Genomic DNA, 72,089 nt, shown 5'->3' with positions numbered 1-72,089 from the left:
AGATGCCACTGGTTCTTCATTTTCTGCAGATGTAGATGCCACTGGTTCTTCACGTTCTGCAGATGTAGATGCCACTGGTTCTTCGCGTTCTGCAGATGTAGATGCCACTGGTTCTTCACGTTTTGCAGATGTAGATGCCACTGGTTCTTCACGTTCTGCAGATGTAGATGCCGCTGGTTCTTCACGTTCTGCAGATGTAGATGCCACTGGTTCTTCACGTTCTGCAGATGTAGATGCCACTGGTTCTTCACGTTCTGTAGATGTAGATGCCACTGGTTCTTCACGTTCTGCAGATGTAGATGCCACTGGTTCTTCATTTTCTGCAGATGTAGATGCCACTGGTTCTTCACGTTCTGCAGATGTAGATGCCGCTGGTTCTTCACGTTCTGCAGATGTAGATGCCACTGGTTCTTCACGTTCTGCAGATGTAGATGCCACTGGTTCTTCACGTTCTGTAGATGTAGATGCCACTGGTTCTTCACGTTCTGCAGATGTAGATGCCACTGGTTCTTCACGTTCTGCAGATGTAGATGCCACTGGTTCTTCACGTTCTGCAGATGTAGATGCCACTGGTTCTTCACGTTCTGCAGATGTAGATGCCACTGGTTCTTCACGTTCTGTAGATGTAGATGCCACTGGTTCTTCACGTTCTGCAGATGTAGATGCCACTGGTTCTTCACGTTCTGCAGATGTAGATGCCACTGGTTCTTCACGTTCTGCAGATGTAGATGCCACTGGTTCTTCACGTTCTGTAGATGTAGATGCCACTGGTTCTTCACGTTCTGCAGATGTAGATGCCACTGGTTCTTCACGTTCTGCAGATGTAGATGCCACTGGTTCTTCACGTTCTGTAGATGTAGATGCCACTGGTTCTTCACGTTCTGCAGATGTAGATGCCACTGGTTCTTCACGTTCTGCAGATGTAGATGCCACTGGTTCTTCACGTTCTGCAGATGTAGATGCCACCACCGCCATCTATTGCACGGCGGCTGAACTTACGACTCTCGGTCCGAACAGGCAACTGGACATCACGGAGCAGGTTTTGTTCGTATCTCTGAAAGTTCGTAAGTCGAATGTTCATAAGTAGAGGGGTCTTTGTAAAATAAAAATAATAAATGTTTTATATCCAATTCGCATCCGCGTTCTATAAAAAAAAAAACGTGTTCCCACAACCACAATAATCTCATGAAAAAGGAATAATAGGTTTAACCCTTCATGGCAATAACATGCTGTAGCTGTACCACTCCGAGCTGTGAATGCCCTGATAGTGCATTGCCCTTGTTCTCTCGGTAGCATCCTTTATTTGACGATGTTTTATATTTTTATTATTTTATTATTTCCCTTCTACGTGACTTTACCGAAAGAACCGAGAAGATCTTAACACAATTCGTGCCTCGTTGCCAGCAAGGCGTAAGCAACACCTAGTCTTAATTAAATTTAGATTTAAAACTTTCGTGACTGCAGAGATGCATCTTCTTGGTTCTTTCGGTAAAGTCACGTAGAATGGAAATAATAAAATAATAAAAAGGAAACATAAAATAATTCTGTTTCCGACAGACCTGTTCTTCACCTGAGGACGGCTGCTTGCGTTGTGGCCGAAACGTCGTGAGAATAATTTTATTATGTTTTATTTTTATTATTTTATTATTTCCATTCTACGTGACTTTACCGAAAGAACCAAGAAGATGGTCTTAATTAGTTCGCGCGCATCGATCGCGTTAGAAATATTTCCCGCGTCGCGATGAACAGACCGGAGACAAAACGAGCGTTAGAAAGAAACAAAAAATTAACCCGTAAAAACAAAGTTTTTCACTATAAATCCTTTATATGTGTGTTCAATGGGCCACAACCCAGCCCACATTGGTCTTTGAAACGGGCGGCTAGAGTCCTCTCGTCCTCTGGCTTGAGATGGCTGCCACCTATGGGTCAGATGATTGCCTGCCACCATTAAGCAATTGGTAATTCAATATAAAAAACAATTCCTAAAAAGTGTAAAATTTTGGAAAAAAATTTTCACGAAAAGAAATTGTCATGCACAACGAGTCTGTGTGCAAAATGTCAGCTCGATTGGATCACGGGAAGTGGGTTAAAAAACGACCGAAGGATTTGCACGGTCGTAAGCGCGCAAGCAAGCAAGTGAACTTAATATAAAGGATTTTAAAAATCGAACGATTTCGCGTTTCTCTGACAATTATCTGATTGGTTAATGTTCTGCGCATGGGGTTGTTTTTTTGCCATAAATGACGTCACGCATCTGGGGGGGGGCGGGTTCAGACATTTGTGCCGATGTGTGACGAGGGGGTGGGGGGTGGGGGTTGGAGAAATGTGACGTCACATCAAAATGCGCAACTTAAAATAAATATAGACGACACGTTCTACTTAATTAAATAGACTTTTTAATAAATGTTTTCTCCTGCAACATCAGAGTGCAGCGCCACATTAAATACGCACTACAATTACAATAGTTTAAAGCGATTTGAAGCGTGTTTTATTTTTTTTAGAGCGGGGGGGGGCAGAGCTTTGTGACGTCATATTTGAGGGGGGGGGGGGTCTGACTTTTTGTGACGCCGTGTGACGAGGGGGGCGTGGTCAAAAATCGCGTGACGTCATTTATGGAGGAGCCCCAATGCGTGAGAGACTCCAACCAGCGGATTCCATCTCTCTCTCTCTCTCTCTTTAACCGGACTGGTTGGATATTTGTAAAACTAAAAAAAAACTAAACCTCATGTTTTTCGATCTCCAAATATAAAAAAAAAACTAAAAAAGGCCTGGGTACATTTTTGTGGGAGGTTAACAATCTGGTAAGTTTATGAACACGTGGTTTTAACAACAACAAAAAACAAAATCTGCCGTCGTAGGATGTAATGTCGGATGATAAAATCTCGCCCGTCTGATTGGCTTAGAGAAGTGTTGTCACCCGATTGGTTTGACCTTTGGGTCGGGCGTTAAAGCGTCTCATTGGCTGCACTAATCCTAGTTCCCCGATTGGCTGGCATATTCACAGGCGTTGGCGTCTCATTGGCTGACGTCTAAATCGGCTCGCGTCCAATCAGCATCTCTCACGAGCCTGATTCGCTGGCTGAGCGCGTCTTGCAAAAATCTCATTGGGTTAAATGCGGTTCGTGTTAGAATTTCTACCGTTGGCTGCCAAATGTCAGATGCGAATTGGTTGCTTTGATGCACACACACACACATGATCATTGATATATAAAAAAAAACTGTAATATATACTTTTTAAACTTATTGACCGTCGTGCAGTCTGATTGGGCCAGTTTGGAAAGGTGGTTTTAAAATACAAGCCGGTGATTAGTTGACGAAGAATTATTACAAATACAAAGACTAGTTTTTAGTAAATGCGCCAAAATAAATCTGGCCGTAAGTTTTTCGCCAGACGCAGAGGGCGGTTATTTTACAGATGCGTCTGTCTACCCACTCACCCACCCCACTAACCCACCCCACTCACCCCACCTCACCTACCCCACTCACCCACCCCACTAACCCACCCCACTCACCCCACCTCACCTACCCCACTCACCCACCCCACTCACCCCACCTCACCCACCCCACTCACCCACCCCACTAACCCACCCCACTCACCCCACCTCACCTACCCCACTCACCCACCCCACTAACCCACCCCACTCACCCCACCTCACCTACCCCACTCACCCACCCCACTCACCCCACCTCACTCACCCAACCCCACTCACCCCACTAACCCCACCCCACTCACCCACCCCACTCACCCCACCTCACCTACCCCACTCACCCACCCCACTAACCCACCCCACTCACCCCACCTCACCTACCCCACTCACCCACCCCACTCACCCCACCTCACTCACCCCACCCCACTCACCCCACTAACCCAACCCCACTCACCCACCCCACTCACCCCAACTCACCCACCCCACTCACCAACCCCACTCACCCACCCCACTCACCCCACTCACCCACCCCACCCACCCCACCTCACCCACCCCACTCACCCACTTACCCACCCCACTCACCCCACTCACCCCACCTCACCCACCCCACCCACCTTACTCACCCCACTCACCCCACTCACCCAACCCCACCCACCCCACTCACCCCACCCCACCCACCCCACTCACCCCACCGACCCCACCTCACCCACCCCACTCACCCACCCCACCCTACTCACCGCACCCACCCTACTCACCCCACTCATCCAAGGCCCACCCACCTTACTCACCCCACCCACCACACCCCACCCACCCTACTCACCCCACCCACCCCACCAACCCCACTTACCCCACCCACCCTACTCACCGCACCCACCCTACTCACCCCACCCACCACACCAACCCCACTCACCCCACCCACCTTACTCACCCCACCCACCACACCCCACCCACCCTACTCACCCCACCCACCACACCAACCCCACTCACCCCACCCACCCCATTCACCCCACCCACCCCACTCACCCCACCCACCACACCAACCCCACTCACCCCACCCACCCCACCCCACTCACCCCACCCACCCCACTCACCCCACCCACCCATCCCACCCACCCATCCTACCCCACCCACCCCACTCACCCACACCACCCCACCCACCCCACCCACCTTACTCACCCCACTCACCCCACTCATCCAAGGCCCATCCACCCTACTCACCCTACCCACCACACCCCACCCCACCCACCCCACCCACCCACCCCACCCACCCCACTCACCCACCCCACTCACCCACCCCACCCTAACCCACCCGGTTAAACACTGTTATAAAGGTTTATATCTCGATTTAAAGCTTTCGTGACTGCAGGGATTCATCTTCTTGGTTCTTTCGGTAAAGTCACGTAGAAGGGAAGTAAAAAAAAATAAAACATAATAAAACAATTCTCACGACGTTTCGGCCACAACGCAAGCAGCCATCCTCAGGCGAAGAATGAAACACCCCAAGCTTGGAGCGTATATTTAAGCTGGGTTAGAGGGGGGGGAGGTGGGAAGAAGAGCGCCTAAACAAAATAATTTGCATATCAAGAGGAATTCAGCATATGGAAAATGCGTAGGAGGTGGGCGGGGGGGGTTCCAAATCAATACTATGCCCGTGCATTATGCAGGATTAGCAGCATCAAAGGGGGGGGGGGAAGGGGGGGAGCATTAACAAAGGAAAGGAATGTTAATAGTATGTAGCTGTAGTTACTAAACAACCACGTAAAAAACTACAGTATAAACTGCATGACAAACTAAAGTATAAACTACATAGCATCATCAGTAAACTTACTATACTCTACAATAAGCTGAGTTACTAACAGTAAGTAATACATGAAAAATTCTACGTTGTAAAAAATTATATAATATGCTTCCATCTAAACTTTATTCTCTTACATCACACGCGTCTATACCGTACTATATACTTCCATAGGCAAAACCAACATTAAATTACATACTGTATTGCTATAAACCACCCTATACCTTATACATTTTTAATATAACACTATGTATTATTCTACCCACCCTAATGTGTATCAAAATGGTTTATTACGTCCTTCCAGTGATTGCTAAGCCAGAATCCATCTTCTCGGTTAAAATTGTCTCTGTGTTTGTAAATGTGGATCGCCTCATGTACGAATCTCTCATGATAGCCAGATGGCTTGCAGAGAACCTCTGTCTTGGAGAAGTCAATGTCATGTGAGCCCACTGAGTTGTAACAGTGATCTGCCACGGCTGAGGTGTTTGTCCTACAGTGTTTCAGGTCAGCTTTATGTTCACGGATGCGGTCCGAGACATGTCGTTTGGTTTCCCCAATGTAACTGCTACCACAGAGGCAACTTAGTTTGTAGACACCAGGGTACTGTATGTCTGGAACCACATCTTTTACAGACGGTACCAGATCACGGATTTTATGTACTGTGTTGAATCGGACCTGGATCTTGTGTTTAATCAGGATTGCTGGGGTCACAAAAAAGATCTCCAAAATCCTGATTAAACACAAGATCCAGGTCCGATTCAACACAGTACATAAAATCCGTGATCTGGTACCGTCTGTAAAAGATGTGGTTCCAGACATACAGTACCCTGGTGTCTACAAACTAAGTTGCCTCTGTGGTAGCAGTTACATTGGGGAAACCAAACGACATGTCTCGGACCGCATCCGTGAACATAAAGCTGACCTGAAACACTGTAGGACAAACACCTCAGCCGTGGCAGATCACTGTTACAACTCAGTGGGCTCACATGACATTGACTTCTCCAAGACAGAGGTTCTCTGCAAGCCATCTGGCTATCATGAGAGATTCGTACATGAGGCGATCCACATTTACAAACACAGAGACAATTTTAACCGAGAAGATGGATTCTGGCTTAGCAATCACTGGAAGGACGTAATAAACCATTTTGATACACATTAGGGTGTTATATTAAAAATGTATAAGGTATAGGGTGGTTTATAGCAATACAGTATGTAATTTAATGTTGGTTTTGCCTATGGAAGTATATAGTACGGTATAGACGCGTGTGATGTAAGAGAATAAAGTTTAGATGGAAGCATATTATATAATTTTTTACAACGTAGAATTTTTCATGTATTACTTACTGTTAGTAACTCAGCTTATTGTAGAGTATAGTAAGTTTACTGATGATGCTATGTAGTTTATACTTTAGTTTGTCATGCAGTTTATACTGTAGTTTTTTACGTGGTTGTTTAGTAACTACAGCTACATACTATTAACATTCCTTTCCTTTGTTAATGCTCCCCCCCCTTCCCCCCCCCCCTTTGATGCTGCTAATCCTGCATAATGCACGGGCATAGTATTGATTTGGAACCCCCCCCGCCCACCTCCTACGCATTTTCCATATGCTGAATTCCTCTTGATATGCAAATTATTTTGTTTAGGCGCTCTTCTTCCCACCTCCCCCCCCTCTAACCCAGCTTAAATATACGCTCCAAGCTTGGGGTGTTTCATTCTTCGCCTGAGGATGGCTGCTTGCGTTGTGGCCGAAACGTCGTGAGAATTGTTTTATTATGTTTTATTTTTATTTTTTTTTATTATTTTATTACTTCCCTTCTACGTGACTTTACCGAAAGAACCAGGAAAAGGTTTATATCCTTGTACAAAAGTGTAAGAGCCTTTATGTATATACACACACACTGTATACACACGTGCACACACTCACAATGCATACACATGTGAGCGCACACACACAATGCATACACACGTGTGCACAGGCTCACGCACACACACGGATGTCCTTCATTCTGTTGTTTACATGCTTTGAAACACTGCTTGCGTTTTAAATGAAAATGTGTTATGACGATTAAAAACAATCACACGTGATGTTGTTCTGCAGCGTCGCGAACATCTCGTGGACTTTGTGCGCGCGCGCGCGTGAACCTAGCCTGGCACAAGTACACAACACCACGGAAACTCACACCTGTCAAACCCTTATCAGTGCCCTACCTTGTTACAGACCAATGCAGACCTCATTCGTCACGCATGTGGCCCTTATACATCTCAACGTTCATCCTATACACTACACTATACACTACACTACACACTACACTATACACTACACTACACACTACACTACACACTACACTATACACTACACTATACACTACACTATACACTACACACTACACTATACACTACACTACTATACACTACACTATACACTACACTACTATACACTACACTATACACTACACTATACACTACACTACTATACACGATACTATACACTACACTATACACTACACTACTATACACTATACACTACACTATACACTACACTATACACTACACTACTATACACGATACTATACACTACAATATACACTACACTACTATACACTATACACTACACTACTATACACTACACTATACACTACACTATACACTACACTATACACTCCACACTACACTATACACTACACTATACACTACACTATACACTACACTACTATACACTACACTACTATACACGACACTGTACACTACACTATACACTACACTATACACTTTACACTACACTACTATACACTACACTATACACTACACTACACTATACACTACACTATACACTACACTATACACTACACTATACACTACACTATACACTACATTATACACTACACTACTATACACGACAATACATTACACTATACACTACACTACTATACACGATACTATACACTACACTATACACGATACTATACACTACACTATACACTACACTACTATACACTACACTACTATACACTACACTACTATACACTATACACTACACTATACACTACACTATTATACACTACACTATACACTACTATACACTACACTACTATACACTATACACTACACTATACACTACACTATTATACACTACACTATACACTACACTATACACTACTATATTACTGCACCTAGCCTGGCACAGCAGCAGTCAACCCATGGCACCTACAGGGTCTGTCCCGTGACCTCCTCCTGCACCTAGCCTGGCACAGCAGCAGTCAACCCATGGCACCTACAGGGTCTGCCCCGTGACCTCCTCCTGCACCTAGCCTGGCACAGCAGCAGTCAACCCATGGCACCTGCTGGGTCTGTCCCGTGACCTCCTCCTGCACCTAGCCTGGCACAGCAGCAGTCAACCCATGGCACCTGCTGGGTCTGTCCCGTGACCTCCTCCTGCACCTAGCCTGGCACAACAATGCAACCCATGGCACCTTCTGGGTCTGTCCCGTGATCTCCACCTGCACCTAGCCTGGCACAGCAGCAGTCAACCCATGGCACCTGCTGGGTCTGTCCCGTGACCTCCTCCTGCACCTAGCCTGGCACAGCAGCAGTCAACCCATGGCACCTGCTGGGTCTGTCCCGTGACCTCCTCCTGCACCTAGCCTGGCACAGCAGCAGTCAACCCATGGCACCTGCTGGGTCTGTCCCGTGACCTCCTCCTGCACCTAGCCTGGCACAGCAGCAGTCAACCCATGGCACCTGCAGGGTCTGTCCCGTGACCTCCTCCTGCACCTAGCCTGGCACAGCAGCAGTCAACCCACGGCACCTGCAGGGTCTGTCCCGTGACCTCCTCCTGCACCTAGCCTGGCACAGCAGTACAACCCATGGCGCCTGCTGGGTCTGTCCCGTGACCTCCTCCTGCACCTAGCCTGGCACAGCAGCAGTCAACCCATGGCACCTGCTGGGTCTCATCTCCCCCTTCTGAGTCTTTCGCACTCTCTGCCTCTCTCTCTCTCATCTCCCTTCGAGAGTTCGAACGGCTAATCGAACGACTAATCGAACGACTAATCGAACGACTAATCGAACGACTAATCGAACGACTAATCGAACGACTAATCGAACGACTAATCGAACGACTAATCGAACGAATGATCGAACGAATGATCGAACGACAAGTCGACGTCACCAATCGCTCCCCAACTCATGACCGCCAGGTGGCGACAGACCGACGCAGAGGACGCAAATCGGGGAGCGGGGTGGTATAGGGACTTCTAGACCACCCGTGATTTGTTAACACATCAAGTGGGGCAGGGGTGGGCGGGAAGACCCTATACCCCTTGCCCTACCGACAGACACCATTGGCTTAACGGATGCAAAGCGGGAAGGGGGGGGGGGGTATATGGACTTCTCGACCACCCGTGCTTTGTTGACACACCAAGTGGGGCAGTGGTGGGCGGGAAGTTCCTATACCCCTAGCTCTGCCGACCCCAATGGCTTGACGGATATCAAGCGGGGGTGTAGGGACTTCTCGACCACCCATTACAGGGTGGACGGAAAGTCCCTATACCTCTTACTCTCACGATCCAATGGGGAGACAAAGGCGGCCGGGCGTGGTGCTGGCCACCCACACCCTCGTGTGCCGTGCCGGCCTTCATCGGTGCTACGCTAACAGCACTTGCCCCAATAGTCTCGTTAAGGCTACACGGGGGATCTTTGTCTTTGTAAAGGTGCTGCTACTCGCTAATAGCACTTGCCCCAACAGTCTTGCGAAGGCTACACGGGGGATCTTTGTCTTCTGTGTGCGTGCACGCACGTGTACAGGTGTGTATGTGTGTAGGTGTGTGTGTGTGTAGGTGTGTGTGTAGGTGTGTATGTGTGTGTAGGTGTGTGTAGGTGTGTGTGTGTGTGTTGGTCTCGGTATGTGTGTGTGTGTAGGTGTGTGTGTAGGTATGTGTGTGTGTAGGTGTGTGTGTGTTGGTCTCGGTATGTGTGTAGGTGTGTGTGTGTTGGTCTCGGTATGTGTGTGTAGGTGTGTAGGTGTGTTGGTCTCGGTATGTGTGTCGGTGTGTGTGTATGTAGGTGTGTGTGTAGGTGTGTAGGTGTGTTGGTCTCGATATGTGTGTGTAGGTGTGTGTGTGTAGGTGTGTGTGTAGGTGTGTGTAGGAGTGTTGGTCTCGGTATGTGTGTATAGGTGTGTGTGTGTAGGTGTGTGTAGGTGTGTAGGTGTGTTGGTCTCGGTATGTGTGTATGTAGGTGTGTGTGTAGGTGTGTTGGTCTCGGTATGTGTGTGTAGGTGTGTGTGTGTAGGTGTGTGTGTAGGTGTGTGTAGGAGTGTTGGTCTCAGTATGTGTGTGTAGGTGTGTGTGTGTAGGTGTGTGTGTGTGTTGGTCTCGGTATGTGTGTAGGTGTGTGTGTGTTGGTCTCGGTATGTGTGTGTAGGTGTGTGTGTGTGTAGGTGTATGGTGTAGGTGTGTGTGTGTGTTGGTCTCGGTATGTGTGTGTAGGTGTGTAGGTGTGTTGGTCTCGGTATGTGTGTCGGTGTGTGTGTATGTAGGTGTGTGTGTAGGTGTGTAGGTGTGTTGGTCTCGGTATGTGTGTGTAGGTGTGTGTGTGTAGGTGTGTGTAGGAGTGTTGGTCTCGGTATGTGTGTATAGGTGTGTGTGTGTAGGTGTGTGTAGGTGTGTAGGTGTGTTGGTCTCGGTATGTGTGTGTAGGTGTGTGTGTGTAGGTGTGTCGGTAGGTGTGTAGGTGTGTAGGTGTGTTGGTCTCGGTATGTGTGTAGGTGTGTGTGTGTTGGTCCCGGTATGTGTGTGTAGGTGTGTAGGTGTGTTGGTCTCGGTATGTGTGTGTAGGTGTGTGTGTGTAGGTGTGTCGGTGTGTGTGTGTAGGTGTGTGTGTGTGTAGGTGTGTGTGTCGCACACGTGATCAATGCCAGTCGAGACAAGTTAATACCCCCGGAGGGGGCGGGGTGGGGCAAAACATGAGGGGAGGGGGGGAGATGGGGGGGGGGTCATCCCGGGTCACCGGTGTCAAAGGTCAAAACAAAAATTCCTTCTGAGGCCACACATTTACCCCACGTGACCTTTTTGCCACGAAGCAGACCTAGCCGATGGCGCCACGCTGGCTAGGAGATGTTGACTACCTCGCCTGGTGTACAGGAGGTCGTGGGTTCCATCCCAAACCCTGGCATTGCCTGCTGCTGTACATTTGGAGTTTGCGTGTCTCTCTCTCATCATCATCATCACAACGGCTAGGAGATGTTGACTACCTCGCCTGGTGTACAGGAAGTCGTTGGTTCGATCCCGACCCTGACGATGCCTGTTGCTGCATATCTGTGTTAATGCCTGAGGCTCACAGAGCCAGCCAAAGGCTTAATAATGATTCAGTGTTAATTCCTGAGGCTTATAGGTCCATCCAAGAGCTTACGTAGGATTGTATGTGATTCAGTGTGAATGCCTGAGGCTCAGAGATCCACCAAGAGCTTACACAGGATTCTAAATGATTCAGTGTTAATGCCTGAGGCTCACAGAGCCAGCCAATGTTTAAACATGACTCTGCGTCACTGTCCGAGTCTCAGAGAGCCAGCCAAAGGCACGGTGCGAGAGAAGTTCGTCGTGTGGAAATGTATCGCAGCCGAATACTCGAAACGCGTGATGTTGATTCTAAATGTGGAGGGGAAAAACCGGAGGACCCGGAGAAAAATCCACGCGACCACAGGGTGAGAGAGAAAGACACCACAAACTCCAAATATACAGCAGCAACAGGCGTCAGGGTCAGGATCGAACCCACGACCTCCTGTACACCAGGCGAGGTAGTCAACATCTCCTAGCCACCGTGATGATGATGAGAGAGAGAGAGTCGTGACCTCCTGTAGACCAGGCGAGGTAGTCAACATCTCCTAGCCACCGTGATGATGATGAGAGAGAGAGAGTCGTGACCTCCTGTACACCAGGCGAGGTAGTCAACATCTCCTAGCCACCGTGATGATGATGATGAGAGAGAGAGAGTCGTGACCTCCTGTAGACCAGGCGAGGTAGTCAACATCTCCTAGCCACCGTGATGATGATGATGAGAGAGAGAGTCGTGACCTCCTGTAGACCAGGCGAGGTAGTCAACATCTCCTAGCCACCGTGATGATGATGAGAGAGAGAGAGTCGTGACCTCCTGTACACCAGGCGAGGTAGTCAACATCTCCTAGCCACCGTGATGATGATGATGAGAGAGACACCCCAACGAACATCGCGATCTGGTAGTAGAATCGATCCGTGAGGCTCGCAGAGCTCCCACTGAGACCTACACACCATCACCACCACCACCCCAGTGCCGGAGTAAGCGAGTGCGGGGCCTGCAGCTTATGTTGTTATAAAGGGGTCCTAAATTAAAAAAATATTAAAACACACACAATTTTGACTTGCACAGTAAAGTAATTGTGTTGTTTCATTTGCTACACAGCCAGATAATAAGACACATCGCTAACCTAAACACCCGGTTCGTAAAAGTCGAAGGCGGTATAGTACTATAGTAATAGAGCAAGTGCTCTATTACTATAGTACTACTAATTAATTAAATAATGGAGTACGACGTTTCGATTGCGACACAAGCAACCGTCATCAGGTAGAACTACATTTGAGAGAGAGACAAAACACAGACACGGAGACACACAGACAGACACACAGAGAGAGGCACACAACACAGAGACACACAGAGAGAGACACAACATAGACACACAGACAGACACACAGAGAGAGACACACAACACAGAGACACACAGAGAGAGACACAACATAGACACACAGACAGACACACAAGCAGAGAGCGACAACACAGAGACACACAGAGAGAGACACACAGAGACACACAGAGAGAGACACACAGACAGACACACAGAGAGAGACTCAACAGAGACACACAGAGAGAGACACACAACATAGACACACAGAGAGAGACACACAACATAGACACAGAGAGAGAGAGACACACAAGCAGAGAGAAACAACGCAGAGACACACAGAGAGACACAACACAGACATACAGACAGACACACATAGAGAGACACAACACAGACACACACAGCAGCAAGCAACAACAGCAGCAGCAGCAGCAACAGCAGCAGCAGCAGCAGCAAGCAGCAGCAGCAGCAGCAAGCAGCAGCAGCAAGCAGCAGCAGCAGCAGCAGCAAGCAGCAGCACCAGCAAGCAGCAGCAGCAAGCACCACCAGCAGCAGCAGCAACAGCAGCAGCAGCAGCAACAGCAGCAGCAGCAAGTAGAAGCAAGCAACACCAGCAAGCAGCAGCAGCAAGCAGCAGCAGCAGCAAGCAGCAGCAGCAAGCAGCAGCAGCAAGCAGCAGCAGCAGCAAGCAACAGCAGCAGCAAGCAACAGCAGCAGCAAGCAGCAGCAGAAGCAGCTACGACCCACGCACCACCAGAATGTGCCGCGCATGGAATGTGAATTCACAACAAATGGTCACAGCTCATGCGAACCACCACGTGTATACAAAGGCAAAGGTCCTTGGGGCTCCCGTATAGCCTCTAACAGACCTGTGTAAAGGGTGGTTGGAGGGCAAGTGGCTTGTGAGCGAGTTAGCAGCAGCAGCTATGAAGGGCTGGCAACAGTGGGGCACTACGTACGGTGCGAAAGAAGTTCGACATAGACTCACACAGACCCATGGACTCACACAGAGACCCATAGACTCACACAGACCCATGGACTCACGCAGAGACCCATGGACTCACACAGAGACCCATAGACTCACACAGACCCATGGACTCACACAGAGACCCATAGACTCACACAGAGACCCATGGACTCACACAGAGACCCATAGACTCACACAGAGACCCATAGACTCACGCAGAGACCCATAGACTCACACAGACCCATGGACTCACGCAGAGACCCATGGACTCACACAGAGACCCATAGACTCACACAGACCCATGGACTCACGCAGAGACCCATGGACTCACGCAGAGACCCATGGACTCACACAGAGACCCGTAGACTCACACAGAGACCCATAGACTCACACAGAGACCCATAGACTCACACAGAGACCCATGGACTCACGCAGAGACCCATGGACTCACACAGAGACCCATAGACTCACACAGAACCATGGACTCACGCAGAGACCCATGGACTCACACAGAGACCCATAGACTCACACAGAGACCCATGGACTCACGCAGAGACCCATAGACTCACACAGAACCATGGACTCACGCAGAGACCCATGGACTCACACAGAGACCCATGGACTCACACAGAGACCCATAGACTCACACAGAACCATGGACTCACGCAGAGACCCATGGACTCACACAGACCCATGGACTCACACAGAGACCCATAGACTCACACAGACCCATGGACTCACGCAGAGACCCATGGACTCACACAGAGACCCATAGACTCACACAGACCCATGGACTCACGCAGAGACCCATAGACTCACACAGAGACCCATAGACTCACACAGAGACCCATAGACTCACGCAGAGACCCATAGACTCACACAGACCCATGGACTCACGCAGAGACCCATGGACTCACGCAGAGACCCATAGACTCACACAGAGACCCATAGACTCACACAGAGACCCATAGACTCACACAGACCCATGGACTCACGCAGAGACCCATAGACTCACAGAGACCCATGGACTCACGCAGATAACCATATACTGTACTCGTGTGAGTCTATGGGTCTCTGTGTGAGTCTATGGGTCTCTGTGTGAGTCTGTGGGTCTTTGTGTGAGTCTATGGTCCTCTGTGTGAGTCTGTGGGTCTCTGTATCAGTCTATGGGTCTCTGCTTGAGTCTATGGTTCTCTGTGTGAGTCTATGGTTCTCTGTGTGAGTCTATGGGTCTCTGCGTGAGTCTATGGATCTCTGTGTGAGGCTATGGGTCTCGGTGTGAGTCTATGGGTCTCTGTGTGAGTCTATGGGTCTCTGTGTGAGTCTGTGGGTCTCTGTGTGAGTCTATGGTTCTCTGTGTGAGTCTATGGGTCTCTGTGTGAGTCTGTGGGTCTCTGTGTGAGTCTATGGTTCTCTGTGTGAGTCTATGGTTCTCTGTGTGAGTCTATGGGTCTCTGCGTGAGTCTATGGGTCTCTGCGTGAGTCTATGGGTCTCTGCGTGAGTCTATGGGTCTCTGCGTGAGTCTATGGGTCTCTGCGTGAGTCTATGGGTCTCTGTGTGAGTCTATGTCTCTCTGTGTGAGTCTCTGGATCTCTGTGTGCGATCTATGGGTCTCTGCATGAGTGTATGGATCTTTGTGTATGTACTGTACGTTAAACTTCTTTCGCACCGTACGTAGCCCACTGTGCTAATCGGAGGTGCGGGGGAAGGATAAGCAACCAAACTAAACACAGAGGACTGCCAGATCTTGGGCAATCGTTGGAAGCGGCCTTGCAGCGTGGTGTCCCTTGGTTTCTGGGCGATTGTGAGATGCGCTGAAACTCAACAACACGATGACCATGATGATAATGATTACAGGAATCGATTTTAATCGATGCGAACCTTGCAGGGGATTGGCCATGATGAGCGCAGCTGCCGCTGCTGAGTGGGGCATCGGTGATGAAAACCACGTGTCCGTGTGTCTGTGTGTGATGAAGTGAATCATGGGTTGCTTACAGCAATTGAGCAATAACACGCGTGTTTGTGTGTGCATCTGTGTGTGTGTTTGTGTGCGTGTGTGTGTATCTGTGTGTGTATCTGTGTGTGTGTGTCTTTGTGCGTGTGTGTGTATCTGTGTGTGTGTTTGTGTGCGTGTGTGTGTATCTGTGTGTGTATCTGTGTGTGTGTGTTTTTGTGCGTGTGTGTGTATCTGTGTGTGTGTGTGTTTTTTTTTGTGCGTGTGTGTGTATCTGTGTGTGTTTTTGTGCGTGTGTGTTTTTGTGTGTGTTTTTGTGCGTGTGTGTTTTTGTGTGTGTGTATCTGTGTGTGTATCTGTGTGTGTGTGTTTTTGTGCGTGTGTGTGTATCTGTGTGTGTATCTGTGTGTGTGTTTGTGTGCGTGTGTGTGTATCTGTGTGTGTATCTGTGTGTGTGTGTCTTTGTGCGTGCGTGTGTATCTGTGTGTGTTTTTGTGCGTGTGTGTTTTTGTGTGTGTGTATCTGTGTCTATGTGTATCTGTGCGTGTGTATCTGTGCGTGTGTATCTGTGTGTGTGTATCTCTGTGTGTGTGTGTGTATCTGTGCGTGTGTGTATCTGTGTGTCTGTGTGTGCATCTGTGTGTGTTTTTGTGCGTGTGTGTGCATCTGTGTGTGTTTTTGTGCGTGTGTGTATCTGTGCGTGTGTGTCTCTGTGTGTGTGTATCTGTGTATCTGTGTGTCTCTGTGTGTGCGTCTCTGTGTGTGTGTCTCTGTGTGTCTCTGATTAGAGTCTCTATCTATCTGTGTGTGTATCTGTGTGTGCATCTGTGTGTGTGTATTTGTGTGTGTATGTGTGTATCTTTGTGTGTGTATCTGTGTGGTACAGGAGGGGGCACAGGTGGTGCATCAGCCACTCATCTCAGTCAGTCGACCCGTGGCACCTGCTGGGTCTGCCCCGTGACCTCCTGCCAGCGGGCGTTCGACACTTCACGTGGTAGCCTCAAGGTGCACATGGCCTGGCACAAGCGTCGTGGTGACGTCACCGCCACTTAGTGGCGAATGGCGGTTGATGTTGTTGTTGTTGTGTGTATCTGTGTGTGTGTGTATCTGTGTGTGTGTATCTGTGTGTGTGTATCTGTGTGTGTGTATCTGTGTGTGTGTGTACCTGTGTGTGTGTGTGTCTGTGTGTGTGTGTGTCTGTGTGTGTATCTGTGTGTGTGTATCTGTGTGTGTGTGTATCTGTGTGTGTGTATCTGTGTGTGTGTACCTGTGTGTGTGTATCTGTGTGTGTGTGTATCTGTGTGTGTGTGTACCTGTGTGTGTATCTGTGTGTGTGTGTCTGTGTACCTGTGTGTGTCTGTGTATATCTGTGTGTGTGTGTGTGTATATCTGTGTACCTGTGTGTATCTGTGTGTATCTGTGTGTGTATCTGTGTGTATCTGTGTGTGTGTGCCTGTGTGTGTATCTGTGTGTGTGTGTACCTGTGTGTGTATCTGTGTGTGTGTGTGTCTGTGTACCTGTGTGTGTCTGTGTATATCTGTGTGTGTGTGTATATCTGTGTACCTGTGTGTATCTGTGTGTATCTGTGTGTGTATCTGTGTGTATCTGTGTGTGTGTGCCTGTGTGTGTATCTGTGTGTGTGTGTATCTGTGTATCTCTGTGTGTGTGTGTATCTCTGTGTGTGTATCTGTGTGTGTGTGTGTATATCTGTGTACCTGTGTGTATCTGTGTGTATCTGTGTGTGTATCTGTGTGTATCTGTGTGTGTGCCTGTGTGTGTATCTGTGTGTGTGTGTATCTGTGTATCTCTGTGTGTGTGTGTATCTCTGTGTGTGTATCTGTGTGTGTGTATCTGTGTATGTGTCTTTCTGTCTGTGTGTGTGTATCTGTGTGTGTGTATCTGTGTGTGTATCTGTGTGTGTGTGTACCTATGTGTGTGTATCTGTGTGTGTGTGTACCTGTGTGTGTGTATCTGTGTGTGTGTATCTGTGTGTGTGTATCTGTGTGTGTATCTGTGTGTGTATCTCTGTGTGTGTGTCTGTGTCTGTGTGTGTCTGTGTGTGTATCTGTGTGTGTGTGTATTTGTGTGTGTCTGTGTGTGTGTATTTGTGTGTGTCTGTGTGTGTGTACCTGTGTGTGTATCTGTGTGTATCTGTGTGTGTGTATCTGTGTGTGTGTATCTGTGTGTGTATATCTGTGTGTGTCTGTGTGTGTGTACCTGTGTGTGTGTATCTGTGTGTGTGTCTGTGTGTGTGTATCTGTGTGTGTGTATCTGTGTGTGTGTGTGTATCTCTGTGTGTGTATATCTGTGTGTGTCTGTACCTGTGTGTGTGTGTCTGTGTGTTCATTGGTTAGCTCACCGCGCTAAAAACCCGCCTATCCGAGTTCGATTCCCGCTCACGGTCACCACCAACACTCAGTGGCGATTATCTGAACCGGTCCTGGGCCTCCCCTAGGTCGACTCAGCCTCAACTGAGTATCTGGTGCGGTGTGTTAGTGACTGTGTGTGAGTGTATTAGTGTGTTAGTGGCTGTGTGAGTTAGGGAGAGTGGAGGCGGGGGGGGGGGAAAAGAGAGGTTAGGCCAAGGCCGTAGACATGAAGTCAACACTGGGGGAGCCCAAATCTTCAAGGGGGTCCCAACCCAGAAAAAAAAATCTAAATTTGAAAAATCATTTCCTGCCTAAAATATTGAAAAATTGACTAACACATGGGATGGACTTTTTTTTATTGACTTTTTTTTACAATAATGTCTAATAGTGTATTGTATTACATTGCTCTGTTTTGATTTTTTTTTACCATTTCTTGTTTCATTGTATGTAATGGCAGAGATTAGGGATTTATTAAGTACAACCATAACCACAATCATATGAACAGAAATCTATGCATTGATGCATATGAAGACAAGCCCAGATATTGTGGCCGAGGTTTAGCAAACTGTTCTTTTTATTTGCTCAGCATAGCAATTTATTTTTCTTATATCAAAATATTGTGGGGGGGGGGGGGGGACATTTTGACACATCCCCCCCCCCCCCCCAAAAAATATAATTACAGCCTGGGGTTGGGGAGTGGATTGGAGAGAGGTTATGGAGACTAGTGGAGAGAGTTTGGTGGTGGTGGTGTAGGGAGGAAGTAAATGAGAGCTAAGTTGGGAGAGCGACAGAAGAGAGAGAGTGGAGGGGGGGGAAGAGTGGAGGGAGTGGATTGGAGAGAGGTTATGGAGACTGGGGAAGAGATGTTGGTGGTGGTGGTGGTGTAGGGAGGAAGGAAGGCAGAGTTACATTGGGAGAGCGACAGAGAGAGAGAGTGGAGGGGGGGGGGAAGAGTGGAGGGAGTGGATTGGAGAGAGGTTATGGAGACTGGGGAAGAGATGTTGGTGGTGGTGATGGTGTAGGGAGGAAGGAAGGCAGAGCTAGTTGGGAGAGCGACAGAGAGAGAGAGTTACAGTGGACGGGGAGAGAGAGTGGAGGGAGAGGATTGGAGAGAGGTTATGGATACTAGTGGAGAGAGTTTGGTGGTGGTGGTGGTGTAGGGAGGAAGGAAATGAGAGCTAAGTTGGGAGAGCGACAGAAGAGAGAGAGTGGAGGGGGGGAAGAGTGGAGGGAGTGGATTGGAGAGAGGTTATGGAGACTGGGGAAGAGATGTTGGTGGTGGTGGTGGTGTAGGGAGGAAGGAAATGAGAGCTAAGTTGGGAGAGCGACAGAAGAGAGAGAGTGGAGGGGGGGAAGAGTGGAGGGAGTGGATTGGAGAGAGGTTATGGAGACTGGGGAAGAGATGTTGGTGGTGGTGATGGTGTAGGGAGGAAGGAAGGCAGAGTTACATTGGGAGAGCGACAGAGAGAGAGAGTGGAGGGGGGGGAAGAGTGGAGGGAGTGGATTGGAGAGAGGTTATGGAGACTGGGGAAGAGAGTTTGGTGGTGGTGGTGGTGTAGCGAGGAAGGAAGGGAGAGTTAAGTTGGGAGAGCGAGAGAGAGAGAGAGTGGAGGGGGAGAGAGAGTGGAGGGAGTGGATTGGAGAGAGGTTATGGAGACTAAGGAAGAGATGTTGGTGGTGGTGGTGGGAGGAAGGAAGGCAGAGCTAGTTGGGAGAGCGTCAGAGAAGTCAAGAAACCCAGAGAGAGAGAGAGGAGGGAGGGAGAGTTGTAGGAGGGGGGGGGGCGGATAGTGGCTGGAGAGTGAAGAGGGGGTGGAGAGCGAAATCAAAAAAAAATTCACAAAATAACAATAAAAAAGCACAAAAAATAAAAAAATAAAAACGAGAAAAATAAAAAAGAGTGCGTGGGGTGGAGTGAGAGAAAGTAATGAAGAGAGAGGGAGAGAGAGTGTGTTGTTAGTGATGGTGGTTGTAGTGGTGAGGGGAGAGTGAACGGGAGAGGCAAAGGGAGAGTTTAGTGGTGGTGAGCGGTGAGCGAGTGGAGAGTGAGTGAGGGGAGCGGTGGCGCAGCGGTTAGCGCGCTACGAACCCGGCGGCCCGAGTTCGATTCCGACACAACCGGTGGACGGCGATGATCTGAATCGGGTCCCTGAGCCCTCCGCTAGGTCGACTCAGCCTAAAAAAAAACGTCGCCGCCGGGGGGAGAGAGAGACAAAGGCGGTCGGGACGTGGCTGCTGGCGTCACCCCCACGTTGTGTGCCCACAGTTCCGCTCACAGCACTTGCCCCGACAGTCTGCTAGAGGCTACACGGGAGACCTTTGTCTTTGTCTCCTTCATAGGCGCTCGCTAACAGCACTTGCTCCATCAGTCTGTTAGAGGCTACACGGGGGATCTTTGTCTTTGTCTCCTTCATAGGCGCTGCTGCTACTCGCTAACAGCACTTGCCCCATCAGTCTGCTAGAGGCTACACGGGGGAGCTTTGTCTTTGTCTCCTTCGTAGGCGCTGCTTGCTGCTCGCTAACAGCACTTGCCCCAAGTATGCTAGAGGCTACACGGGGGATCTTTGTCTTTGTTTGGTGTTGGCGGTCGAGGGGGGAGGGGGAGGCGAGGGGGGGGTTAAGAGCGCGAGTAGCAGGAAGAGGCGCAAAGTTGGAGGCTGAGCTGTGAGGTCCGTGGTTCGCTGCGTCTCTCTGTGTGTGTCTCTCTGTGTGTGTGTGTGTCTCTCTGTGTGTCTCTCTGTGTGTGTCTGTGTGTCTGTGTCTCTCTGTGTGTGTCTCTGTGTGTGTGTCTGTGTGTGTGTCTGTGTGTGTGTCTCTGTGTGTCTCTCTGTGTGTGTCTGTGTGTGTGTCTGTGTGTGTGTCTCTGTGTGTCTCTCTGTGTGTGTCTGTGTGTGTGTCTGTGTGTGTGTCTATCTGTGTGTCTCTGTGTGTGTGTCTGTGTCTCTCTGTATGCGTCTCTCTGTGTGTCTCTCTGTGTGTGTCTGTGTGTGTGTCTCTGTGTGTCTCTCTGTGTGTGTCTGTGTGTGTGTCTGTGTCTCTGTGTGTGTGTCTCTCTGTGTGTGTCTCTGTGTGTGTGTCTCTCTGTGTGTGTCTCTCTGTGTGTGTCTGTGTGTGTGTCTCTGTGTGTCTCTCTGTGTGTGTCTGTGTGTGTGTCTCTGTGTGTCTCTCTGTGTGTGTCTGTGTGTGTGTGTGTCTCTGTGTCTCTCTGTGTGTCTCTGTGTGTGTGTCTGTGTCTCTGTGTGTGTGTCTCTCTGTGTGTCTCTCTGTGTGTGTCTGTGTGTGTGTGTCTATCTGTGTGTCTCTGTGTGTGTGTCTGTGTCTCTCTGTGTGTGTCTCTCTGTGTGTGTCTCTGTGTGTGTCTATCTGTGTGTGTGTCTATCTGTGTGTCTCTGTGTGTGTGTCTGTGTCTCTCTGTGTGCGTCTCTCTGTGTGTCTCTCTGTGTGTGTCTATCTGTGTGTCTCTGTGTGTGTGTCTGTGTCTCTCTGTGTGTGCGTCTCTGTGTGTGTCTGTGTGTGTGTCTCTGTGTGTGTGTGTGTCTCTGTGTGTGCGTCTCTCTGTGTGTGTCTGTGTCTCTGTGTCTCTCTGTGTGTGTCTCTCTGTGTGTGTCTCTGTGTGTGTGTGTTTGTGTGTGTGTGTTTGTGTGTGTGTCTCTGTGTCTCTCTCTGTGTGCGTCTTTCTGTGTGTGTCTGTGTGTGTGTTTGTGTGTCTCTGTGTCTCTCTCTGTATCTGTGTGTGTGTCTCTGTGTGTGTCTATCTGTGTGTGTCTATCTGTGTGTCTGTGTGTGTCTCTGTGTGTGTGTGTCTCTGTGTGTGTGTTTGTGTGTGTGTGTGTTTGCGTGTGTGTCTCTGTGTGTGTCTCTCTCTCTCTCTGTCTGTGTGTGTCTCTGTCTGTGTGTGTCTCTGTCTGTCTGTGTGTCTCTGTCTGTGTGTGTGTCTCTGTGTGAGTTTCTCTGTGTGTCTCTCTGTATCTCTGTGTGTGTGTCTCTGTGTCTCTCTCTCTGTGTGTCTGTGTGTGTGTCTCTGTGTCTCTCTCTCTGTGTGTCTGTGTGTGTGTCTCTGTGTGTGTCTCTCTGTGTCTCTGTCTGTGTGTCTCTGTGTGTGTCTCTCTGTGTGTCTCTCTGTCCCTGTGTCTGCCTGCGTGTCTGTGTGTCTCTATCTGTGTGTCTCTGTGTGCGTGTCTTTGCATCTCCCGGTGTCTCTGTCTCTCTGATTAGAGTGTCTCTGTGTGTGTGTGTCTCTGTCTGTGTGTCTCTGTCTGTCTGTCTGAGTGTTTCTGTCTGTGTGTCTCTGTGTGTGTCTCTCTGTGTGTCTCTCTGTCCCTGTGTCTGCCTGCGTGTCTGTGTGTCTCTATCTGTGTGTCTCTGTCTGTGTGTGTGTCTCTGTCTCTCTGATTAGAGTGTCTCTGTGTGTGTGTCTCTGTGTGTGTGTCTCTGTCTGTGTGTGTCTCTGTCTGTCTGTGTGTCTCTGTCTGTGTGGGTGTCTCTGTCTCTCTGATTAGAGTGTCTCTGTGTGTGTGTGTGTGTCTCTGTCTGTGTGTGTCTCTGTCTGTCTGTGTGTCTCTGTGTGTGTGTCTCTGTCTGTCTGTGTGTATCTGTGTGTGTGTCTCTGTCTCTCTGATTAGAGTGTCTCTGTGTATGTGTGTCTCTGTCTGTGTGTGTCTCTGTCTGTCTGTGTGTCTCTGTCTGTGTGGGTGTCTCTGTCTCTCTGATTAGAGTGTCTCTGTGTGTGTGTGTCTCTGTCTGTGTGTGTCTCTGTCTGTGTGTGTCTCTGTCTGTCTGTGTGTCTCTGTCTGTGTGTGTGTCTCTGTCTCTCTGATTAGAGTGTCTCTGTGTGTGTGTCTCTGTCTGTGTGTGTCTCTGTCTGTCTGTGTGTCTCTGTCTGTGTGGGTGTCTCTGTCTCTCTGATTAGAGTGTCTCTGTGTGTGTGTGTCTCTGTCTGTGTGTGTCTCTGTCTGTCTGTGTGTCTCTGTCTGTGTGAGTGTCTCTGTCTCTCTGATTAGAGTGTCTCTGTGTGTGTGTGTGTGTTTCTGTCTGTGTGTGTCTCTGTCTGTCTGTGTGTCTCTGTCTGTGTGTGTGTCTCTGTCTCTCTGATTAGAGTGTCTTTGTGTGTGTGTGTGTGTCTCTGTCTGTCTGTGTGTCTCTGTCTGTGTGAGTGTCTCTGTCTCTCTGATTAGAGTGTCTCTGTGTGTGTGTGTTTCTGTCTGTGTGTGTCTCTGTCTGTCTGTGTGTCTCTGTCTGTGTGTGTCTCTGTCTCTCTGATTAGAGTGTCTCTGTGTGTGTGTCTCTGTCTGTGTGTGTGTCTCTGTCTCTCTGATTAGAGTGTCTGTGTGTGTGTGTGTGTGTTTCTGTCTGTGTGTGTCTCTGTCTGTCTGTGTGTCTCTGTCTGTGTGAGTGTCTCTGTCTCTCTGATTAGAGTGTCTCTGTGTGTGTGTGTGTCTCTGTCTATCTGTGTGTCTCTGTCTGTGTGTGTGTCTCTGTCTCTCTGATTAGAGTGTCTCTGTGTGTGTGTGTCTCTGTCTGTGTGTGTCTCTGTCTGTCTGTGTGTCTCTGTCTGTGTGTGTGTCTCTGTCTCTCTGATTAGAGTGTCTCTGTGTGTGTGTGTTTCTGTCTGTGTGTGTCTCTGTCTGTCTGTGTGTCTCTGTCTGTGTGTGTGTCTCTGTCTCTCTGATTAGAGTGTCTCTGTGTGTGTGTGTGTGTGTCTCTGTCTGTGTGTCTCTGTCTGTGTGTGTCTGTCTCTCTGATTAGAGTGTCTGTGTGTGTGTGTGTGTGTTTCTGTCTGTGTGTGTCTCTGTCTGTCTGTGTCTCTGTCTGTGTGTGTGTCTCTGTCTCTCTGATTAGAGTGTCTGTGTGTGTGTGTGTGTCTCTGTCTGTGTGTGTCTCTGTCTGTCTGTGTGTCTCTGTCTGTGTGTCTCTGTCTGTGTGTGTGTCTCTGTCTCTCTGATTAGAGTGTCTCTGTGTGTGTGTGTGTTTCTGTCTGTGTGTGTCTCTGTCTGTCTGTGTGCCTCTGTCTGTGTGAGTGTCTCTGTCTCTCTGATTAGAGTGTCTCTGTGTGTGTGTGTGTTTCTGTCTGTGTGTGTCTCTGTCTATCTGTGTGTCTCTATCTGTGTGTGTGTCTCTGTCTCTCTGATTAGAGTGTCTCTGTGTGTGTGTGTGTGTCTCTGTCTGTGTGTGTCTCTGTCTGTCTGTGTGTCTCTGTCTGTCTGTGTATCTCTGTCTGTGTGTGTGTCTCTGTCTCTCTGATTAGAGTGTCTCTGTGTGTGTGTGTCTCTGTCTGTGTGTGTCTCTGTCTGTCTGTGTGTCTCTGTCTGTGTGTGTGTCTCTGTCTCTCTGATTAGAGTGTCTGTGTGTGTGTGTGTCTCTGTCTGTGTGTGTCTCTGTCTGTCTGTGTGTCTCTGTCTGTGTGTGTGTCTCTGCCTCTCTGATTAGAGTGTCTCTGTGTGTGTGTGTGTGTTTCTGTCTGTGTGTGTCTCTGTCTGTCTGTGTGTCTCTGTCTGTGTGTGTGTCTCTGTCTCTCTGATTAGAGTGTCTGTGTGTGTGTGTGTGTCTCTGTCTGTGTGTGTCTCTGTCTGTCTGTGTGTCTCTGTCTGTGTGAGTGTCTCTGTCTCTCTGATTAGAGTGTCTCTGTGTGTGTGTGTCTCTGTCTGTGTGTGTCTCTGTCTGTCTGTGTGTCTCTGTCTGTGTGAGTGTCTCTGTCTCTCTGATTAGAGTGTCTGTGTGTGTGTCTCTGTCTGTGTGTGTCTCTGTCTGTCTGTGTGTCTCTGTCTGTGTGAGTGTCTCTGTCTCTCTGATTAGAGTGTCTGTGTGTGTGTTTCTGTCTGTGTGTGTCTCTGTCTGTCTGTGTGCCTCTGTCTGTGTGAGTGTCTCTGTCTCTCTGATTAGAGTGTCTCTGTGTGTGTGTGTGTTTCTGTCTGTGTGTGTCTCTGTCTATCTGTGTGTCTCTATCTGTGTGTGTGTCTCTGTCTCTCTGATTAGAGTGTCTCTGTGTGTGTGTGTGTGTCTCTGTCTGTGTGTGTCTCTGTCTGTCTGTGTGTCTCTGTCTGTCTGTGTATCTCTGTCTGTGTGTGTGTCTCTGTCTCTCTGATTAGAGTGTCTCTGTGTGTGTGTGTCTCTGTCTGTGTGTGTCTCTGTCTGTCTGTGTGTCTCTGTCTGTGTGTGTGTCTCTGTCTCTCTGATTAGAGTGTCTGTGTGTGTGTGTGTCTCTGTCTGTGTGTGTCTCTGTCTGTCTGTGTGTCTCTGTCTGTGTGTGTGTCTCTGTCTCTCTGATTAGAGTGTCTCTGTGTGTGTGTGTGTGTGTTCTGTCTGTGTGTGTCTCTGTCTGTCTGTGTGTCTCTGTCTGTGTGTGTGTCTCTGTCTCTCTGATTAGAGTGTCTGTGTGTGTGTGTGTGTCTCTGTCTGTGTGTGTCTCTGTCTGTCTGTGTGTCTCTGTCTGTGTGAGTGTCTCTGTCTCTCTGATTAGAGTGTCTCTGTGTGTGTGTGTCTCTGTCTGTGTGTGTCTCTGTCTGTCTGTGTGTCTCTGTCTGTGTGAGTGTCTCTGTCTCTCTGATTAGAGTGTCTTTGTGTGTGTGTGTGTGTCTCTGTCTGTCTGTGTGTCTCTGTCTGTGTGAGTGTCTCTGTCTCTCTGATTAGAGTGTCTCTGTGTGTGTGTGTTTCTGTCTGTGTGTGTCTCTGTCTGTCTGTGTGTCTCTGTCTGTGTGTGTGTCTCTGTCTCTCTGATTAGAGTGTCTGTGTGTGTGTGTGTCTCTGTCTGTGTGTCTCTGTCTGTCTGTGTGTCTCTGTCTGTGTGAGTGTCTCTGTCTCTCTGATTAGAGTGTATCTGTGTGTGTGTGTGTCTCTGTCTGTGTGTGTCTCTGTCTGTCTGTGTGTCTCTGTCTGTGTGAGTGTCTCTGTCTCTCTGATTAGAGTGTCTGTGTGTGTGTCTCTGTCTGTGTGTGTCTCTGTCTGTGTGTGTGTCTCTGTCTGTGTGTGTGTCTCTGTCTCTCTGATTAGAGTGTCTCTGTGTGTGTGTGTGTTTCTGTCTGTGTGTGTCTCTGTCTGTCTGTGTGTCTCTGTCTGTGTGTGTGTCTCTGTCTCTCTGATTAGAGTGTCTGTGTGTGTGTGTGTGTCTCTGTCTGTGTGTCTCTGTCTGTCTGTGTGTCTCTGTCTGTGTGAGTGTCTCTGTCTCTCTGATTAGAGTGTCTCTGTGTGTGTGTGTCTGTGTGTGTGTGTGTCTCTGTCTGTGTGTGTCTCTGTCTGTCTGTGTGTCTCTGTCTGTGTGAGTGTCTCTGTCTCTCTGATTAGAGTGTCTGTGTGTGTGTCTCTGTCTGTGTGTGTCTCTGTCTGTGTGTGTGTCTCTGTCTGTGTGTGTGTCTCTGTCTCTCTGATTAGAGTGTCTCTGTGTGTGTGTGTGTTTCTGTCTGTGTGTGTCTCTGTCTGTCTGTGTGTCTCTGTCTGTGTGTGTGTCTCTGTCTCTCTGATTAGAGTGTCTGTGTGTGTGTGTGTGTCTCTGTCTGTGTGTCTCTGTCTGTCTGTGTGTCTCTGTCTGTGTGAGTGTCTCTGTCTCTCTGATTAGAGTGTCTCTGTGTGTGTGTGTGTCTCTGTCTGTGTGTGTCTCTGTCTGTCTGTGTGTCTCTGTCTGTGTGAGTGTCTCTGTCTCTCTGATTAGAGTGTCTGTGTGTGTGTCTCTGTCTGTGTGTGTCTCTGTCTGTGTGTGTGTCTCTGTCTGTGTGTGTGTCTCTGTCTCTCTGATTAGAGTGTCTGTGTGTGTGTGTCTCTGTCTGTGTGTGTCTCTGTCTGTCTGTGTGTCTCTGTCTGTGTGAGTGTCTCTGTCTCTCTGATTATAGTGTCTGTGTGTGTGTGTCTCTGTTGTCTACGCTTGGCAGGAGAAAGATCAAGACTTCGCAAACACCTTCTCGACTACAGGTGAGATGCGGACACACACACACTGTACACACACACACTGTACACACACACACACACTGACCTTGTACACACACACACACACCACTCACACACACCACTCACACACATCACTCACACACACCACTCACACACACACACCACTCACACACACACATTGTACACACACACCACACTCACACACACACTGACCTTGTACACACACACACCACTCACACACACACACCACTCACACACACCACTCACACACACCACTCACACACACACTGACCTTGTACACACACACACACATTGTACACACACACACACACCACTCACACACACACCACTCACACACACACCACTCACACACACACCACTCACACACACCACTCAAACACACACCACTCACACACCACTCACACACACCACTCACACACACACATTGTACACACACACACACCACACTCACACACACACTGACCTTGTACACACACACACCACTCACACACACACACCACTCACACACACACCACTCACACACACACCACTCACACACACCACTCACACACACCACTCACACACACCACTCACACACACACTGACCTTGTACACACACACACACCTTGTACACACACACATCACTCACACACACACACCACTCACACACACACTGACCTTGTACACACACAGACCACTCACACACACACATTGTACACACACACACCTTGTACACACACACACCACTCACACACACACACCTTGTACACACACACACCACTCACACACACCACTCACACACACACACCTTGTACACACACACACCACTCACACACACACACTGTACACACACACACCTTGTACACACACACACCACTCACACACACACACACCTTGTACACACACACACCACTCACACACACCACTCACACACACACACCTTGTACACACACACACCACTCACACACACACACTGTACACACACACACCTTGTACACACACACACCACTCACACACACACACACCTTGTACACACACACACCACTCACACACACCACTCACACACACACACCTTGTACACACACACACCACTCACACACACACACTGTACACACACACACCACTCACACACACACACTGTACACACACACACCTTGTACACACACACACCACTCACACACACACACACCTTGTACACACACACACCACTCACACACACCACTCACACACACACACCTTGTACACACACACACCACTCACACACACACCTTGTACACACACACACACCACTCACACACACACCTTGTACACACACACACACACACCACTCACACACACACACACCACTCACACACACACACCACTCACACACACACACACCACTCACACACACACACCACTCACAGACACACACACCTTGTACACACACCACTCACACACACACCACTCACACACACACATTGTACACACACACACCACTCACACACACTGACCTTGTACACACACACACCTTGTACACACACACACCACTCACACACACACACCACTCACACATATACCTTGTACACACACACACCTTGTACACACACACACCACTCACACACACACCTTGTACACACACACACCTTGTACACACACACACTGTACACACACACACCTTGTACACACACACACACCACTCACACTCACACACACACTGACCTTGTACACACACACACCACTCACACACACACATTGACCTTGTACACACACACACACATTGTACACACACACATTGTACACACACACATTGTACACACACACACACCTTGTACACACACACACCACTCACACACACACACTGTACACACACACACCTTGTACACACACACACCACTCACACACACCACTCACACACACACCTTGTACACACACACACACATTGTACACACACACACACCACTCACACACACCACTCACACACACACCTTGTACACACACACACCACTCACACACACCACTCGCACACACACCTTGTACACACACACACCACTCACACACACCACTCGCACACACACCTTGTACACACACACACCACTCACACACACCACTCACACACACACCTTGTACACACACACACCACTCACACACACCACTCGCACACACACCTTGTACACACACACACCACTCACACACACCACTCGCACACACACCTTGTACACACACACACCACTCACACACACCACTCACACACACACCTTGTACACACACACACCACTCACACACACCACTCGCACACACACCTTGTACACACACACACCACTCGCACACACACCTTGTACACACACACCTTGTACACACACACACCACTCACACACACACCTTGTACACACACACACACCACTCACACACACACCACTCACACACACATTGTACACACACACACACCACTCACACACACACCACTCACACACACATTGTACACACACACACACACCACTCACACACACCACTCACACACACACCTTGTACACACACACACCTTGTACACACACACACACACCACTCACACACACACCTTGTACACACACACACCTTGTACACACACACACCACTCACACACACACCACTCACACACACCTTGTACACACACACACACACCTTGTACACACACACACCACTCACACACACCACTCACACACACACCTTGTACACACACACACATTGTACACACACACACCACTCACACACACACCACTCACACACACACCACTCACACACACACATTGTACACACACACACACCACTCACACACACACCACTCACACACACACATTGTACACACACACACACCACTCACACACACACCACTCACACACACATTGTACACACACACACCTTGTACACACACCTTGTACTCACACACACCACTCACACAACACACACACACCACTCACACACCACTCACACACACACCACTCACACACCACTCACACACACACCTTGTACACACACACACCACTCACACAACACACACACACCACTCACACATACACCACTCACACACACACCACTCACACACCACTCACACACCACTCACACACCACTCACACACACACCTTGTACTCACACACACCACTCACACACACACCACTCACACACACACCACTCACACACACACCACTCACACACACCACTCACACACACACCACTCACACACACACCACTCACACACACACCACTCACACACACACCACTCACACACACCACTCACACACACACCACTCACACACACCACTCACACACACACCACTCACACACACACCACTCACACACACCACTCACACACACACCACTCACACACACACCACTCACACACCACTCACACACACCACTCACACACACCACTCACACACACACCACTCACACACACACCACTCACACACACCACTCACACACACACCACTCACACACACCACTCACACCACTCACACACACACACACACACACCACTCACACACACCACACACACACACCACTCACACACACCACTCACACACACACCACTCACACACCACACACACACACACCACTCACACACCACACTCACACCACTCACACACACCACACACACACACACCACTCACACACACCACTCACACACACCACTCACACAACACACACACACAACACACACACTGACCTTGTACACACACACACACCACTCACACACACCACTCACACACACCACTCACACACACCACACACACACACACACCACTCACACACACCACTCACACACACCACACACACACACCACTCACACACACCACTCACACACCACACACACACACACCACTCACACACACCACTCACACACACCACACACACCACACACACACACCACACACACACACACCACTCACACACACCACTCACACACACACCACTCACACAACACACACACACAACACACACACTGACCTTGTACACACACACACACCACTCACACACACCACACTCACACACACCACTCACACACACCACACTAACACAACACACACACACAACACACACACACCACTCACACACACCACTCACACACCACACTCACACAACACACACACACAACACACACACACCACTCACACACACCACACACACACACACCACTCACACACACCACTCACACACCACTCACACACCACACACACACATACACCTTGTACACACACCACTCACACACCACTCACACCACACCTTGTACACACACACACTGACCTTGTACACACACCACTCACACACACACCACTCACACACCACACTCACACAACACACACACACAACACACACACACACCACTCACACACACCACACACACACACCACTCACACACACCACTCACATACACACCACTCACACATCACACTCACACAACACACACACACAACACACACACACCACTCACACACACCACTCACACACACACCACTCACACACCACACACACACACACATACACCTTGTACACACACCACTCACACACCACATTCACACACCACACTCACACAACACACTCACACAACACACACACAACACTCACACACACCACTCACACACACCACACACACACACCACTCACACACACACCACTCACACACCACACACACACCACACACACACACCACTCACACACACCACTCACACACACCACTCACACACACCACTCACACACACCACACACACACACACCACTCACACACCACACACACACCACACACACACACCACTCACACACACCACACACACCACACACACACACACCACTCACACACACCACTCACACACACCACTCACACACACACCACACACACACACCACTCACACACCACTCACACACATATACCTTGTACACACACCACTCACACACACCACTCACACACACACCTTGTACACACACACACACCTTGTACACACACACACTGACCTTGTACACACACCACTCACACACACACCACTCACACATCACACACACACACCACTCACACACCACACACACACCACACACACTGACCTTGTACACACACACCACTCACACACACACCACTTACACACCACACACACACACCACTCACACACCACACACACACCACACACACACCACACACACACCACTCACACACCACTCACACACAAAACACACACAACACACACACACCACACACACACCACTCACACACCCACCTTGTACACACACACCTTGTACACACACACACTGACCTTGTACACACACACCACTCACACACACACCACTCACACAAAACACACACACACCACTCACACCCACACCACTCACACAAAACACACACAACACACACACACACACCTTGTACACACACACACACACCACACACACACACCACACACACACACCACACACACACCACTCACACCACTCACACACCACACACACACAAAACACACACAACACACACCACACCTTGTACACACACACACTGACCTTGTATAACACACCACTCACACACACACCACTCACACACCACACTCACACAACACACACACACAACACACACACACACCACTCACACACACCACTCACACACACACCACTCACACACCACACACACATACACCTTGTACACACACCACTCACACACACACCACTCACACACACACCACTCACACACACACCACTCACACACCACACACACATACACCTTGTTCACACACCACACTCACACACCACACTCACACAACACACACACACAACACTCACACACACCACTCACACACACCACTCACACACACACCACTCACACACCACACTCACACAACACACACACACAACACACACCACTCACACACACCACTCACACACACACCACTCACACACCACACTCACACACCACACTCACACAACACACTCACACAACACACACACATACACCTTGTACACACACCACTCACACACCACACTCACACACCACACTCACGCAACACACACACACAACACTCACACACACCACTCACACACACCACACACACACACCACTCACACACACACCACTCACACACACACCACTTACACACACACCTTGTACACACACTGACCTTGTACACACACACCACTCACACACACACCACTCACACATCACACACACACACCACTCACACGCCACACACACTGACCTTGTACACACACACCACTCACACACACACCACTCACACACCACACACACACACCACTCACACACCACACACACACCACACACACACACACCACTCACACACCACTCACACACAAAACACACACAACACACACACACCACTCACACACCCACCTTGTACACACACACCTTGTACACACACACACTGACCTTGTACACACACACCACTCACACACACACCACTCACACACACACCACTCACACACCACACACACACACCACACACACACACACAACACACACACACCACTCACACACACCACTCACACAAAACACACACAACACACACACCACACCTTGTACACACACACACCACACACACACACCACACACACACACCACACACACACCACTCACACACACACCACACACACACACCACACACACACACCACACACACACCACTCACACACACACCACACACACACACCACACACACACACCCCACTCACACACCACACACACAACACACACACACACCACACACACACCACACACACACCACTCACACACACACCACTCACACACACCTTGTACACACATACACCACTCACACACACACCACTCACACACACACCACACACACACACCACACACACACACCCCACTCACACACCACACACACAACACACACACACACCACACACACACACCACACACACACACCCCACTCACACACCACACACACAACACACACACACACCACACACACACCACACACACACCACTCACACACACACCACTCACACACACCTTGTACACACACACACAACACACACACACACCACACACACACCACACACACACACCACACACACACACCACACACACACACCTTGTACACACACACACAACACACACACACACCACACACACACCACACACACACACCACACACACACACCACACACACACACCTTGTACACACACACACCACACACACACCACACACACCACACACACACACCACTCACACACACCTTGTACACACACACACCACTCACACACACACCACACACACACCACACACACACACCACTCACACACACCTTGTACACACACACACCACACACATCACACACACACCACACACACACACCACACACACACACCACTCACACACACACCACTCACACACACCACTCACACACACCACACACACACACCTTGTACACACACACACCACACACACACCACACACACCACACACACACACCACTCACACACACCTTGTACACACACACACCACACACACACCACACACACCACACACACACACCACTCACACACACCTTGTACACACACACACCACTCACACACACACCACACACACACACCCCACTCACACACCACACACACAACACACACACACACCACACACACACCACACACACACCACTCACACACACACCACTCACACACACCTTGTACACACACACACAACACACACACACACCACACACACACCACACACACACACCACACACACACACCTTGTACACACACACACCACTCACACACACACCAGTATAACGTTTACACACACGCCTCTTTTGATACAACACTACACTGTCTAACATACACACAGACACAGCTGACAACACCCTACTGTATATCATGCACTCCTACATACACATACATACCAGTGCAATGTTTACATTCACACACCTCAATGGAATATCACGTCTCTTATATGCACACTTTTAATAAGCACACGACACTGTCTAACATACACACACACAGCTGATACAACCTACTGTCTATCATACATCCATCTGAATGATCACATCTTATACTGTATACACACTTCTCAAAACAACACACTACTACATTGTCACACAGATACACACACAGATACATACAGACACACACACAGACACACACAGATACACACACAGACACACACACTGTCACACACACAAAGACACACACACAGACAGACACACACACAGACAGACACACACACAGACAGACACAGACACACACACACAGACAGACACAGACACACCTGTAACTGTGACACACAACAACTGCCATTCAGCCACTAAGTGGCGGTGACGTCACCACGACGCTTGTGCCAGGCCATGTGCACCTTGAGGCCACGTGAAGTGTCGAACGCCCGCTGGCAGGAGGTCACGGGGCAGACCCAGCAGGTGCCACGGGTCGACTGACTGAGATGACCGAGATGACTGGCTGATGCACCACCTGTGCCCCCTACTGTGCCAACTTGCTGTGCTTTAGCCACCCGGCGCTCCGCTCGTTGTTGTGAGCGTCGCTCCTCCGCCCTCCGTTGTTGTCGGAGGGCGACTGCCTCCAACTGCCCAGTAGCGTCCTTCACGAGCCTCCTCCACTGAGGCCGATCTTGACACCGCTGGTACCAGTCATCGGCAAGTCCACTCAGCTCCACGTCCTCCTGTACCACATCACTCCATCTCTTCTCTAGCCCGTGCCGCGCCCGTTTAGCCCCCTCGATCCGGCCGAACAAAAGCTGTTTAGGCATGCGGTGGCTGGGCATGCGGGCTACATGACCCAGCCAACGCAGCCTTGCCTGCCGGAGGAGCTCACCGATGGGACTTTGCCCAGATCTTTCAAGGACTTGTGAGCTCCTCACACAATCCAGCCTGGTTAAACCCATGATGGATCGTAGGCAGGCCAGCCTACACACACACAGATACACAGATACACACACACAGACACACACCTGTAACTGCAGCAAAGCCACTAAATGTACAACTTCACACCTGCCACTTCTCACACAGGTAGACACAAACACAAAGCCCCCCCCCCCCCCCCCCGTGTAGCCTCATGCAGGCTTTTAGATGACCAGGAGATGTTGACTACCTCGCGTGGTGTACAGGAGGTCGTGGGTTCGATCCCAACTCTGACAATGCCTGCTGCTGTATATTTGGAGTTTGCGTGTCTCTCATCATCATCATCACGGTGGCTAGGAGATGTTGACTACCTCGCCTGGTCTACAGGAGGTCGTGGGTTCGATCCCAACTCTGACAATGCCTGCTGCTGTATATTTGGAGTTTGCGTGTCTCTCATCATCATCACGGTGGCTAGGAGATGTTGACTACCTCGCCTGGTCTACAGGAGGTCGTGGGTTCGATCCCAACTCTGACAATGCCTGCTGCTGTATATTTGGAGTTTGCGTATCTCTCTCATCATCATCATCACGGTGGCTAGGAGATGTTGACTACCTCGCCTGGTCGACAGGAGGTCGTGGGTTCGATCCCAACTCTGACGATGCCTGCTGCTGTATATTTGGAGTTTGCGTGTCTCTCTCATCATCATCATCATCACGGTGGCTAGGAGATGTTGACTACCTCGCCTGGTGTACAGGAGGTCGTGGGTTCGATCCCAACTCTGACGATGCCTGCTGCTGTATATTTGGAGTCTGCGTGTCTCTCTCCCCGTGGTGGTCGCGTGAATTTTTCTCCAGGGTCCTCTGGTTTTTTTCTCCCCTCCACGTTTATAATTAATCGACGTCAGCACGCGTCCAGAGTATTTGGCTGCTGCTATGAATGTGACGACGACGATGACGATGATGATGAACCCACTTGGTCGATCTGCCATTTGAGGTAGCCGGATCGCTTCCGAAAACTATCCAACGGCTCAGTGGGGCCGTCACCGAAAAGTACAAATTCGATGTACAGTACAACGGAATCGGAAGGAACCGATTCCATGCCCACAAGCGATTCCGTTCCGATGACGTACAGGTCAGAGGTCGCAAACGGGTTTTGATTCCTAACCCTACCCGTACCCGGCCGCACCAGGGTCGCAAACGGGTACCCGTACCCGGCCGTACCTGTACCCTACCCGTACACGGCCGGGTATCGGGTAGGGTACGGGTATCGGGTACCTGATTGCGACCTCTGGGATGAAGCCACGTTGCAGGCGCGGGTGGGTTGATTCTAGGAACTTGAATAGTGAGAAGAGACAAGACGTTGGGAAATGAGTGACAAACGGTGACTCACCAGTGACTCACGGTCTACCCGTACCCGTACCCGGCCGCACCAGGGTCGCAAACGGGTACCCGTACCCGGCCGGGTACGGGTACGGGTAGCCTGGTATCGGGTAGGGTACGGGTATCGGGTACCCGGTTGCGACCTCTGGTACCCGGTTGCGACCTCTGGTGCACGTACGACGTACACCTACGCACGCACGTGAATCGGAAGGAACCGGAAGGGGGGAAAAAACGATTTTAATGTGAAAAGATTCAACGAAGATTCTGACGATTCTGATTCCGAACTCTCGACTTGCCCCCCCCCCCGCCCCCCCCCCCCCGCTGGTCCCAGCCATGGTGGTGCTGGGCTCGCGGGCGCTGGCGCTGCGGGTCGTGCTGCTGGGGCCCCCGGGCTGCGGCAAGGGCACCGTGGCCGCTCGCATCCGCAGCCGCTTCGGCCTCCAGACGCTGTCCACCGGGGACCTCGTGCGGGACCACGTCGCTCGCAAGACCGGCAAGTGCACGCGCACAGACACGCACACGCACAGACACACACGCAGACACACACGCACAGACACACACACGCGCACAGACACACACACGCAGACACACACGCACAGACACACACACGCGCACAGACACACACACGCAGACACACACGCACAGACACACACACGCGCACAGACACGCACAGACACGCACAGACACGCACAGACACACACACAGACACACCCTCCAGACGCTGTCCACCGGGGACCTCGTGCTGGACCACGTCGCTCGCAAGACCGGCAAGTGCACGCGCACACGCGCACACACGCACGCACAGACACGCACGCAGACACACGCAGACACACACGCACACGCAGACACACGCACAGACACACGCACAGACACGCACGCAGACACGCGCACAGACACACGCACAGACACACGCACAGACACACGCACAGACACACGCACAGACACACGCACAGACGCACAGACACACGCACAGACGCACAGACACACGCAGACACACACGGGCACGCAGACACACACACAGACACGCGCACAGACACGCGCACAGACACGCGCACAGACACGCGCACAGACACACACACAGACACACGCAGACACACGCACAGACGCACAGACACACACGCAGACACACACGGGCACGCAGACACGCACGCAGAGACACGCAAAGACACACGCACAGACACGCAGACACACAGACACTCGCGCACGCAGACACGCGCGCAGACACACACACACAGACACGCACGTGCACACAGACACACGCACAGACACACAGACACACAGACACGCACGTGCACGCAGACACACACGCACGCACACGCAGACACACGCACAGACACACAGACACACGCACAGACACACAGACACGCATGCACATACACGCACAGACACACGCACACACACGCAGACACACACGCAGACACACACGCACACACAGACACACATATGCACAGACACACACGTACACACATGCACGCACGCACACACAGACACACACGCACACACAGACACACACACAGACACACACATATGCACAGACACACACGTACACACATGCACGCACGCACACGCAGACACACGCACAGACACACACGCAGACACACACGCAGACACACACGCACACACAGACACACACATATGCACAGACGCACACGTACACACATGCACGCACACGCAGACACGCACACACAGACACACACGCACACACAGACACACACATATGCACAGACGCACACGTACACACATGCACGCACACGCAGACACACACGCAGACACACACGCACACACAGACACACACATATGCACAGACACACACACATGCACGCACGCACACACAGACACACACACATGCACAGACACACACGTACACACATGCACGCACGCACACGCAGACACACGCACAGACACACACGCAGACACACATGCAGACACACACGCACACACAGACACACACATATGCACAGACGCACACGTACACACATGCACGCACGCACACGCAGACATGCACACACAGACACACACGCAGACACACACGCACACACAGACACACACGCAAATATGAAGATGATGAAGACCTTTTGTTTCCACTCACTCCCCCTGGGTAGGGACGCTCTTACTCCATCCGCTCTGAGAAAAAGAATGTCTGTGTGTCTGTGTTGTGTGTCTCTCTCTGTGTCTCTCTGTGTTGTCTCTGTGTGTCTGTGTTGTGTGTCTCTCTCTGTGCGTCTCTGTGTTGTCTCTGTGTGTCTGTGTTGTGTGTCTCTCTCTGTGCGTCTCTCTGTGTTGTCTCTGTGTGTCTGTGTTGTGTGTCTCTCTCTGTGTGTCTCTCTGTGTGTCTGTGTTGTGTGTCTCTCTCTGTGCGTCTCTCTGTGTTGTCTCTGTGTGTCTGTGTTGTGTGTCTCTCTCTGTGCGTCTCTCTGTGTTGTCTCTGTGTGTCTGTGTTGTGTGTCTCTCTCTGTGTGTCTCTCTGTGTGTCTGTGTTGTGTGTCTCTCTCTGTGCGTCTCTCTGTGTGTCTGTGTTGTGTGTCTCTCTCTGTGTGTCTCTCTGTGTGTCTGTGTTGTGTGTCTCTCTCTGTGCGTCTCTCTGTGTTGTCTCTGTGTGTCTGTGTTGTGTGTCTCTCTCTGTGTGTCTCTCTGTGTGTCTGTGTTGTGTGTCTCTCTCTGTGCGTCTCTCTGTGTGTCTGTGTTGTGTGTCTCTCTCTGTGTGTCTCTGTGTTGTCTCTGTGTGTCTGTGTTGTGTGTCTCTCTCTGTGTGTCTCTCTGTGTGTCTGTGTTGTGTGTCTCTCTCTGTGTGTCTCTCTGTGTGTCTGTGTTGTGTGTCTCTCTCTGTGTGTCTCTCTGTGTGTCTGTGTTGTGTGTCTCTCTCTGTGTGTCTCTCTGTGTGTCTGTGTTGTGTGTCTCTCTCTGTGTGTCTCTGTGTTGTCTCCCTCTGCCTGTGTGTCTGTCTGTGTGTCTCTCTCTCTGTGTCTCTGTGTGTGTCTCTCTCTGTGTGTGTCTCTCTCTGCTTGTGTGTCTGTCTGTGTCTCTCTATCTCTGTGTGTCTCTGTGTGTGTCTCTCTCTGCTTGTGTGTCTCTGTGTTGTATCTGTGTGTCTATGTGTGTGTCTCTCTGTGTGTCTCTGTGTTGTCTCTCTCTGCTTGTGTCTGTCTGTGTGTGTCTCCGTGTCTGTGTTTTGTCTCTCTCTCAAATGTAGTTCTACCTGATGACGGTTGCTTGTGTTGCAATCGAAACGTCGTACTCCATTTTTTAATTTATTTGCTTTCTACGTGACTTTACCGAAAGAACCAACGAATAACAAGTTTCAAGTTTTCAAGTTTCATTTATTCGGTGTAGCCCTGTGAGCCATTCGGCTCTTGAATCGGGTGCAACCGCAACAAACAAAAAACAAAAACATGAACAAAAAAACATCTTAAAGTGAATAAGTGCAAACAGAAAATCTAAGAAAAGACAGCAAAATATTGCAGAAAAAGCACGGTGCACCAACGCTGTGTGCAAAAATCCCAGTGGGATGCAAGTCAAACAACAACAACAACAACCACAAGACAACTTAGATTAAGGCCATCAGTCCAACTCTGTACTACAACAACACAAACATGGCCAAACCAAAAACTTTTCGAAAATCACCAAAATAAAGCCATAAAAGCAAGGATGTACTCTATTATTTAATTTCTTTTCTTTCTACGTAACAAGGATGTTCTCTATTAATCCGGGAAGAAATCCGATGGGCTGTGAAGCTCTTTTATTTGCACCAGATGATGCCCCAGTCGTCGTCGCAGATGTCCGTCCAGGAAGCCAATGGAGCCATCGTAAAACTAACGCACCCACAGATCGAGGTTTTTTTAAAATCCTTTATATTAAGTTCACTTGCTTGCTTGCTTGCGTGCTTGCTTGCTTGCTTAGGACCGTGCAAATCTTTCGGTCGTTTTTTAACCCACTTCCCGTGATCCAATCGAGCTGACATTTTGCACACAGACTCGTTGTGCGTGACAATTGATTTTCGTGAAAAAATTTTCCCAAATTTTACACTGTTTAGGGAAAAAAAAATTAATTACCAATTGCTTAATGGTGGCAGACAATCATCTGACCCATAGGTGGCAGCCATCTCAAGCCAGAGGACGAGAGGACTCTAGCCGCCCCGATGCCACGCATATAAAGGATTTATAGTGAAAAACTTTGTTTTTACGGGTTAATTTTTTATCTGCGTGTTAGTCCGTTGCGCCCGCCCGCCCACAACTCCGATGAGCACGCTCGGCTACGTGCGGTGCGAAAGAAGTTCCACGCACGTGCGCACGCTTGAAGGGTATCCGTCTGCCGCTGTGACTTTCCGCGTGATGCTAAAGCCGCTTCGGTGAAGCTGTCCTCTTGTGAAGAGCCTCGTCGCTTCTGGAAAACAACTTTACGTGGTTGCCCAGTGGGGGCCTTGCCTGCTGAAAGTTTAGTTTCAGTCGTTGAAATCACGGTGGAGTTCGGGGGTTAAAGTTGTTCACGCCGGTAACGATGGGCAGAGGTCGCGGGGGCCACTGGCAAAGGTCGACCTCCCCTCACCTGCCGTGACCTCCCGTGACCTCTCCTGACCTGTGGTGACCTCCACTCACCTCCCGTGACCTCCCCTCACCTGCCATGACCTCCAATGACCTGTGGTGACTTGCTGAGACATCCCGTGACCTCCACTCACCTTCCGTGACCTCCTCTGACCTGTGGTTACTTCCCGTGACCTCCGCTGACCTCTCCTGACATCCCGTGACCTCCACTCACTTCCCGTGACCTCCTCTCACCTGCCGTAACCTCCCATGACCTCTCCTGACCTGGTGTGACCTCCCCTGACCTGTCGTAACCTTCCGTGACCTCTCGTTAATATAAAAAACACTTTTATTTTACCAAGTAATGCCCCACCGAGATGTTAAGATATTTTTCAGAAGCAAGCCGGCTATCACAAAGGCTAGCCAACGAAGACGTGGCTTATCACTCACGAGGAAGTTCATAGCAGCAGCAGCCAGATAATCTAATTTAGAATCAAGGTAATAATTTAGAAATCGACGCACACGTTGATTTCTAAATGGAGGAAGCCAGAGAAACATTCCGTGCGACCACCACGGTGAGAGAGACAGAGAGAGAGACGGGGAGGTGGAGAGAGAGAGAACACACAGACTCCACACATCTACAGCAGGCGTCGTCACGTTTGGGCTCGAATCCACGACCTCCTGCATACCGGGCGAGGTAGTCAACATCTCTCCTAGACACCGTGATGATGATGAGAGAGAGACACGCAAACTCCAAATATACAGCAGCAGGCGTCGGAGTCGGAATCCAACCCACGACCTCCTGTACACCAGGCGAGGTAGTCAACATCTCCTAGCAACCGTGATGATGATGAGAGAGAGAGAGACACGCAAACTCCAATATACAGCAGCAGGCATTGTCAGGGTCGGCACTGAACCCACGACCTCCTGTACACCAGGCGAGGTAGTCAACATCTCTCCTAGACACCGTGATGATGATGAGAGAGAGACACGCAAACTCCAAATATACAGCAGCAGGCGTCGGAGTCGGAATCCAACCCACGACCTCCTGTACACCAGGCGAGGTAGTCAACATCTCCTAGCCACCACGGCGGCACGCGGCGGTGGCGGTGGCGTGAAGGGGAGGGGGGGGGGGCTCTCTGCTGCAGTTTTGGGTTTTGTCCGGACGCAGCCGGTGGCGGGAGGAGTGGAGCTCGCGTGATCTGCGGGTGACGGGGGTGACGGGAGGTCGGTCCGCCCGTGTCCCAAAGCCGCGTCAACCCACGGCGGGTTCGCGCCGTGTTCTCGCGGGGGGGGACTTGAGTTCCGCAGGTCCATACTCTGAGTTCTTTCGGTAAAGTCACCATGTAGGTAAAAAATTAAATTAATAAAAAATAAAATAATAAAATCACGACGTTTTGGAGGCAACACAAGTCTCCGTCATCAGGTGGGACCGTCACAGCCAGATTAGCTGCATCAAGTGACGGTGCCACGGAGATGTTAACTACCTCGCCCGGTATACAGGATGTGGTGGTGGTGGTGGGGAAAGGGGGTGGGGGATGTGGATTTAAGAGCTTGCATCTTGAATCCCTGCCTCACTTGATACAGCAAATCTGCCTGTGACGGTCCCACCTGATGACGGAGACTTGTGTTGCCTCCGAAACGTCGTGATTTTTTAATTTTTAATTTTATTTTTATTAATTTTAATTTCGTTTTTTACCTACGTGGTGACTTTACCGAAAGCACTAAGCGTATGAATCCTTGCAGTCACGAAAGCTTCAAATCTAGAATCGTATTTAAGAGCTTGCATCTTGGAATCCCTGCCTCACTTGATGCAGAAAATCTGGCTGTGACGGTCCCACCTGATGACGGAGACTTGTGTTGCCTCCGTAAACGTCGTGATTTTTAAATCCTTTATATTAAGTTCGCTTGCTTGCTTAGGACCGTGCAAATCTTTCGGTCGTTTTTTTAACCCACTTCCCGTGATCCAATCGAGCTGACATTTTGCACACAGACTCGTTGTGCGTGACAATTCATTTTCGTGAGAAAAAAATTCCAAAATTTTACACTGTTTAGGCAAATTTTTTTAAATATTTAATTACCAATTGTTTAATGCTGCCAGACAATCATCTGACCCATAGGTGGCAGCCATCTCAAGCCAGAGGACGAGAGGACTCTAGCCGCCCCGATGCCACGCGTATGAAGGATTTATAGTGAAAAACTTTGTTTTTACGGGTTTGCTTGTTATTATTTTATTTTATTAATTTTAATTTCATTTTTCACCCACGTGACTTTACCGAAAGAACTAAGAGTATGGATCCTTGCAGTCACGAAAGCTTCAAATCTAGAATTCCGCAGGTCCGTGCGGTGTCGGCGTCCCAACCGATCCGATGCGCAAACAACAGGAATGTTTGTGTCTCTTTGTTTGTTTGTTTGTGTGTGTGTCTCTTTGTTTGTTTGTTTGTGTGTTTGTTTGTGTGTGTGTCTCTTTGTTTGTTTGTGTGTGTGTCTCTTTGTTTGTTTGTTTGTGTGTTCGTTTGTGTGTGTGTCTCTTTGTTTGTTTGTTTGTGTGTTTGTTTGTGTGTGTGTCTCTTTGTTTGTTTGTTTGTGTGTTTGTTTGTGTGTGTGTCTCTTTGTTTGTTTGTTTGTTCGTTTGTGTGTGTGTCTCTTTGTTTGTTTGTGTGTTCGTTTGTGTGTGTGTCTCTTTGTTTGTTTGTTTGTGTGTTCGTTTGTGTGTGTGTCTCTTTGTTTGTTTGTGTGTTCGTTTGTGTGTGTGTCTCTTTGTTTGTTTGTGTGTTTGTTTGTGTGTGTGTCTCTTTGTTTGTTTGTGTGTTCGTTTGTGTGTGTGTCTCTTTGTTTGTTTGTTTGTGTGTTCGTTTGTGTGTGTGTCTCTTTGTTTGTTTGTGTGTTCGTTTGTGTGTGTGTCTCTTTGTTTGTTTGTGTGTTTGTTTGTGTGTGTGTCTCTTTGTTTGTTTGTGTGTTCGTTTGTGTGTGTGTCTCTTTGTTTGTTTGTTTGTTTGTTCGTTTGTGTTTGTGTCTCTTTGTTTGTTTGTGTGTTCGTTTGTGTGTGTGTCTCTTTGTTTGTTTGTTTGTGTGTTTGTTTGTGTGTGTGTCTCTTTGTTTGTTTGTGTGTTCGTTTGTGTGTGTGTCTCTTTGTTTGTTTGTGTGTTTGTTTGTGTGTGTGTCTCTTTGTTTGTTTGTTTGTGTGTTTGTTTGTGTGTGTGTCTCTTTGTTTGTTTGTTTGTGTGTTCGTTTGTGTGTGTGTCTCTTTGTTTGTTTGTTTGTGTGTTTGTTCGTTTGTGTGTCTCTTTGTTTGTTTGTTTGTGTGTTCGTTTGTGTGTCTCTTTGTTTGTTTGTTTGTGTGTTTGTTTGTGTGTGTGTCTCTTTGTTTGTTTGTTTGTGTGTTTGTTTGTGTGTGTGTCTCTTTGTTTGTTTGTGTGTTCGTTTGTGTGTGTGTCTCTCCTTGCGACGGGACTTTGCGGGGTGAACGTTGCGATGGATAAAGGGGCACGGGGTGTGATCAATAAGGTCTGAGTTGGTCTGTAATACGGTTTGGCACTGATAAGTGGTTGACAAGTTTGTAGTAGTGTAGTGTATAGTAGTGTATTGTAAAGTGTAGTGTTTAAGACCACCACACAGAGACGATCACCCCTCTCTGTCACCTGTGTTGCTCTCGCTATGTATCTTGGTGATATCTGTCTGCTAATATGTCTGTCTATAGTTTTCTGGTTAGATTTTATGTCGCTATTTCATTATACCTGATGATGATTGCTTGTGTTGCAATCGAAACGTCGTATTCTATTATTTAATTTAATTTATTATTTTATCTTTAGACGTGACTTAACCGAAAGAAACAAATAATAATTCCTGCAGTCACGAAAGTTCTAAAATTAAGATTGTTTAGTGTAGTGTATAGTAGTGTATTGTATAGTGTAGTGTATAGTAATGTAGTGTGTAGTGTATAGTGTAGTGTATAATGTAGTGTATAGTAGTGTAGTGTATATAGTAGTGTAGTGTATTGTGTATAGTAGTGTAGTGTATAGTAGTGTAGTGTATAGTGTAGTGTATAGTGTAGTGTATAGTGTAGTGTATAGTAGTGTAGTGTATGGTAGTGTAGTGTATGATAGTGTAGTGTATAGTGTAGTGTATTGTGTATAGTAGTGTAGTGTATAGTGTAGTGTATAGTGTAGTGTATAGTGTAGTGTATGGTAGTGTAGTGTATGATAGTGTAGTGTATAGTGTAGTGTATAGTGTAGTGTATAGTGTAGTGTATAGTGTAGTGTATAGTAGTGTAGTGTATGGTAGTGTAGTGTATGATAGTGTAGTGTATAGTAGTGTAGTGTATAGTAGTGTAGTGTATAGTAGTGTAGTGTATAGTAGTGTAGTGTATAGTATAGTAGTGTAGTTTATAGTAGTGTAGTCTGAAGTAGTATAGTGTATACACAGACCTGTACACACACACACGGACCTGTACACACACACACACGGACACCAGTATAAAGACATAACAACAACCGCCATTCTCCCCTTAGTGGCGGTGACGTCTCCACGACGCTTGTGCCAGGCTAAGTGCACTTCAAGGCCACGTGAAGTGTTGAACGCCCACTAGCAGAAGGTCACGGGACAGACCCAGGTGCCACGGGTTGACTGACCGAGCTGACCGGCAGATGCACCACCTGTGCCCCCTACTGTGCCAACTTGCTGTGCTTTATCCACCCGGCGCTCCGCTCATTGTTGTGAGCATCGCTCTTCCGCCCTCCGTTGTTACTGGAGGGAAACTGCCTCCAACTGCCCAGTAGCAGCAGCATCCTTCACGAGCCTCCTCCACAGATACCAGTTATCGGCAGGTCCACTCAGCTCCACATCCTCCTGTACCACATCACTCCATCTCTTCTCTAGCACATGCCGTGCCCGTCTAGCCCCCTCTATCCGGCCGAACAAAAGCTGTTTAGGCATGCGGTGGCTGGGCATGCGGGCTACATGACCCAGCCAACGCAGCCTTGCCTGCCGAAGGAGCTCACCGATGGGACTTTGTCTATATTTTTCAAGGTTAAACCCAGGGATGGATCGTAGGGAGGCCAGCCTGAATGTTGCTAACCGGCGAAGATGTTCCATTAGGGGTGTCCACGTTTTGCAAGCGTAGAGAAGGGATGGCATGACCGTGGCCAAGAAGACAAAACACCAATACATACACACAGAACCATTCACACACACAACAACAACAACAACCGCCATTCGCCACTAAGTGGCGGTGACGTCACCACGACTCTTGTGCCACACACACACAGACACCAATACACACAGACCTGTACACACACGGACGCTAGTACAAAGACACCAGTATACACACACACAGACACCAATACACACACAGACCCATACACACACACATAGACAAGTACACACACAGACCCATACAAACACAGACCCATACAAACACAGACCCAACACATGCACAAAGACTGCTACATACACACAGACACCAACACACACATACATAGCCCCATACACACACACATAGACCCCTACACACACACTCACACATAGACTCATACACATACACACACACACAGAGACCCCTACACACACACACACATAGACCCATACACACACACATAGCCCCATACACACACACACATAGACCCCCCCCCCCTCCACACACACACAGAGACCCCTACATACACACAAACACCAACACATACACACACACATAGACTCATACACACACACAGAGACCCATACACACACACAGACACCAACACACACATAGCCCCATACACACACACACATAGACCCCCCCACACACACACACAGAGACCCCTACATACACACAAACACCAACACATACACACACACATAGACTCATACACACACACAGAGACCCATACACACACAGACACCAACACACACATAGCCCCATACACACACACACATAGACCCCCCCACACACACACACAGAGACCCCTACATACACACAAACACCAACACATACACACACACATAGACTCATACACACACACAGAGACCCATACACACACACAGACACCAACACACACATAGCCCCATACACACACACACATAGACCCCCCCACACACACACGCAGAGACCCCTACATACACACAAACACCAACACACACACACATAGACTCATACACACACACAGAGACCCATACACACACACAGACACCAATACACACATAGCCCCATACACACACACACATAGACCCCCACACACACACACACACATAGACCCCCCCACACACACACAGAGACCCCTACATACACACATAGACTCATACACACACACATAGCCCCATACACACACACACATAGACCCCTACATACACACAGACACACATAGACCCCTATATACACACACACAGAGACCCCTACATACACTCACACACACATAGACCCCTACATACACACACACATAGACCCCTACATACACTCACACACACATAGACCCCTACATACACACACACTCACGCCTTTGTACTTTGTTCTGTGCATCGGTTAGCTATTAACGAGGCACACGTGACCAGCCGCCAACGGTCAGCCAGTCACGTGGTGACAACAAGATCAGGCCAGGCCCTGAAGCTGCCAGCGAGAGATGTTAACTACCTCGCCTGGTCTACAGGAGGTCGTGGGATCGATCATGTAGCTAGGCCGCTAGGAGATGTTGACTACCTCGCCTGGTCTACAGGAGGTCGTGGGTTCGATCTTGTGGCTAGGAGATGTTGACTACTTCGCCTGGTCTACAGGAGGTCGTGGGTTCGATCTTGTGGCTAGGAGATGTTAACTACCTCGCCTGGTCTACAGGAGGTCGTGGGTTCGGTCACGGTGGCGAGGAGATGTTAACTACCTCGCCTGGTCTACAGGAGGTCGTGGGTTCGATCATGTGGCGAGTAGATGTTGACTACCTCGCCTGGTCTACAGGAGGTCGTGGGTTCGGTCACGGTGGCGAGGAGATGTTAACTACCTCGCCTGGTCTACAGGAGGTCGTGGGTTCGATCATGTGGCGAGGATATGTTAACTACCTCGCCTGGTCTACAGGAGGTCGTGGGTTCGATCATGTGGCGAGTAGATGTTGACTACCTCGCCTGGTCTACAGGAGGTCGTGGGTTCGGTCACGGTGGCGAGGAGATGTTAACTACCTCGCCTGGTCTACAGGAGGTCGTGGGTTCGATCATGTGGCGAGGATATGTTAACTACCTCGCCTGGTCTACAGGAGGTCGTGGGTTCGATCATGTGGCGAGGAGTTGTTGACTACCTCGCCTGGTCTACAGGAGGTCATGGGTACGATCCCGACCCTGACGACGCCTGCTGCTGTGTATTTGGAGTTTGCGTGTCTCTCCCTCCGTCTCTCTCCCCGTGGCCGCGTTGATTTTTCTCCAGGGTCCTCCGTTTTTCCCCTTTCACATTGAGAATCGGCGTCCCCACGCGTTTCGAGAGTTATTTGGCGGCTGCGATGAAAGTCCACGTGATAAGCCACCAACTTCGTTTCGCAATCATTTGCGATGAACTGGTCACTTTGGTAAAATAGCAGCTCAGTGCGGCCTTTTACCCTGGTAGAATTCAAGTTAGACTTTAGACAATAAAAACACGTTTGTTGTTGATGTTTGTTGATTGTTATTGAGGTTTGCCGATGTGTGCTGATGTTTATTGTTTGTTATTGATGTTTGTTGATGATGTTTGTTATTGATTTTGTTGTTGATGTTTGTTGTTGTTTGTTGATGTTTGTTGATGTTTGTTATTTGTTATTGATGTTTGTTGATGATGTTTGTTATTGATGTTTGTTGTTGATGTTTGTTGTTGTTTGTTGATGTTTGTTGATGTTTGTTATTTGTTATTGATGTTTGTTATTGATGTTTGTTGATGATGTTTGTTGTTGTTTGTTGATGTTTGTTGATGATGTTTGTTATTGATGTTTGTTGATGATGTTTGTTATTGATGTTTGTTGTTGATGTTTGTTGTTGTTTGTTGATGTTTGTTGATGTTTGTTATTTGTTATTGATGTTTGTTATTGATGTTTGTTGATGATGTTTGTTGTTGTTTGTTGATGTTTGTTGATGATGTTTGTTATTGATGTTTGTTGATGATGTTTGTTATTGATGTTTGTTGTTGATGTTTGTTATTGATGTTTGTTGTTGATGTTTGTTATTGATGTTTGTTGATGATGTTTGTTGTTGTTTGTTGATGTTTGTTGATGATGTTTGTTATTGATGTTTGTTGATGATGTTTGTTATTGATGTTTGTTGATGATGTTTGTTATTGATGTTTGTTGTTGATGTTTGTTGTTGTTTGTTGATGTTTGTTGATGTTTGTTATTTGTTATTGATGTTTGTTATTGATGTTTGTTGTTGATGTTTGTTATTGATGTTTGTTGATGATGTTTGTTATTGATGTTTGTTGTTGATGTTTGTTGATGTTTGTTATTGATGTTTGTTATTGATGTTTGTTGATGATGTTTGTTATACTGGTAGGAACGAAGTGGACCAGACCACCAATAGATTAATGTGTCCGTCCATCCGTCTGTCCGACAAGATGGCCGCCCACTCCCCCTGCGATCTGTGAACTAAACAAGATGGCCGTCGCTTCCGGCGCCTCACGGCGAAACTTTAAACTTCGCTTCAAATTTACTTTACTGAAACGCAGCACGTTTTTTTTAACACAGATACATTTATTAACACAGAGACGAGATACATTTAATCGCCTTATTTATGCACGAAAAGCACAGCGCGAGGCCTAGTGCAGCAGGCTTCGCGAGGCCTAGTGCGGCAGGCTTTGCGAGGCCTACTGCGGAAAAGGCATCGCGAGGCCTACTGCAGAGAAGGCTTCGCGAGGCCTACTGCAAGGAAGGCTCGCGAGGCCTACTGCAGAGAAGGCTTCGCGAGGCCTAGTGCAGAAGGCTTCGCTAGGTCTACTGCAGAGAATGCTTCGCGAGGCCTAGTGCAGCAGGCTTCGCGAGGCCTACTGCAGAGAAGGCTTCGCGAGGCCTACTGCAGAGAAGGCTTCGCGAGGCCTAGTGCAGAAGGCTTCGCTAGGTCTACTGCAGAGAATGCTTCGCGAGGACTAGTGCAGCAGGCTTCGCGAGGCCTAGTGCAGCAGGCTTCACGAGGCCTAGTGCGGCAGGCTTCGCGAGGCCTACTGCAGAGAAGGCATCGCGAGGCCTACTGCAGAGAAGGCATCGCGAGGCCTACTGCAGAGAAGGCTTCGCGAGGCCTACTGCAGAGAAGGCTTCGCGAGGCCTACTGCAGGGAAGGCTTCACGAGGCCTAGTGCAGAAGGCTTCGCGAGGCCTAGTGCAGAAGGCTTCGCGAGGCCTAGTGCAGAAGGCTTCGCGAGGCCTAGTGCAGCAGGCTTCGCGAGGCCTAGTGCGGCAGGCTTCGCGAGGCCTACTGCAGAGAAGGCATCGCGAGGCCTAGTGCAGAGAAGGCTTCGCGAGGCCTACTGCAGAGGCTTCGCGAGGCCTAGTGCAGAAGGCTTTGCTAAGTCTACTGCAGAGAAGGCTTCGCGAGGCCTAGTGCGGCAGGCTTCGCGAGGCCTAGTGCGGCAGGCTTCGCGAGGCCTAGTGCGGGAGGCTTCGCGAGGCCTAGTGCAGAAGGTGGTGGTGGGGGGTGGTGGGGTGGTGGTGGGTGGTGGTGGGGGGGGTGGTGGTGGGGGGGGTGGTGAGGGCTGGTGTTGAGGGTGGTGTTGGGGGGTGTTGGGGGGGGGGGCTGTCAACTGCGCGTCAAACAAACACTTTTAATTAACGTTACACTAGAATACAGTTAAATGTTTTCTTTAACTCCTCTATACCCGGTCGATATCCCTGCACCGGTACTAAGTATTATTCCTACCAGCCCACCCCGCAGGGTCCTGTTTGATGTTTGTTATTGATGTTTGTTGATGTTTGTTGTTGTTTGTTGATGTTTGTTGATGTTTGTTATTGATGTTTGATGTTTGTTGTCGATGTTTGTTGTTGATGTTTGTTATTTGTCATTGATGTTTGTTGTCGGTGTTTGTCGACGGTCCGCGTGGCGCGCAGAGATCGGCGTGCTGGCCAAGGAGTGCGTGGCGGCGGGGCGCCTGGTGCCGGACGAGATCATCACGGAGCTCACGCTCACCGAGATCAAGGCCCTCGGGGAGCACGGCTGGCTCCTGGATGGTGAGTGGGGGGGGTGGGGGCACAGGTGGGGGGTATGGGGGGAGACTCGGGATCGAACCCACGACCTCCTGTACACCAGGCGAGGTAGTCAACATCTCCTAGCCACCGTGATGATGATGATGAGAGAGAGAGACACGCAAACTCCCAATATACAGCAGCAGGCATCGTCAGGGTCGTGATCGAACCCACGACCTCCTGTACACCAGGCGAGGTAGTCAACATCTCCTAGCCACCGTGATGATGATGATGAGAGAGACACGCAAACTCCAAATATACAGCAGCAGGCGTCGTCAGGGTCGGGATCGAACCCACGACCTCCTGTACACCAGGCGAGGTAGTCAACATCTCCTAGCCACTGTGATGATGAGAGAGAGAGAGACACGCAAACTCCAAATATACAGCAGGCATCGTCAGGGTCGGGTTCGAACCCACGACCTCCTGTACACCAGGCGAGGTAGTCAACATCTCCTAGCCACCGTGATGATGATGATGATGAGAGAGACACGCAAACTCCCAATATACAGCAGGCATCGTCAGGGTCGGGATCGAACCCACGACCTCCTGTACACCAGGCGAGGTAGTCAACATCTCCCAGCCACCGTGATGATGATGATGAGAGAGACACGCAAACTCCAAATATACAGCAGCAGGCGTCGTCAGGGTCGGGATCGAACCCACGACCTCCTGTACACCAGGCGAGGTAGTCAACATTTCCTAGCCACCGTGATGATGATGATGAGAGAGACACGCAAACTCCAAATATACAGCAGCAGGCGTCGTCAGGGTCGGGATCGAACCCACGACCTCCTGTACACCAGGCGAGGTAGTCAACATCTCCTAGCCACCGTGATGATGAGAGAGAGAGACACGCAAACTCCACATATACAGCAGGCATCGTCAGGGTCGTGATCGAACCCACGACCTCCTGTACACCAGGCGAGGTAGTCAACATCTCCTAGCCACCAGACTGCCCCCCCCCTCCTACGCACCACGCTCGTTACGACCCCCGGACCCCCCCCTGCCCCCCCCCTGCCCTCCCCCCTGCCCCCCCCCCCTGGCTCCCCCCCTGCCCCCCCCCCCTGCCCCCCCCTTCCCCCCGGCAGGTTTCCCCCGGACGGTGTCGCAGGCCCGGGCGCTGTCGGAGCGCTACCCGCTGGGCGCGGCCATCAACCTGGACGTGCCGTTCGGCACCATCACGGAGCGGCTCACGGCGCGCTGGACTCACCCGGGCAGCGGGCGAGTCTACAACACGCACTTCAACCCCCCGCGCACGCCGGTACGACGCACGACACCACGCAAGCCGCCCGTGCCGTGCCGCCCGTGCCGTGCCGCGCCGTGCCGTGTCGTGCCGTGCTACCCGTGCCGTGCCGTGCCGTGCCGCGCCGTGCCGTGTCGTGCCGTGCTACCCGTGCCGTGCCGTGCCGTGCCGTGCCGTGCCGTGTCGTGCCGTGTCGTGCCGTGTCGTGCCGTGCTACCCGTGCCGGCTGAGCAAAGGCGCGAGGCCCGTGCACGTGCGGCAGCATCCCCAACACCTCGCGTGACGACGACGATGATGACGACGACGACGACGACGACGACGATGACGACGATGACGACGACGACGATGACGACGACGATGATGACGACAACGATGATGACGATGACGACGACGACGATGACGACGACGATGATGACGATGACGACGATGACGACGATGACGATGACGACGATGACGACGACGACGATGACGACGATGACGACGACGACGACGACGATGATGACGACAACGATGATGACGACGATGACGACGATGACGACGACGATGATGACGACAACGATGATGACGATGACGACGATGACGACGACGACGACGACGACGACGATGACGACGATGACGACGACGATGATGACGACGATGACGACGATGACGACGACGATGATGACGACGATGACGACGACGATGACGACGACGATGATGATGACCATGATGATGCTACGCCGAGGGCGGCCGCCGGGTTTGTAGCGCGGTGGGGCTGACCGCGGCACGAGCGCTCCCCTACGTGCTGGTAGCGAGCAGCGCACTCGTAGAGGGACATTCCCTGTGTCCCACATCTCACGCCCATGTCTCCGTGTCTCTACCCCCGTGTCTCCCCCCCCCCGTGTCCCCCCCCCCCCGTGTCTCCCCCCCCCCCCGTGTCTCCCCCCATGTCTCCCCCCATGTCTCCCTCCCCCCCCCCATGTCTCCCCCCCCGTGTCTCCCCCCCCCCCGTGTCTCCCCCCGTGTCTCCCCCCGTGTCTCCCCCCCGTGTCCCCCCCCCCGTGTCTCCCCCCCCCCGTGTCTCCCCCCATGTCTCCATCCCCCCCATGTCTCCCCCCCCGTGTCTCCCCACCCCCCCCCGTGTCTCCCCCCCCCCGTGTCCCACCCCCCATGTCTCCCCCCCCCCCGTGTCCCCCCCCCCGTGTCCCCCCCCCCCGTGTCTCCCCCCCCGTGTCTCCCCCCCCCCCCCGTGTCCCCCCCCCCCCGTGTCTCCCCCCCCGTGTCTCCCCTCCCGTGTCCCCCCCCCCGTGTCTCCCCCCCCGTGTCTCCCCCCCCGTGTCTCCCCCCCCGTGTCTCCCCCCCCGTGTCTCCCCCCCCGTGTCTCCCCCCCCGTGTCTCCCCCCCCGTGTCTCCCCCCCCGTGTCTCCCCCCCCGTGTCTCCCCCCCCGTGTCTCCCCCCCCGTGTCTCCCCCCCCGTGTCTCCCCTCCCGTGTCTCCCCCCCCGTGTCTCCCCTCCCGTGTCTCCCCCCCCGTGTCTCCCCCCCCGTGTCTCCCCACCCGTGTCTCCCCCCCCCGTGTCCCCCCCCCCGTGTCTCCCCCCCCCGTGTCTCCCCCCCCGTGTCTCCCCCCCCCGTGTCTCCCCCCCCGTGTCTCCCCTCCCGTGTCTCCCCTCCCGTGTCCCCCCCCCCGTGTCTCCCCCCCCCGTGTCTCCCCCCCCGTGTCTCCCCCCCCGTGTCTCCCCCCCCCGTGTCTCCCCCCCCCGTGTTTCCCCTCCCGTGTCCCCCCCCCCGTGTCTCCCCCCCCGTGTCTCCCCCCCCGTGTCTCCCCCCCCGTGTCTCCCCCCCGTGTCTCCCCCCCCCGTGTCTCCCCTCCCGTGTCCCCCCCCCCCGTGTCTCCCCCCCCCGTGTCTCCCCCCCCCGTGTCTCCCCCCCCGTGTCTCCCCCCCCGTGTCTCCCCTCCCGTGTCTCCCCTCCCGTGTCCCCCCCCCCGTGTCTCCCCCCCCGTGTCTCCCCCCCCCGTGTCTCCCCCCCCGTGTCTCCCCCCCCGTGTCTCCCCCCCCGTGTCTCCCCCCCCCGTGTCTCCCCCCCCCCCCCCGTGTCTCCCTCCCCCCCGTGTCTCCCCCCCCCGTGTCTCCCCTCCCGTGTCTCCCCCCCCGTGTCTCCCCCCCCGTGTCTCCCCCCCCCGTGTCTCCCCCCCCCCCCGTGTCTCCCCCCCCCCCCGTGTCTCCCCTCCCGTGTCTCCCCTCCCGTGTCTCCCCTCCCGTGTCTCCCCCCCCGTGTCTCCCCCCCCGTGTCTCCCCCCCCGTGTCTCCCCTCCCGTGTCTCCCCCCCCCCCCGTGTCTCCCCTCCCCGTGTCTCCCCTCCCGTGTCTCCCCTCCCGTGTCTCCCCCCCCGTGTCTCCCCCCCCGTGTCTCCCCCCCCCGTGTCTCCCCTCCCGTGTCGTGTCTCTCCCCCCCCCGTGTCTCCCCTCCCGTGTCTCCCCTCCCGTGTCTCCCCTCCCGTGTCTCCCCTCCCGTGTCTCCCCCCCCGTGTCTCCCCTCCCGTGTCTCCCCCCCCGTGTCTCCCCCCCCGTGTCTCCCCCCCCGTGTCTCCCCCCCCCGTGTCCCCCCCCCCCCCCCCCAGGGGGTTGATGACGAGACGGGGGAGCCGCTGGTGCAACGGGTGGACGACCGACCCGAGACGGTGGCGGCGAGACTCCGCGAGTACAGTGCTCGCACAGAGCCCGTGCTACTGTACTACGGGTGAGCTACTCACCCTCACCACTCACACTCACCACTCACACTCACCACTCACACTCACCACTCACTCTCACCACTCGCACTCACCACTCACGCTCACCACTCACACTCACCACTCACTCTCACCACTCACTCTCACCACTCGCACTCACCACTCACTCTCACCACTCACTCTCACCACTCACACTCACCACTCACTCACACTCACCACTCGCACTCACCACTCACACTCACCACTCACACTCACCACTCACTCTCACCACTCGCACTCACCACTCACACGCACCACTCACACTCACCACTCACACTCACCACTCACTCTCACCACTCGCACTCACCACTCGCACTCACCACTCACACTCACCACTCACACTCACCACTCACACTCACCACTCACACTCACCACTCACACTCACCACTCACACTCACCACTCACACGCACCACTCACACGCACCACTCACACTCACCACTCACACGCACCACTCACACTCACCACTCACACTCACCACTCACACTCACCACTCACACTCACCACTCACTACTCACACTCACCACTCACACTCACCACTCACACTCACCACTCACACTCAACACTCACACTCACCACTCACACTCACCACTCACACTCACCACTCACACTCACACTCACCACTCACACTCACCACTCACACTCACCACTCACACTCACCACTCACACTCACCACTCACACTCACCTCACACTCACCACTCACACTCACCACTCACACTCACCACTCACACTCACCACTCACACTCACCACTCACACTCACCACTCACACTCACCACTCACACTCACCACTCACACTCACCACTCACACTCACAACTCACACTCACCACTCACACTCACCACTCACACTCACCACTCACTCACCACTCACACTCACCACTCACACTCACCACTCACACTCACCACTCACACTCAACACTCACCACTCACCCTCACCACTCACCCTCACCATCCACACTCACCACTCACGCTCACCACTCACGCTCACCACTCACACTCACCACTCACCACTCACACTCACCACTCACATTCACCACTCACTCTCACCACTCACCCTCACCATCCACACTCACCACTCACACTCACCACTCACCACTCACACCACTCACCACTCACACTCACCACTCACACTCACCACTCACACTCACCACTCACGCTCACCACTCACACTCACCACTCACACTCACCACTCACCACTCACACTCACCACTCACCACTCACACTAACCACTCACACTCACCACTCACACTCAACACTCACCACTCACGCTCACCACTCACACTCACCACTCACGCTCACCACTCACACTCACCACTCACACTCACCACTCACCACTCAACACTCACCACTCACGCTCACCACTCACACTAACCACTCACCACTCACACTCACCACTCACACTCACCACTCACACTAACCACTCACACTCACCACTCACGCTCACCACTCACACTCACCACTCACACTCACCACTCACCACTCCGCTCACCACTCACACTCACCACTCACACTCACCACTCACACTCACCACTCACGCTCACCACTCACGCTCACCACTCACACTCAACACTCACGCTCACCACTCACTCACCACTCACACTCACCACTCACACTCACCACTCACTCACCACTCACACTCACCACTCACACTCACCACCACTCACACTCACCACTCACACTCACCACTCACGCTCACCACTCACACTCACCACTCACTCACCACTCACACGCACCACTCACACTCACCACTCACACTCACCACTCACACCACTCACCACTCACACTCACCACTCACACTCACCACCCACACTCACCACTCACACTCACCACTCACACTCACTACTTACACTCACCACTCACACTCACCACTCACTCACCACTCACACTCACCACTCACCACTCACTCACCACTCACACTCACCACTCACACTCACCACTCACACGCACCACTCACACTCACCACTCACACGCACCACTCACACTCACCACTCACACTCACCACTCACACTCACCACTCACACTCACCACTCACCACTCACTCACCACTCACACTCACCACTCACACTCACCACTCACACTCACCACTCACACTCACCACTCACACTCACCACTCACACTCACCACTCACACTCACCACTCACGCTCACCACTCACACTCACCACTCACTCACACTCACCACTCACACTCACCACTCACTCACACTCACCACTCACACTCATCACTCACACTCACCACTCACACTCACCACTCACACTCACCACTCACACTCACACTCACACTCACCACTCACACTCACCACTCACGCTCACCACTCACACTCACCACTCACTCACACTCACCACTCACACTCACCACTCACTCACACTCACCACTCACACTCATCACTCACACTCACCACTCACACTCACCACTCACACTCACCACTCACACTCACCACTCACTCACACTCACCACTCACACTCACCACTCACTCACCACTCACTCACCACTCACACTCACCACTCACACTCACCACTCACTCACACTCAACACTCACACTCACCACTCACTCACCACTCACACTCACCACTCACACTAACCACTCACACTCACCACTCACACTCACCACTCACACTCACCACTCACACTCACCACTCACACTCACCACTCACTCACACTCACCACTCACACTCACCACTCACACTCACCACTCACTCACCACTCACACTCACCACTCACACTCACCACTCACACTCACCACTCACACTCACCACTCACACTCACCACTCACACTCACCACTCACACTCACCACACACGCTCACCACTCACCACTCACACTCACCACCCACACTCACACTCACCACTCACCACTCACACTCACCACTCACACTCACCACTCAAACTCACCACTCACGCTCACCACTCACGCTCACCACTCACCACTCACACTAACCACTCACACTCACCACTCACACTCACCACTCACCACTCACACTCACCACTCACACTCACCACTCACACGCACCACTCACACTCACCACTCACACTCACCACTCACACTCACCACTCACACTCACCACTCACACTCACCACTCACTCTCACCACTCGCACTCACCACTCTCACTCACCACTCACACTCACCATTCACCATTCACACTCACCACTCACACTCACCACTCACACTCACGCTCACCACTCACACTCACCACTCACGCTCACCACTCACACTCACCACTCACGCTCACCACTCACACTCACCACTCACACTCACCACTCACGCTCACCACTCACACTCACCACTCACACTCACCACTCACCACTCACGCTCACCACTCACGCTCACCACTCACGCTCACCACTCACCACTCGGCTCACCACTCACTCACACCACTCACACTCACCACTCACACTCACCACTCACGCTCACCACTCACACTCACCACTCACACTCACCACTCACGCTCACCACTCACCACTCGGCTCACCACTCACTCACACCACTCACCGCTCACGCTCACCACTCACACTCACCACTCACACTCAACACTCACGCTCACCACTCACACTCACCACTCACACTCAACACTCACGCTCACCACTCACGCTCACCACTCACACTCACCACTCACGCTCACCACTCACCACTCGGCTCACCACTCACTCACACCACTCACCACTCACACTCATCACTCACACTCACCACTCACACTCACCACTCACACTCACCACTCACACTCACCACTCACACTCAACACTCACGCTCCCCACTCACCACTCGGCTCACCACTCACTCACACCACTCACCGCTCACGCTCACCACTCACACTCACCACTCACACTCACCACTCACACTCACCACTCACACTCACCACTCACGCTCACCACTCACGCTCCCCACTCACCACTCACACTCACCACTCACGCTCACCACTCACCACTCACACTCACCACTCACGCTCCCCACTCACCACTCACGCTCACCACTCACCACTCACACTAACCACTCACCACTCACACTCAACACTCACCACTCACGCTCACCACTCACCACTCACACTCACCACTCACCACTCACACTCAACACTCAACACTCACCACTCACGCTCACCACTCACACTAACCACTCACCACTCACACTCAACACTCACCACTCACGCTCACCACTCACCACTCAACACTCACCACTCACACTCAACACTCACCACTCACGCTCACCACTCACACTCACCACCCACACTCACACTCACCACTCACCACTCACACTCACCACTCACACTCACCACTCAAACTCACCACTCACGCTCACCACTCACGCTCACCACTCACCACTCACACTAACCACTCACACTCACCACTCACACTCACCACTCACCACTCACACTCACCACTCACACTCACCACTCACACGCACCACTCACACTCACCACTCACACTCACCACTCACACTCACCACTCACACTCATCACTCACACTCACCACTCACACTCACCACTCACACTCACCACTCGCACTCACCACTCTCACTCACCACTCACACTCACCACTCACCATTCACACTCACCACTCACACTCACGCTCACCACTCACACTCACCACTCACGCTCACCACTCACACTCACCACTCACGCTCACCACTCACACTCACCACTCACACTCACCACTCACGCTCACCACTCACACTCACCACTCACACTCACCACTCACCACTCACGCTCACCACTCACGCTCACCACTCACGCTCACCACTCACCACTCGGCTCACCACTCACTCACACCACTCACACTCACCACTCACACTCACCACTCACGCTCACCACTCACACTCACCACTCACACTCACCACTCACGCTCACCACTCACCACTCGGCTCACCACTCACTCACACCACTCACCGCTCACGCTCACCACTCACACTCACCACTCACACTCAACACTCACGCTCACCACTCACACTCACCACTCACACTCAACACTCACGCTCACCACTCACGCTCACCACTCACACTCACCACTCACGCTCACCACTCACCACTCGGCTCACCACTCACTCACACCACTCACCACTCACACTCATCACTCACACTCACCACTCACACTCACCACTCACACTCACCACTCACACTCACCACTCACACTCAACACTCACGCTCCCCACTCACCACTCGGCTCACCACTCACTCACACCACTCACCGCTCACGCTCACCACTCACACTCACCACTCACACTCACCACTCACACTCACCACTCACACTCACCACTCACGCTCACCACTCACACTCACCACTCACACTCACCACTCACGCTCCCCACTCACCACTCACACTCACCACTCACGCTCACCACTCACCACTCACACTCACCACTCACGCTCCCCACTCACCACTCACGCTCACCACTCACCACTCACACTAACCACTCACCACTCACACTCAACACTCACCACTCACGCTCACCACTCACCACTCACACTCACCACTCACCACTCACACTCAACACTCAACACTCACCACTCACGCTCACCACTCACACTAACCACTCACCACTCACACTCAACACTCACCACTCACGCTCACCACTCACCACTCAACACTCACCACTCACACTCAACACTCACCACTCACGCTCACCACTCACGCTCAACACTCACCACTCACGCTCACCACTCACCACTCACACTAACCACTCACCACTCACACTCAACACTCAACACTCACCACTCACGCTCACCACTCACACTCAACACTCACCACTCACGCTCACCACTCACCACTCACACTAACCACTCACCACTCACACTCAACACTCAACACTCACCACTCACGCTCACCACTCACACTCACCACTCACGCTCACCACTCACCACTCACACTAACCACTCACCACTCACACTCAACACTCACCACTCACGCTCACCACTCACACTCAACACTCACCACTCACGCTCACCACTCACGCTCACCACTCACACTCACCACTCACGCTCACCACTCACCACTCGGCTCACCACTCACGCTCACCACTCACGCTCCCCACTCACCACTCACGCTCCCCACTCACCACTCACGCTCACCACTCACCACTCCGCTCACCGCTCACCCTCAGCGGCAGCTGCCCCTGTGTGACACCACGTGACGAGTCTGCTGTGTGTGTCTGTAGTCAAACGAGATGATGCCGGTTGCTGGCTAAACTTCACAGCGCTCGTATCGTGGATGCTGCGGGTTTTACTCTCCATCGCGCAACAGCCGGTTAGCGCTGAACTAGTAACGAATTCTTCTCGGTTCTTTCGGTAAAATCACGTGGAATGGAAATAATAAAATAATAAAAATAAAACATAATAAAATACAATTCTCACGACGTTTCGGCCACAACGCAAGCAGCCGTCGTCAGGCGGAGAACAGGTCTGTCGAGAAGACTCATTCAGACGCTGTCTTCCCGACAGACCTGTTCTCCACCTGAGGACGGCTGCTTGCGTTGTGGCCGAAACGTCGTGTGAGAATTGTATTTCATTATGTTTTATTTTTATTATTTTATTACTTCCCTTCCACGTGACTTTACCGAAAGAACCAAGAAGATGAATCCCTGCAGTCACGAAACTTTACATCGAAATTTAGTAACGAATTGTTGGCGTGACAAACATTGGGTGGTGGCGGTTTTAACGACACGTTCATATTCACGCAACATCCACAACAACGGAGTTGTTGTGGATGATGTTGCTGATTGTGATGATGATGATGATGATTGTGATGATGATGTTGCTGATTGTGATGATGATGTTGCTGATTGTGATGATGATGATGATGATTGTGATGATGATGTTGCTGATTGTGATGATGATGATGATGATTGTGATGATGATGTTGCTGATTGTGATGATGATAGTGATGATGATGTTGCTGATTGTGATGATGATGATGATGATGATTGTGATGATGATGTTGCTGATTGTGATGATGTTGTTGTTGTGCAGGGAGCAGGGCCTCCTGCACAGCACGATGTTGATGATTGTGACGATGTTGTTGATGTTGTTGTTGATGTTGTTGTTGATGTTGTTGTTGTTGTGCAGGGAGCAGGGCCTCCTGCACAGCACGATGTTGTTGTTGTTGTTGATGTTGTTGTTGATGTTGTTGATGTTGTTGTTGTGCAGGGAGCAGGGCCTCCTGCACAGCACAATGTTGATGATTGTGATGATGTTGTTGATGTTGTTGTTGATGTTGTTGTTGATGTTGTTGTTGTTGTGCAGGGAGCAGGGCCTCCTGCACAGCACGATGATGCTGATTGTGATGATGTTGTTGATGTTGTTGTTGATGTTGTTGATGTTGTTGATGTTGTTGTTGATGTTGATGTTGTTGTTGTTGTGCAGGGAGCAGGGCCTCCTGCACTCGTTCGCGGGCACCGAGACGGACGTGCTCTGGCCTCACATCGACCGCTTCCTCGCCACGCGGATACCTCCCCTCAAATGAGGCCCCTCCCCCCCGGTGACGTCACAGTCTCGAGCCCCTCCCCCTGGTGACGTCACGGTCTCGAGCCACTCCCTCCTCCCCGGTGACGTCACGGCCTCGAGCCCCTCTCTCCCCCCCCCGGTGACGTCATGGTCTTGAGCCCCTCCCTCTCCCCCGGTGATGTCACGGTCTCGAGCCCCTCCCCCCCGGTGATGTCACGGTCTCGAGCCCCTCCCCCCCCCCGTGATGTCACGGTCTCGAGCTCCTCCCTCCCCCCGGTGACGTCACGGTCTCGAGCCCCTCCCTCCCCCCCCCCGGTGACGTCACGGTCTCGAGCCCCTCCCCCCCCGGTGACATCACGGTCTCGAGCCCCTCCCTCCCCCCCCCCCCGGTGACGTCACGGTCTCGAGCCCCTCCCCCCCGGTGACATCACGGTCTCGAGCCCCTCCCCCCCCCCGGTGACGTCACGGTCTCGAGCCCCTCCCTCCCCCCCCCCGGTGACGTCACGGTCTCGAGCCCCTCCCCCCCGGTGACATCACGGTCTCGAGCCCCTCCCACCCCCGGTGACGTCACGGTCTCAAGCCCCTCCCTCCCCCCGGTGACGTCACGGTCTCGAGCCCCTCCCCCCCGGTGACATCACGGTCTCGAGCCCCTCCCCCCCCCGGTGACGTCACGGTCTCGAGCCCCTCCCCCCCCGGTGACATCACGGTCTCGAGCCCCTCCCTCCCCATCCCGGTGACGTCACGGTCTCAAGCCCCTCCCTCCCCCACCCGGTGACGTCATGTCGTCGAAGCCCGCCCGCCCGATGACGTCATAGAATAGACCCCCCCCAATTTTTTTTGTCTTTGGTGACGTCACCTCGCGGACCAATGGGGTTTAAGCGTTCCACCGAGGCCACGCCCCCCCCTATGAATATTAATTAGCTCGAGGCCACGAATGAGCATTCCGCCAATCAGGCGCCGTTGACATTCCACCCGTTCGATTCTGTTGAGAATTAATGAACGTTAATTTCGCTGAGGCTCCGCCCCCTTAATTAGTATTCATTCCACTGAGGCTCCGCCCCCTTAATTAGTATTCATTCCACTGAGGCTCCGCCCCTTAATTAGTATTCATTCCACTGAGGCTCCGCCCCCTTAATTAGTATTCATTCCACTGAGGCTCCGCCCCCTTAATTAGTATTCATTCCACTGAGGCTCCGCCTCCTAATTAGTATTCATTCCACTGAGGCTCCGCCCCCTTAATTAGTATTCATTCCACTGAGGCTCCGCCTCCTAATTAGTATTCATTCCACTGAGGCTCCGCCCCTTAATTAGTATTCATTCCACTGAGGCTCCGCCTCCTAATTAGTATTCATTCCACTGAGGCTCCGCCCCTTAATTAGTATTCATTCCGAGGCTCCGCCCCTTAATTAGTATTCATTCCGAGGCTCCGCCCCTTAATTAGTATTCATTCCACTGAGGCTCCGCCCCTTAATTAGTATTCATTCCACTGAGGCTCCGCCCCCTTAATTAGTATTCATTCCACTGAGGCCCCGCCTCCTAATTAGTATTCATTCCACTGAGGCTCCGCCCCTTAATTAGTATTCATTCCACTGAGGCTCCGCCTCCTTAATTAGTATTCATTCCACTGAGGCCCCGCCCCTTAATTAGTATTCATTCCACTGAGGCTCCGCCCCTTAATTAGTATTCATTCCACTGAGGCTCCGCCCCCTTAATTAGTATTCATTCCACTGAGGCTCCGCCCCTTAATTAGTATTCATTCCACTGAGGCCCCGCCTCCTAATTAGTATTCATTCCACTGAGGCTCCGCCCCTTAATTAGTATTCATTCCACTGAGGCCCCGCCCCTTAATTAGTATTCATTCCACTGAGGCTCCGCCTCCTAATTAGTATTCATTCCACTGAGGCTCCGCCCCTTAATTAGTATTCATTCCACTGAGGCTCCGCCCCTTAATTAGTATTCATTCCACTGAGGCTCCGCCCCCTTAATTAGTATTCATTCCACTGAGGCCCCGCCTCCTAATTAGTATTCATTCCACTGAGGCTCCGCCCCTTAATTAGTATTCATTCCACTGAGGCCCCGCCCCTTAATTAGTATTCATTCCACTGAGGCTCCGCCCCTTAATTAGTATTCATTCCACTGAGGCCCCGCCTCCTTAATTAGTATTCATTCCACTGAGGCCCCGCCTCCTAATTAGTATTCATTCCACTGAGGCTCCGCCCCCTTAATTAGTATTCATTCCACTGAGGCTCCGCCTCCTTAATTAGTATTCATTCCACTGAGGCCCCGCCTCCTAATTAATATTCGTTCCACCGAGGCTCCGCCCCTTAATTAGTATTCATTCCGAGGCTCCGCCCCTTAATTAGTATTCATTCCGAGGCTCCGCCCCTTAATTAGTATTCATTCCGAGGCTCCGCCCCTTAATTAGTATTCATTCCGAGGCTCCGCCCCTTAATTAGTATTCATTCCGAGGCTCCGCCCCTTAATTAGTATTCATTCCGAGGCTCCGCCCCTTAATTAGTATTCATTCCGAGGCTCCGCCCCTTAATTAGTATTCATTCCGAGGCTCCGCCCCTTAATTAGTATTCATTCCGAGGCTCCGCCCCTTAATTAGTATTCATTCCGAGGCTCCGCCCCTTAATTAGTATTCATTCCACTGAGGCTCCGCCCCTTAATTAGTATTCATTCCACTGAGGCTCCGCCCCTTAATTAGTATTCATTCCGAGGCTCCGCCCCTTAATTAGTATTCATTCCGAGGCTCCGCCCCTTAATTAGTATTCATTCCGAGGCTCCGCCCCTTAATTAGTATTCATTCCGAGCCTCCGCCCCTTAATTAGTATTCATTCCGAGGCTCCGCCCCTTAATTAGTATTCATTCCGAGGCTCCGCCCCTTAATTAGTATTCATTCCGAGGCTCCGCCCCTTAATTAGTATTCATTCCGAGGCTCCGCCCCTTAATTAGTATTCATTCCGAGGCTCCGCCCCTTAATTAGTATTCATTCCACTGAGGCTCCGCCCCTTAATTAGTATTCATTCCGAGGCTCCGCCCCTTAATTAGTATTCATTCCGAGGCTCCGCCCCTTAATTAGTATTCATTCCGAGGCTCCGCCCCTTAATTAGTATTCATTCCGAGGCTCCGCCCCTTAATTAGTATTCATTCCGAGGCTCCGCCCCTTAATTAGTATTCATTCCGAGGCTCCGCCCCTTAATTAGTATTCATTCCGAGGCTCCGCCCCTTAATTAGTATTCATTCCGAGGCTCCGCCCCTTAATTAGTATTCATTCCGAGGCTCCGCCCCTTAATTAGTATTCATTCCGAGGCTCCGCCCATTAATTAGTATTCATTCCGAGGCTCCGCCTCTTAATTAGTATTCATTCCGAGGCTCCGCCTCTTAATTAGTATTCATTCCGAGGCTCCGCCCATTAATTAGTATTCATTCCGAGGCTCCGCCCCTTAATTAGTATTCATTCCGAGGCTCCGCCTCTTAATTAGTATTCATTCCGAGGCTCCGCCCCTTAATTAGTATTCATTCCGAGGCTCCGCCCCTTAATTAGTATTCATTCCGAGGCTCCGCCCATTAATTAGTATTCATTCCACTGAGGCTCCGCCCCTTAATTAGTATTCATTCCGAGGCTCCGCCCCTTAATTAGTATTCATTCCGAGGCTCCGCCCCTTAATTAGTATTCATTCCACTGAGGCTCCGCCCCTTAATTAGTATTCATTCCGAGGCTCCGCCCCTTAATTAGTATTCATTCCGAGGCTCCGCCCCTTAATTAGTATTCATTCCGAGGCTCCGCCCCTTAATTAGTATTCATTCCGAGGCTCCGCCCCTTAATTAGTATTCATTCCGAGGCTCCGCCCCTTAATTAGTATTCATTCCGAGGCTCCGCCCATTAATTAGTATTCATTCCGAGGCTCCGCCCCTTAATTAGTATTCATTCCACTGAGGCTCCGCCCCTTAATTAGTATTCATTCCGAGGCTCCGCCCCTTAATTAGTATTCATTCCACTGAGGCTCCGCCCCTTAATTAGTATTCATTCCGAGGCTCCGCCCCTTAATTAGTATTCATTCCGAGGCTCCGCCCCTTAATTAGTATTCATTCCGAGGCTCCGCCCCTTAATTAGTATTCATTCCGAGGCTCCGCCCCTTAATTAGTATTCATTCCGAGGCTCCGCCTCTTAATTAGTATTCATTCCGAGGCTCCGCCCCTTAATTAGTATTCATTCCGAGGCTCCGCCCCTTAATTAGTATTCATTCCACTGAGGCTCCGCCCCTTAATTAGTATTCATTCCGAGGCTCCGCCCCTTAATTAGTATTCATTCCGAGGCTCCGCCCCTTAATTAGTATTCATTCCGAGGCTCCGCCCCTTAATTAGTATTCATTCCGAGGCTCCGCCCCTTAATTAGTATTCATTCCGAGGCTCCGCCCCTTAATTAGTATTCATTCCGAGGCTCCGCCCCTTAATTAGTATTCATTCCGAGGCTCCGCCTCTTAATTAGTATTCATTCCGAGGCTCCGCCCCTTAATTAGTATTCATTCCGAGGCTCCGCCCCTTAATTAGTATTCATTCCGAGGCTCCGCCCATTAATTAGTATTCATTCCACTGAGGCTCCGCCCCTTAATTAGTATTCATTCCGAGGCTCCGCCCCTTAATTAGTATTCATTCCGAGGCTCCGCCCCTTAATTAGTATTCATTCCACTGAGGCTCCGCCCCTTAATTAGTATTCATTCCGAGGCTCCGCCCCTTAATTAGTATTCATTCCGAGGCTCCGCCCCTTAATTAGTATTCATTCCGAGGCTCCGCCCCTTAATTAGTATTCATTCCGAGGCTCCGCCCCTTAATTAGTATTCATTCCGAGGCTCCGCCCCTTAATTAGTATTCATTCCGAGGCTCCGCCTCTTAATTAGTATTCATTCCGAGGCTCCGCCCCTTAATTAGTATTCATTCCGAGGCTCCGCCCCTTAATTAGTATTCATTCCGAGGCTCCGCCCCTTAATTAGTATTCATTCCGAGGCTCCGCCCCTTAATTAGTATTCATTCCACTGAGGCTCCGCCCCTTAATTAGTATTCATTCCGAGGCTCCGCCCCCTTAATTAGTATTCATTCCGAGGCTCCGGCCCCTTAATTAGTATTCATTCCGAGGCTCCGCCCCTTAATTAGTATTCATTCCGAGCCTCCGCCCCTTAATTAGTATTCATTCCGAGGCTCCGCCCCTTAATTAGTATTCATTCCGAGCCTCCGCCCCTTAATTAGTATTCATTCCGAGGCTCCGCCCCTTAATTAGTATTCATTCCGAGGCTCCGCCCCTTAATTAGTATTCATTCCACACGAGGCTTCAATCCCTTTCAATGGACGAGCCTCCTCACGCCCCGAGGTTCCGGTGGGACTCTGTTGTGCCGCTGTTTTGTCGCTAATACGATTTTAAAAATATATCTTTTAATTATTGATGAACAGAAATATATATATATTTAGATCCGCGCGTAAACGGACAGAGCTTTAACGATGCGTAGATCACAGACATGCCTAACGCGTCACTTTACGTCCTTGGGAGAAATCGTCACGTCATTGATCATCATCATCAGCAGCATCATCAGCAGCAGCATCAGCAGCAGCAGCATCAGCAGCATCAGCAGTATCATCATCAGCAACAGCAGCATCATCATCAGCAGCATCATCAGCAGCAGCATCAGCAGCAGCAGCAGCATCAGCAGCATCAGCAGCATCATCATCAGCAACAGCAGCATCATCAGCAGCAGCATCATCATCATCAGCATCATCATCATCAACAGCATCAGCAGCAGCATCAGCAGCAACAGCAGCATCATCAGCAGCAGCATCATCATCATCATCAGCATCATCAGCAGCAGCAGCAGCATCATCAACAGCAGCATCATCAGCAGCAGCAGCATCATCAGCATCATCATCAGCAGCAGCATCATCAGCAGCAGCATCATCATCAGCAGCAGCAGCATCATCATCAACAGCATCATCATCAGCATCATCATCAGCAACAGCATCATCATCAGCAGCATCATCAGCAGCAGCATCATCATCAGCAGCAGCAGCATCATCATCAGCATCATCATCAGCAGCATCATCAGCAGCAGCATCATCATCAGCAGCATCATCAGCAGCAGCATCATCAGCAGCAGCATCATCATCAACAGCATCATCATCAGCATCATCATCAGCAACAGCATCATCATCAGCAGCATCATCAGCAGCAGCAGCATCATCATCAGCAGCAGCAGCATCATCATCAGCATCATCATCAGCAGCATCATCAGCAGCAGCATCATCATCAGCAGCATCATCAGCAGCAGCATCATCAGCAGCAGCAGCATCATCATCAACAGCATCATCATCAGCATCATCATCATCAGCAACAGCATCATCATCAGCAGCATCATCATCATCAGCAGCATCATCAGCAGCAGCATCATCAGCAGCATCATCATCATCAGCAGCATCATCAGCATCATCATCAGCAGCAGCATCATCATCAGCAGCATCATCAGCAATCGTCTTTATCCACTGCTGGATGAAGCCCCCCCCCCCACTCTCACCGATTGTGCCCCCCCCACACCTCACGCCCCCCCCCCCCACCCACACCTCACGCCCCCCCGTCTTCAACGAGGCGGTGGACATTCCACGTTGCTGTGGCGGGGACCGCCATCCGCCCCCCACCCCCCCCCTCCCCCCCCCCCGGTTGCTGTTCAATTTGTCAGTGGGGCGGTTCGCGTAACGACCTTGGAATGGTGACGGTGGCGGTGATGATTGTGGCGTCATTCGTAGCGATGCGATTACGTATAGGTGATGGTGATGGTGGTGGTGATGGTGATTCATGATGATGATGGTGATTGATGATGATGGTGATCGATGGTGATGCTGGTGGTGATGCTGGTGGTGATGGTGATGCTGCTAATGGGGATCGATGATGATGGTGATCAATGATGATCGATGGTGATGGTGGTGGTGGTGATAATAATCGTGATTGATGATGATGATGATGACGTTGATGAATGTGTTGACCAACTGATACCTCAACACTGGGAATCTGGGATTCTCATTTTGAGCACAACCGAGTGCCTTAAGAAGACAACAACAACAACAACAGCGATAACAACAACAACAGCGATAACAACAATCTCCAGATTATCATCGCGGTTTGCTAACCGCTGCGCCACCACTCCCAATAAAAATGACAATACTTCATTTGAGGATGTTCGACCGGAGCGATAGATCGATTTATTTTGTTGTTGGAACTGTGTGTTTTGTTGTTGTTCATGTTGATGTTGTTGATGTTGTTGATGTTGATGTTGTTGATGTTGTTGATGTTGATGTTGTTGATGTTGTTGATGTTGTTGATGTTGATGTTGTTGTGACTTGGGTCGGAGTGCCCCGATTGGACCCCCGCAGTGTTCCCGGCCAGGGGGCAGCTCTGGGGAGATGACCTCGACCTTTGACCCCCCCCCCCCCAGTCACGGCGGCCAGGGGGCAGCTCTGGGGAGATGACCTCGACCTTTGACCCCCCTCCAGTCACGGCGGCCAGGGGGCAGCTCTGGGGAGATGACCTCGACCTTTGACCCCCCCCCCCAGTCACGGCGGCCAGGGGGCAGCTCTGGGGAGATGCGCGCGACCTTTGACCCCCCCCCCCCAGTGACGCGTCACGTGACTGCTGCTACTGCTGCTGTTACTCTTGATTCTACTGCTGCTATTGCTGCTACTGCTGCTACTCTTGATTCTGCTGCTGCTACTACTGCTGCTACTACTGCTGCTACTACTACTGCTGCTACTACTGCTGCTGCTACTTCTGCTGCTGCTGCTTCTGCTGCTGCTACTACTGCTGCTACTACTGCTGCTACTACTACTACTGCTGCTGCTACTACTGCTGCTGCTACTACTGCTACTACTACTACTGCTACTTCTGCTGCTGCTACTTCTGCTACTACTACTACTGCTGCTGCTACTTCTGCTGCTGCTACTTCTGCTGCTGCTACTGCTGCTGCTACTACTGCTGCTTCTACTGCTATTACTGCTGCTACTACTGCTGCTGCTGCTGCTACTACTGCTGCTGCTACTTCTATTGCTACTACTACTGCTACTACTGCTGCTACTACTGCTGCTGCTGCTGCTACTACTGCTGCTGCTACTTCTATTGCTACTACTACTGCTGCTACTGCTGCTACTACTGCTGCTGCTACTGCTGCTGCTACTACTGCTGCTGCTACTGCTGCTGCTACTGCTGCTACTGCTGCTGCTACTTCTGCTACTGCTGCTGCTACTGCTGCTGCTGCTACTGCTGCTGCTACTTCTGCTACTGCTGCTGCTACTGCTGCTGCTACTGCTGCTACTACTGCTACTACTGCTGCTACTTCTATTGCTACTACTACTGCTACTACTGCTGCTACTTCTACTGCTGCTGCTACTGCTGCTGCTACTGCCGTCACGGACGTCAGCCCACTGCACATATTTTGCAACAACAACAAAAAACACTAAACGCGTGGCACTTATAGATGAACACACGCAGCACTAATCATAAACAACAACAACAACTCGTAGCAAAACAACAACAACAATAAAACGTACTTTGCAAACAAACCGCTTGCGCGCGCAGTGCGCCGTGTGTGTGAAATGGAGCCGAGTGGACTTAATCTCGGGTCTTTCGTAAGAAAGTCACGTGGGATAGGTTCAAAGAAAATAAGAAATGTTTAAAAACAACTTTTTCGAAAACACCCTTTAACGAAATGTACCGTGCGAGTAATGGCAGAACTCCAGGAAGGAGG

At 51.1% G+C, this 72,089-nt stretch overlaps 1 protein-coding gene and 2 long non-coding RNA genes across 3 annotated transcripts; all 3 read left to right on the top strand.

The window, feature by feature from the left end:
- Positions 1-4,708: 4,708 nt before the first annotated feature.
- Positions 4,709-7,309, top strand: LOC144739866 (uncharacterized). The gene is made up of 2 exons (XR_013589528.1): positions 4,709-4,759; positions 7,072-7,309. It is a non-coding gene; the product is annotated as an uncharacterized LOC144739866 (long non-coding RNA).
- A 13,465-nt stretch (positions 7,310-20,774) lies between these two features.
- AK3 (adenylate kinase 3) lies at positions 20,775-63,580 on the top strand. Its single transcript, XM_078622762.1, has 7 exons — positions 20,775-20,832; positions 27,022-27,061; positions 37,565-37,726; positions 51,760-51,879; positions 52,983-53,155; positions 55,738-55,856; positions 63,226-63,580. Exons 3-7 carry the CDS (start codon positions 37,567-37,569, stop codon positions 63,323-63,325), a joined length of 672 nt encoding a protein of 223 aa, XP_078478888.1. The 5' UTR covers positions 20,775-20,832; positions 27,022-27,061; positions 37,565-37,566; the 3' UTR covers positions 63,326-63,580.
- Positions 63,581-67,078: 3,498 nt separating this feature from the next.
- On the top strand, positions 67,079-68,760 carry LOC144739874 (uncharacterized). Its single transcript, XR_013589530.1, has 2 exons — positions 67,079-68,381; positions 68,446-68,760. It is a non-coding gene; the product is annotated as an uncharacterized LOC144739874 (long non-coding RNA).
- The last annotated feature ends 3,329 nt before the right edge of the window (positions 68,761-72,089 follow it).

The sequence above is a fragment of the Lampetra planeri genome, unplaced genomic scaffold (genome assembly GCF_965212315.1).
Source record: "Lampetra planeri unplaced genomic scaffold, kcLamPlan1.2.h2 scaffold_176, whole genome shotgun sequence".
Taxonomy (NCBI): Eukaryota; Metazoa; Chordata; class Hyperoartia; order Petromyzontiformes; family Petromyzontidae; genus Lampetra; species Lampetra planeri.
The sequence above is the reverse complement of the archived record's forward strand: the minus strand, read 5'-3'. Positions and strand labels throughout refer to the sequence as shown.

Coding starts and splice junctions, on each gene's coding strand:
- AK3 (XM_078622762.1), top strand. CDS start 37,567: ATGGTGGTGCTGGGCTCGCGGGCGCTGGCGCTGCGGGTCGTGCTGCTG. Junction 37,727..51,759: donor CCACGTCGCTCGCAAGACCG/GCAAGTGCACGC, acceptor CGTGGCGCGCAG/AGATCGGCGTGCTGGCCAAG. Junction 53,156..55,737: donor TCAACCCCCCGCGCACGCCG/GTACGACGCACG, acceptor CCCCCCCCCCAG/GGGGTTGATGACGAGACGGG.